This window comes from Oryctolagus cuniculus, chromosome 18, assembly GCF_964237555.1.
Source record: "Oryctolagus cuniculus chromosome 18, mOryCun1.1, whole genome shotgun sequence".
NCBI classification, from domain to species: domain Eukaryota; kingdom Metazoa; phylum Chordata; class Mammalia; order Lagomorpha; family Leporidae; genus Oryctolagus; species Oryctolagus cuniculus.
This window is the reverse complement of record NC_091449.1, coordinates 38594244-38665560: the sequence shown is the minus strand read 5'-3', so window position 1 is coordinate 38665560 and position 71317 is coordinate 38594244. Positions and strand designations below refer to the sequence as shown.

Here is a 71317-nt window from a genome sequence, read left to right as displayed (position 1 = left end):
TTCAGGCTGGCCTCAAAAAATTGTGAAAAAGCAAACAAACCCAGAAAGCCTCTCTGTATGGAAGCATATGATAGCCAGCTTGGTGGCATTGATCCTACGAGGCAAGAAGTATTTCAATAGCAACTAGTCCAATGGGACACAAAGACATGGAGTCAATGAGACAATGATAATAATACAACATGTTAAGTGCAATGGAGAATTAGCATGAAGGGCAATGGGAGTGACCAACCCTAACTAATCACACCTTTGAGGCGGGCAAACATTCAAGGCATGATCTGGCTGTGATTGACAGAGCTGAGAGTTTTTAACCAGAAAACAAAGGAGCATTCCAGGTGGAGGAGGAAACAGTATCCACAAAGCCATGTAGTAACATATTCAATGATTCCAACAGGAGGGTAGATGGGAAGGGTTGGGCAGACAGAGCCTGAGAAGGCAGTTGGGGTGGACAGAGAATGATGTTGGGCCCCATTGAGTTACCAAAGAGCAGGAGCTCCGGGCGCTGGTGGAGGGGTTATGCACAATAATGCTAACAGACGCAGCAGCATCTGGAATTCTAACCCTTGCCCAGGCACACATTCTTAGCTTCTTCCCTGTCTCACCAGCCAGCTCTCCCATTCTCGGGGGGCTCTGTAAGAACGTAGATGCAGCTGCTGCTAAGTTTTGAGGAGGAAGAGTGCCGCAAAGCAGGTCTGGGTCATGGGGAGAAGAAACGGGGTGTGTCTTGAGGGTAAGGGAGTTAACGTAGCTGTGAGTTCAGACTCTTTTGGTTGCTGCAGCATAAGGGCCCTGGCTCACTTTAGTGGGTTGAAAAGGCCTTATTAACAGGGCCAGAGAGGAAAGCTTGAGTTAGATGTCCTGCCTTGGGAAGCCAGGTTCCAAATTCTCAGCAAGAGGCTCAGGAACTTTCTCTCTGGGGCCCATGGAGGAAACTTGGCTGCCAACGGTGATGTCTTTTTTTAAACAAGTGCCATATTTCTGAGGGAGAATCTGCTTGGTCCAATCTTTGGTCCAGCATCTTTGTGTCTGATCCAATCAGTTGTAGCCACAGAATGAAGGGGGTGATGGCCCCAACTGGGGTAATCAGTGTTGGGGGACGCTGCTTAGAGCCAAGCCACAACCTTCAATCCAAAATGGCGGATCATGATTTACTGATGTTCAGAAAGGATAAATAAAGGCACTCTTTACGAATGAAGCAAGACCATCCTGAATTCAAAGCGTGGAGTGGGGCAGTTAGAGCTACCCGTGCTGGATCCAGGCCCTAAGAAATTTGGACTTCATAATTTACGAAGGCAACAGGGAGCCAACAAATCCATTCAGCACACATGAAATATTTCAAGTGAGGCACAAGGGAACTGGGGCAGGTCTTAGAGAAGATGGATTTACATCTGGCAATAAAATCCCGACTCCAGTAACCTTTGCACTTAGGTCTGGATTTTGTCTGGATCTTAAAGCTTTTATAAGTGTTTAAGAGCGTGAACTCTGTAAGGGTTGGAATTTCTCTGGTCTCCCCCCAACCCTGATAGGGACTGGGCTGCCAAGAGGAGGTTGGGGGGCACTCACTTTCCCTCTGCTGGAACTGGAGCCCTTTACCTCAAGTGTATTTTGTCTCTGCCCATGGCTGGTCTTGACTCCACAGCCTCTGGGGTGATGCACTTGACCTTGATGTCCTCACCTGTGAAATGGGAGTGCCCCCAAGCCTCATTTGACTGTGACAAATAAAATCCATAACATATTTAAAGTAGTTTGGAAAATGACAAAAGGAGTGAATGCAGTTGCTTTGGGGTCTTGCTGGAGTCTGGGTTTGAAGGCAGAAAATCTTTGCTTTGGGTCTCACTTTTGGCTTGGGGAAATCATCTTATCTTTTCTGTTGGGATCAGTTGCCTCATCTACAAAATGGGGATGAGAGTGCCTGACTTACGGTGTTCTTGTGAGGGTTAAATGGGTCTGAGCACCGGGTCAATGTGCAGCACGTAATAATCACGCCCTCTGCCCCATGGAAGTGTTCTAGAAGCCAAATCTAACATTCATGTTGGGTGAGGCCTCTCCAGGGACCAAGAGGCCTTCAAAGTCTCTATTTGCCACCAGCATTTCTAATGCTCATCCGCATACTCTTCACCTTTCCTTCCTGGGTATACTGGAGAGAATAACTCTCAGGTTCCTGGAAGTTGGACAGGGCCATGTTACGAGTTTGGGCCACAGAAATACAAGCAATGTGGTCACTTCTGGGCCGAGGCACCGAGAAGTCTCCGTGTGAGATGCCCATTACTCTTGCCCTGCGTGTGCAAACACGCAAGCCTTGGCTCATCTTGCTGGTTCCACTGGGTCGCTGAGTCACTGCATGGAGAGAAGTTGGCCTTGCGAGTCTCAGATGTGCAGCAAACGTGGCCTAAGTGAAGCCACCGACATCTCGGAAGTGTTGCCTCATGTGTCCTCCTCTGATTGAGGCGTTCTTCTGTTGCTTACTACCTACGAATGAGATCTTGAGCAAGCCACTCCCGTCCTCTGAGACTCCCTTTGCTCATCTGTAAAATCGGAGAAATAATAGCATTAATTCATATTGTTGTCTATGAGAGGGTGCACGTACAATGCTTAGCATAGAGTTTGGCCCATGGATATGCCAGGTGGATGGTGGCCACAATGACAGCAGTAATGGCAGTGGTGGAATGGGGATGACGGCAGTGTTTTTTTTTTTTTTTTTTTTTTTTTTTTTTTGACAGGCAGAGTGGACAGTGAGAGAGAGACAGAGAGAAAGGTCTTCCTTTGCCGTTGGTTCACCCCTCAATGGCTACGGCTGGAACTATGCCGATCTGAAGCCAGGAGGCAGGTGCTTCTCCTGGTCTCCCATGCAGGTGCAGGGCCCAAGAACTTGGCCATCCTCCACTGCCTTCCCAGGCCACAGCAGAGAGCTGGACTGGAAGAGGAACAACCGGCACAGAATCCGGCACCCCGACCGGGACTAGAACCTGGGATGCCGGCGCTGCAGGCGGAGGATTAGCCTAGTGAGCTGCGGCGCCGGCCAATGGCAGTGTTAATGAGCAGTGATAATGAGAAGCTGGCTGTGGTCACTGCATTCAAACTCCTCCACTGAAGTAGAGGGATGCAGACAGTCTCCAGCCCTGGGCACTGAACGAGAACTCTCCATGACACATGCCGGTACATGGTTTATTATGCCATGTGGTACCAATTAAGTGCCAATCTCTGTGGTTGTATTTTAGGATACACGCACTACACTTGGTCTCATTTAAAAAGCTGTTAACCAGAAAGTCCAGCCAGCACTCTGCACCTCTTTTCTTAGTGCTCTTATTGACTTTACTCATTTAGCAAGGAGGTGAAGTCGTGCACCGTGCTGAGCACTGCCACTGTAGGGAGGAGTGAGAACCAGCCTGTGTCCCCAGGGAACTCATGGGCCATTAAATGCTGATAATAATTACCTTTACGTCTCCACCACTGCCACACCATTGTACATGGTGTGGGTCCATGGAGAGAACGTGGGCTTGGCAGGCAGATTTTAGTCTTAATCGCAGCTTTGCCACTTTCTAGTTGTGTTTGGGAAAAACCTTAACCTCTGTTAGCCTTAGGTTTCCTACCTCCAAAGGGGGATAATAACCGCAAGCATGCTATAAAAGCTAATTACAATAACTATAATTTGGCTTAGCACGGAACAGGTGCTCAAGAAACACTAGCAGTCCTTAAGCTTCTTGAAGGCAGGGGTTCTACATATTCTGCGTTTCCAGTGCTTGGATCCTAGAAAGTGATCTATTTGCATTCACAAAACAGCAGGCAGAGTAAATTATATTCCACTGGAAAGCACTTTTGGTAGCACTTGAATATTTCGAATCCACTTAAGTAACAAAGAAGCTTGTATTTGTATTTGGTTTAATTAATGTATTCTTAACTAAAACCTTCTGAACCTCTGTCAGAATTAATGCTATTCATATTTTTTCAGTTCTTCGCCATGATTAACATTGTTTTGGTGAGGCCCCTTTGTGCTCATTTTATTCTTAAGTTTGTTTTCACAATTCCCATTCCTATTCTCCCCATGATAGGCGTATGAGTGATACATGTGAACTATGTAATATGGTTTTGTGTCTGTGATTTTCATTTAGGTGCAGTGAGTTGTACTGATAATTTTGCTTGGTTTTCTACCTTTCATGAAGCCTTCTATTTTTGTAACCTGTCTAGATTTCTCTATGTTCATCAAGTTCATTGTTCTTCAGTACTGTATACTATTCCATGTAGTCACTTTTTATTAATCAGCAAACTGCATTTACCAGAAAATCGCTATTCCCCAGCCAAAGCTATAACAACAGGAATTTTGTCTTCATTTTGTGCTGGTTAAATCAGTCATTAGATTATGGCCTTATGGTACTACGATAGGCATAATGATGGCACACGCCCATTTGCCTAAAGTGAGCATTATAGCAGGAAAGAACTAAAAGCCACCTCTCTGCTTTAATCTTTCTCTGGTATGTGCATGTGTTTATGCACAGAGATGCTGTCGGCTATACTACACTTTCCCATGTTTTAAATAAATATCCCACTTTACATAATTGAAATGAATCTCCATGGTGCATAAAAAATAAACTCAGCTATGATGTCAATTAGAACAATTCGTATCCTATAGCGAAAGCAGCCTTGAGTTTCAAGGCAAGCAATCTATAGTCAAGTTTGGGTTCTGCCTCTCGCTGGTTGAATGATTTGAGGCAAGCCATTTAACTTCTCCTGTAAAGTGGAAAGGAATCGATTCAGGGGTGGCATGAGGCTAAAATGACATAACAATAGAGGAGAGCAGTACCGTACCACAAATTTTGTTTCGAGTATGGAGCTTTAAAGCTGGGTGTAATTAGCCAATATGGGAGAATCTGCCCTAACACTGCTGCTTCGCATTTGGTGTCCATGCAAGACGCTGCTGATTGAGCTGAACACAGACTCAGACCCTTTTCAGCTTAGCACTCCAGGATGTCACAACCAACTCTGACAGCTGACTTGCACCCACAGTGCCATGTCTGCCGTTCCTGGTTTAGGTTCCATGCTTGGTCCACTGAGGGGATAGAAGGGACGAACTTGTCCCCAGTCTGTCCTCAGAAAAATTAAAATCCAGTAGGGGATGCGGACACAACAAACTCTGAGACAGGAAGTACAATCTTATCAGAAATCACCAAAGAGCTATAAATATACGTCCTAGATAGGTGGCATTGACAGACACAGCTTCATGGAGCTGATGACATTTCTGCTAAGTCTTCCAGGCCACAGGTGACTTGGGAGGTGCACATGTGGGAAAGACTATTCTAGGTGACAGGATGAGAATAGCCAATTTAAGATGTCGGAGAGGGCAGTGTTGGTGACTCAGTAGGCTAAGCCACCGCTTGTGATGTGAGCGTCCCCTTTTGAGTGGTGGTTAGAGTCCTGGCTGCTCTGCTTCTGATCCAGCTCCCTGCTAATGCACCTGGGAAAGCAACAGAAAATGGCTTAAGCCCTTGGGCCCCTGCACCCATTTGAGAGACCAGGATGGCTATACCTGACTCTTGGCTTTGGCCTATTGTGGCCATTTGAGGAGTGAACTGGTAGATAGAAGATTCTCAGTCTCTATCTTTCTCTATCATTGTCTTTCAAAAACAAACAAACAAACAAACATTGTTTTAAAAATGTTAGCAGTACAAAGGCTGAGGATACTTCAAAAAGTCCATGGGAAGATGGAAATAAAAGATAAATTTATTTGGATGCAAAAATTGTTATATATCTGCATAGTTCTTTAATCATATGGGTTTTCCATGAGTTTTTAAAGATCTCTCACATGTTCAGTTTGACCTGAGTTCAGTTGCTGTTCTGGAAAACACAGAGACTGGGTAGACAGAGCCATTTTCTCCTGCCGCTACTATTAGTACTCTCACAGCACTAACTGGCACTTCTTGGGCGTTTACATTGTGTAAGCATGCGGGAGACATCATCTCATTCGATTATCATAAGAACTTTATGAAGCAATGTACTAGTTGCTTATCACTGTCTAACAAACTACTCCAAAATGTAGTGGTTTGTAGATTGTCCTTTTAGAACCATCTCTTATGGTTCTGCAGTCCAGACAGGTTCTGCAGTCTGGACCGATCCTGGCTGCTCTCAGGCTCACTCACGTGTCTGGATTCTGCTGATGGCCCAGCTTGGGCCCGGCTGGTCTTGAGCAGCCTGAGCCGGGCTGTGATTGTCCCTACGTCCTCTCAGCACACCAGGCTGTTTTGTTCACATGCCCATGGCAGCACTCTGAGGCAGGGAGAGGAGACTTGCAGGTTACCGAGAGACAGGCTTGGAGGCAGGCCACCATCATGTCTGATGCACTGTGTTTACTTCACATGACCAGCCCAGACCAGAGGAATGGGGCAATAGGTGCATCTCTTTTTGTTTTAAGATTTATTTATTTCAAAGGCAAAGTTAGAGACACACACACACACACACAGAGAGAGAGAGAGAGAGAGAGAGATCTTCCACCCACTCTCCAAATGGCTGCAAGGGATGGAGCTGAGCCAGGTTGAAGCCAGGAGCCTGAAATTCCATCTGGGCCCCCACATGGATGGCAGGGCCCAAGCACTCGGACCATCTTCTGCTGCTTTCCCAGGCACAGTAACAGGGAGCTGGATGGGAAATGAAGTTGCCAGGACTTGAATCAGCACTCACATGGGATGCTGGCCTCCCAGGCAGCACCTTAACCTGCTGCACCACAACACGGGGCCCCTAGATTTACCTCTGACTAGGAGCTGGTGCAAACTCACCTTATTATTATTATTATTATTTAATTTGACAGAGTTAGACAGTGAGAGAGAGAGAGAGAGACAGAGAGAAAGGTCTTCCTTTTTCTGTTGGTTCACTCCCCAAATGGCCACTACTGCAGGAGCTACGCCAATCTGAAGCCAGGAGCCAGGTGCTTCCTCTTGGTCTCCCACATGGGTGCAGGGCCCAAGCACTTGGGCCATCCTGCACTGCCTTCCCGGGCCACAGCAGAGAGCTGGACTGGAAGAGGAGCAGCTGGGACTAGAACTGGCGCCCATATGGGATGCTGGCACCATGGGCGGAGGATTAACCAAATGAGCCACGGCACCAGTCCCGCAAATTCACCTGCTAATCAATCTGCCATAAGTAATTGCTTCATTAGAGACGTGGGAACCATGTTTCTGGGACGTTGAGTGTCTTACCCAAGTTCGTAGAACTGCTTTAGGTGGAGAGGCAGAACTGCATGCGGCTTAGTAGGCTGTGAGGGTCAATACAGATCTTGAGCAGAAAAAGAAGATTGCTCGCACGGTTGAATAACGGCACCGTGGAGAACGCACATCTCGATGACTTCGGTATCAGGCGACCCCAGTGCTCAGGCAGGAACACTAGGGTCTTGGGACCCTCTGGAAAGCTGTGGCTGTGATGTCGGCCTTCGAAAGCCACCCTTGCTGGGGCTGCCTTTGCTCCATCGTCGGGGCTTGGCATTGAACGTTCTGTCCGTCAGGGGCTCCTCCCCAGCAGGTCTCGTGCTCTGCAGGCATCTGCAAGCTCACAGGGCACAGCAGTCCAAGGACAGGTGCCAGGGGTTGCCGCGGCACCTTGTGTGGCAGCTGCCATTGGCTGAGTGCCCTGGAGACTGCGGATAACTGGTGTGGACCAGACAGCCATCAGCGGAAGCCCGGGCATGAATACATGGGCCACTTGCTGCAGCCAGAAGCAAAACGGGAGCACACGGCCCCTAACTCTAGAGACTGGGAGCAAAAGGACACCCAGTGGCTTGGTTTTCTCCTAGGTCAAGGTCAAGGTCAAGGGACCTTTTGTAAGTCAAGGTACTTCACAGCTCACAAACTCAGAGCTGCGGTTACCATTATTAGTATTTTTTGTTAAGATTTATTTTATTTATTTGAAAGACAGAGTTACAGAAAGAGGTAGAGACAGAGAGAGAGGTCTTCTATCTGCTGGTTCACTCCCCAATTGGCCGCAACACCCAGAGCTGCGCTGATCCAAAGCCAGGAGCCAGGAGCTTCTTCCGGGTCTCACACATCGGTGCAGGGGCCCAAGGACTTGGGGCCATCTTCTACTGCTTTTCCAGGCCATAGCAGAGAGCTGGATTGGTAATGGAGCAGCCGGGACTAGAACCAATGCCCATATGGGATGCCGGCACCTCAGGCCAGGGCTTTAACCCACTGAGCCACAGAGCTGGCCCCCATTATTAGTATTAACCAAAGGTGACCACTGACCCCAGGGAGAGTGTAGTGTAGATCAATGGAAGGGTTGGAATCCATGTTTTTGAAGAAAGATAGACTCAGGTTCATGTCTGCCCCTCTCTGTTGTGGCACATTACACAAGGGACTTGACCGCTCTGGGCCTCGCTGCCCTCTTCACAGAAATGAACATGGTAACATCCACTTTGCAGGTCTGTCGTCAGAATTTAGTGAACAGGGCTGCAGGAGCCCTTCCAGTCACTATTGTGACCTCTGTGATTAGAAGAGGGAAATCGGAAGTCTTGCCCAAGACAGAGCCAAGCGCATACCCAGGGTGTGGCCACCGCTGCTCCACCCCGATATGTGATAATTCATAGCTCTGCCTGCTGCTGTTGTACCTGCTTGGGGAGACCCACTCTATCCATGGTTCTCAAACCAGGTAGGCATTAGAACCCTTTGTAGAGGTTTACACTGGCTGGGAGTCTAGGTCTATCCCTAGACCAGTGAAATCAGACCCTCTGAGAGGCGTGCCTCAGGAATCATTTTTAAAGCTCCCTTACAGAGTTGCAGACCTTGTAAATCTTAAGGAGGCACTCACTCCCAGGTGGCTGGCCTACACTTGCATATTCCTGAGAATGAGTGCCTCCTTAAAAGTAGCCCTCGGGTGCTGTGCTCCAAGGCCACTGCCAGCAGTGCCTGCATCCCATATGGGTGCCAATTTGAGTCCCAGCTGCTCCACTTCTGATCCAGCTCTCTGCTGTGGCCTGGGAAAGCAGTAGAAGATGGTACAAGTCCTTGGGCCCCTGCACCTGCATGAGAGACCCGAAAGAAGCTCCTGGCTCCTGGCTTCGGATCGGCTCAACTCTGGGTATTGCTGCCATCTGGTGAGTGAACCAGCAGATGGAAGACCTCTCTCTCTCTCTCTCTCTCTCTCTCTCTCTCAGCTTCTACTTCTCTGTAACTCCACCTTTCAAATAAATCAATAAATCTTAAAAAAAAGAAAAAAAGTGGCCCTCTAGGCACATTGCTTGGCTCACCACAACCCTGGCTCTACTCCAGTGTAACTCCAGCTCCCAGCCACGATTTTAGTAATCATTACAGTTAGGAAATTATGCAGTGTATCTGTGGGCCACTAGAGTGACCAGAATCCCCCCTGCCTACCTGTCTAACTTCACCTCCTCCACGCTGCCCACCCATCTCCCCTGAATTATGGAGCTGACTTTGTAGCCCCTGACTTCACAATAAAGGACTCACTCTCTTAAGTGTCCAGTTTAATACTTTTCCCCATGACGCTTCTCAGGGGACACTTGTGTACTCCCGTGACTCACCAGACTTCCTTCTGAATAGCACTGGGTTTATCTCCGTCAGAAGGGTCTGCTTAACATAAAAGGAAGAAACAAAAGTTCTCCATTTGGGCGGGCACCGCGGCTCATAGGCTAATCCTATGCCTGCGGCGCTGGTACTCCGGGTTCTAGTCCCGGTTGGGGCACCAAATTCTGTCCCAGTTGCTCCTTTTCCAGTCCAGCTTTCTGGTGTGGCCTGGGAAGGCAGTGGAGGAAGGCCCAGGTCCTTGGGCCCTGCACCCACATGGGAGACCAGGAGAAGCACCTGGCTCCTGGCTTCGGATTGGCACAGTACACTGGCCATAGTGGCCATTTGGGGAGTGAACCAATGGAAAAAGGAAGACCTTTCTCTCTCTCTCTCTCACACACACTGTCTAACTCTGCTTGTCAAAAAAAAAAAAGTTCTCCAGTTGGTAGCCTCTGATCATTCCATTTATTATGTCGTGTTGCAGCGGTCTGTCTTCAGGAAAACAGGGATCATGTTTGTTCATGGTTGTGCCACCCATCACCTAGCAAACAGCCCAGGACCCATCAGGCACTTCCAAAATGAATGAGTGGGGGCCGGCGCTATGGGGCATTGGTGAAGCCACAGCCCGAAACATCAGCATCCCATAAGGGTACCAGTTTGTGTCCTGGCTGCTCCACTTCCAATCCAGCTTCCTGTTAATGTGCTTGGGAAGCCAGTAGAAAATGTCCCCAAGTACTCGGGCCTCTGCCACTCATGCATGAGACCTGGATGGAATTCCTGGCTTTGCCCTGGCCCAGCCCCAGCCATTGCAGACATCTAGGGGAGTGAAAAAGCAGGTGGAAGATCTCTCCCTGTCTCTTCCTTTCTCTATAACTCTGCCTTAAAAAAATAAGTAAAACAATGAGTGAATGAATGGCCCCAGATTTTAACTCCATTGAATCATCTTCCTTTGTATCTACTGTTCCAATTTCATGGTTCTCTCTCAGAGCAGCTCAAGGAGGGGACCAATGGTTAGAACCACGCCTTGCACACAGTTGAAGCACAGGAAATCTTTATTACAGTCAAGGCAAGCACACAGGACTCTGAAACTCGTGCCCTCTCTCTCAGCCTAGGAGAGCTTTGAGATGGTCCCAAGCAAAGTGCTGATTGTAGCCCAGTAGGCCAAGGGGAGAAAAGACCTGTATTTGACACAGTGTGTTGGAATAAGAAGGCCATGCCAAGATGGCCGCTGGCAACAGAAACTGCCTGGCAACAGGCTGTGATTGGATGGTTTTGGAAACCACATGACAACGGAGCTAGACTGGCAACAGGCTGTGATTTGATGGCTTCAGAAACTGCCTGGCAACAGGGTGTGATTGGTTAGGGCATAGACCGCCCCTTGACTGGATTGGCTGCCTTGGCTATATAAGCTGCTGCAGCAACTGAAATAAATGAGTCAGCAGGCTGCTCCTCTCAGGCCTGCTTTCACCCGACTCCTGGGGTCTGTGTGGTGACTCTGCGCCTCTTGCCCTCACCACGCTCCTCCTCTGAGAACGAATCCACAGCAACAACACAGGAGCTCTCCACCTGCCAGACATGCTGTGACCAGGCCGAATTGCAGCTTAGAGAGTGGGGTTACCAAGGGATGGAAGGTTGGGGGCTCTCCTGTAGTGGGAAGGAAGAGAGAGGCCTCTTCCTGCCTTCCTGGTGGCAGTTCAGGGTCTGGGGTGAGGATGGGAGGGCTGGGGGAGAGACCCTGGAGCTAACTTTGACATCAGACTGGCACCTGCTTCCTCTCTTTGAGGACACCTATCTAGGAAGGAGACCTGCCTTTCAGACCCGTGCAGGAGCCAAAATCTTTTTTTTATTAAAATGCTTTGTGCTCCAGGATAGCAGGGAGTTAAGCTGATCTGCCTCTGAGAGTATGTTTGCCTAGAGCACACTATTAGATACTTTGTCTCCTTTAAAATAATACTAAGAGATGAGCTTTATGTCTCCCGGTTCCTGGGCTGGATTGCCGTTTGTGGAAACAGGCCCGGGCGGAGCGAGCTTCTTGCCCTTGCGGGCAGGGCCTGGATGCACTGGGACTGAGAGCTGTCAGGCTACCTGGAGCAGTTTGCAAGCTGGAGAAAACAAAGGGCCTAGATCTTTACCTTGTCGAAACACGATGTTATCCGCCAGGATGAAGAGACCATCTCCATCCCCTGCTACAGATGCTGTCACATCACTCATAGCAGCATTCCTCACAGATACAAGATTTTATTGAGATCATTTATTTATAAAGAAAATAGAGCCTATGGTGGCATCATTGCGTTCTCTGCTAATCGGTTCTCTTTCACGCTGTGCCCAAGCCCATCAGTATTTAGAAGGTAAAATATATACATTTGATGATCCCTTGGCATCTCATGATTCTAAAAGGAAGAAGGGAAAAAAACATGACAGCGAATCCTTGAAAGTCTTTGCTTTTTTACTAACAAATATTTATTTGTAGCAGAGAGCCACAAAGAGAGATACGGAGCTCCCATTTGCTGGGTCACTCTTTGCACACTGTCAAGGGCCAGGGCTGAGTTAGGCCAAAGCCAAGGGGCAGAATCCAGGTCTCCCCTATGGGCGTCAGGAAAGCAGTCATTCAGGGGTGGGGCCCCTGGCCCTACCAAGGCAACCGCAGGTGGGACTGGAAATCCAATACACCTGTAGCAGGCTGGTGTTTTAAGTTGATCAATTTGTATGGCTCGCAAGCACAGGAAGTCATACATATCCGAATAGCCTTTGGAAGGAAAAGGTTTCCCACCCCTTAAGCCACCACCTGCTGCCTCTTGGCCTTTGTGTTAGCAGGAAGCTGGAGTCCGGAGCCGAAGTCAGGATGTGGGTGCCCTGTGGGTGCTGTGCCTGCATCTTGATCTCTGAGCCAGAGGCCTACCCAGAAAGGGGGGGCTTCCCCTGGGGCCCTGTGCACGGGGTTGTGTGCTTCTCTGCTTGTGCAAGGTGTCTCCTAGCACACAGTACGGGGTAGCCTCTGCAGGTGACAGGCATACCTAACCCCCTTCTTAGCTGTGAGAGGTATCCCTTCTCTCCTGTGTCCGCCCCCCACCCCCCGGGGCCTCGAGCAGGATTCTCCAATTGCAAATACCAAACTGTGGACAAGATCAGTTCTGCTAGCTCAAAAATCAGCCAGAAAAACGGTCGCGTTCAAAACCGCGGGAACGCAGGGACTCACAGGGACGCGCTAGTGAACAGCAAGCAACTTTGCTTTTTGCCCAAATTTGAAGAACTGCCGATGAAGGCCGGCGCTCCTCCATTTAAATATCTCTTGCCTGGGTTGCTACAAAGAGCCTTGTCCATTCCTCTGAGAAGCTGGGCCCTGGGGCCAGCAGGTTCCTGCAAGTCTGGCTTTAGGCTTCGGTGGCAAAGGATACCAAACGCAAATTTCTGTTTAGGGCGATCAATAAAACATAACTGAGTCTGCTAAATTAGTAATCAGGAGAAACCTACGTGGTTCTTTCTCCCTCCCCTCTTCTCTCCCTCTCTCCCGTCCTCTCGCCTTTAATATTACAAAGCAACTTTGAAAGAATTTGCCTTTGGTACGAGGTGGTCTCGTAAGACAACATCTACTTAGCCGTCTCCGAGGCACCCCAAGGCCTTCTTTTTAGAAGGAAACTATCAAGGGAGACCTAAACTAAAATCTAATAATGGTTTTACGTTAAATGCCTTCAAGTGCTGCCGAGGGCCCTACCATGAGGTGTCCATCACGGAAGGCAGGGTTTCTCAGCAGGATGGAAAGGTAGGGTTTGTCAGCCGGTGCTATTGCCTCAAATGAGAAGAGAGTTCTGCCCGGGCTTCTAAAGGCTCCGTTTGCACCTCACAAACACCAGGAAACTACACATGAAACCGTTTAGCCAAGAGGGAAAACAACGCCCCATCCACCGCCAACCGTGGGAGCCTAGCAGTGAGCGGGGAGGAAGGCACCCGCCACAGGCAGGGTCGAAGCTTGCTCCTCTGTGTTGGATGTCTCTCTGGGAGGGAGCGCTTTGCTCAGCTCTGCGGGCGGCGGCGGCGGCGGCGGCGGCAGCGGCGGCAGAGCCCGGCACCCCCAGAAGGCAGCGTGCAGGCAGCCAGCTGGGCGGGGTTTCGTTTTGGTGCCCACATCATTTGCAAACAGACAATTATCTCTGCTGCCTGCTGGACCCTGGGAGCTGCAAGGGCGCCCTGATCCTCCCGCAGAGTGGTTTTCATTTTCTTTCTAGCCTCAGAACTCTTTCCTCCCACAAACTATTATGCAAAACTCTGATTGGAAAGAGATAAAAAGCAGAGTGCTCTGGTTAAGGTGGGGCTGGGGGGTTCAGAATCCCACCCACTGAGCCACCGCCCCTCCTCCTAAGAGGAGCCTGTGGGAGCCACAGTGCGGGATTTTAAACCCATTGCACATGAGCCTCACTTGCTCCCCATTCACGGATGAAGAAACTGAGGCCTAGAGAGGGCAAGGAACTTGTCCAAAGACACACAGCTTGCTATGGGCGCAGAGGAGCCAACGACAGACAAGGCCTTGCACACTACACTTAGTACAATTCAAAAGCTGATAACCTGTCTCCTTGGCCTTGGCCTTTCCCTGCCCACAACACAGTTTGCTGGTCTCAGAATCCCCAGCTACCCTGTTGGTCTGCCTCTCTCACCACTTGTTTTATTCCTCCTGACGAGGAACAAAAGTACTTATCACCCAGTACTTTAAAGATGACAAACAATATTGGTGACTCTTTCCACACCTTATTTTAAATTTTTATATTTTAAAATTATTATTTTTCTTTAAGACAGAGTGACAGACAGAGAGGGACAGAGAAAGAGGTCTTCTATCTACTGGTTCACTCCCAAATGGCTGCAACAGCCAGGGCTGGGCCAGGCTGAGGCCAGGAGTTCAGAGCTCCCTCCATGTGGGTACAGGGACACAAGCACTTGGGTCATCTTCAGCTGCTTCCCCAGGAGCATTAGCAGGGAGCTGGATGAGAAGTGGAGCAGCCGTGACTTGAACTGGCGCTCTGACACAGGATGCCGGCATGACACGCCATGGCCCAGCCTGCTGTGCCACAACAGGGACCCCTATTATGTTTTTAAACATGGGGTGCTTATCATGTATATTCAGCCTTTTCAGGTTCCTGTGACTACAAGGAGGCTGGGGCTTTAGCTGCTATTTAGGCATCTATGATAATACAGGCGTAGCTCCTCCCAACAGTTTTTCTACCCCACTCCAGTCACACGGCTCCAGCAAGGGTGGCCCTGTTAGGACGGAACTGCACGCCCGGCCTCAGTTTCACAGCACTGGACATTGAGTGGAAACACAAGATACGAAATGTGGAAGCTGAAACTCATCCACGCTCTCTACCAGGAGGGATCCTCATCTGGAGTGAGAGAGAGAGTGAAACCCACCTGCCAGTGAGAAGTGTCGGGGAGAGACTGGACTCCTGGCCCTGCAGTCCGGTCCGTCATGTGCCCTGCTCTCCCCGCCCCCTTGCTTCAATTGTGTGCAATAAACCCGGCACAGGGCAAAGTGAAGGCTGAGCACCTGGGGTACGGTCACTAACCCTGACCTGGAACAAGTCGCTCAATCGCTCCTTGGATCTCGGCTGCTTCCGGTGCAGCATGGGGAGGGTAGTTGTGCCGGCCTCAGACCCGCAGAGTTCTCTCAGCTGGACACTTGGCGAGAGCTCAGTTGCCGGAGGAACTTAGACTTGGCTGAAGCCTGAGTCTTCCAGAACCCGGTCCTAGAAAATCAATCTTTAATTCATGCCATCTCTCGATGCAAGGGTGGGTTGGGGTGAATGAGTAGAGAGGTGGTCAGAGGCTTAAGAAGAGTCGGGGAGGGTGGGGTTGGGAGGGGATGAACCATTGATCTCCCCGCCCATGCAAATGGCAAACGCAGCTTCCTCAACCTGGGGAGCCCTCCCTCCTTGTAGCTGGGGCTCACTGGGGCTCCCAGGGGTGCACCCTGCATCATCTGCTGGACGTAGCATCTCTGTCCATTTCTACATTCTTCTGTATTACAAATATGACACAAACTTAATTCCTGGAGCCCGGGTGTGTCTTACCATCAAGAACATCATCAACAGCCGGCGCCGCGGCTCACTAGGCTAATCCTCCACCTAGCGGCGCCGGCACACCGGGTTCTAGTCCCGGTCGGGGCGCCAGATTCTGCCCTGGTTGCCCCTCTTCCAGGCCAGCTCTCTGCTGTGGCCAGGGAGTGCAGTGGAGGATGGCCCAAGTGCTTGGGCCCTGCACCCCATGGGAGACCAGGATAAGCACCTGGCTCCTGCCTTTGGATCAGCGCGGTGCGCTGGCTGCAGCACGCTGGCCATGGTGGCCATTGGAGGGTGAACCAACGACAAAAGGAAGACCTTTCTCTCTGTCTCTCTCTCTCACTGTCCACTCTGCCTGTCAAAAAAAAAAAAAAATCAAGAACAACATCATCCCATAGGACAGCCGTACAGTTATTATTTTCTTTCCATCCATTCTGCTGATGAGTTTGAATCAGAGATTGAGTCCTTGCAACTGAGGGAGCCCTAAACATGTGCACACACCCGGACACCAATCTCAGTTCCCAAAGACTGAGTTTCCTCCTTGTTGTCCCAAGTCTTTTACTGGAAGACACACTGGGCTGTCTCTCTCAGCAGGATTCAGGCCATTGCCCCAAACATTTTCTGGGCGTCTCTGGGGAAGTGGGAGGGAAATGCCCACATAGGAGGATGGGGCTCTGAGAGACATGGCAGGAAGGATCTGTGTGGTGCAGGCCAAAGGGGATTGCTTCCAGCTCTGGGGATGCAGGAGGGGTTCGCAGACAAGGTAGCTTTTGCTCTGAGTCACCAGGAGAATGCCAGGGATGGAGGGACTGGGCCAAGACAGCACAGGGGGAGGTGCGGTCAGCGCCTTGTGCTGTGTGAGCCTGAGCGACCTGAAATGTCGCGGAAGGCTTGGCTGAGGTCAGGCAGAGAATGCACAGCCTCCTTGGAATGATTCCTCTGCTGCATGTCCTCAGGGGCTTTGGAGATGTCCCTTCACTGGGTGCAAGGACCCCGCTGGCCAGACTTTGAATTATTCCTGCACAGAGCGTACCAGTACAGGAGTGGGCATTGTGGCATGGTGGGTTAGGCCATCACTTGGGAAGCCTGCATCCCACATTGCAGCCCCGACTGCTCTACTTTCTACCTAGCTCCTTGCTCATGTGCCTGGTAAGCAAGTCCTTGAGTCTCTGTCACCCGCGTAGGAGACCTGGGTAGAATTCTTGCCTTCAGCAGCTGTTGTGGGGATTTGGAGGATGGACCAGTGGGTGAAAGATCTCTTTCTCTCTGTCAATCTGTCAAAAATAAACAAATACCGGCCGGCTCTGTGGCATAGTAGGTTAAGCCTCTGCCTGCAGTGCCAGCATCCCGTATTGGTGCCAGTTTGAGTCCCGGCTGTTCCATTTCCAATCCAGCTCCGAGCTGATGGCTTGGGAAAGCAGTGGAAGATGGTCCAAGTGCTTGGGCTCTTGTACCAACATGGGAGACTCAGAAGAAGCTCCTGGCTCCTGGCTTTGGATTGGCGGAGCTCTGGCCATTGTGGCCATTTGGGGAGCGAACCAGTGGATGGAAAATCTCTTTCTCTCTCTGTAATGCTGCCTCTCAAATAAATAAATCAATAAATATTTAAAAAGATTCTTTAAAAAAGGAATTCACACGTATAGGGCTGGGGGGTTGGACTCCCCCCAAGGTGGTGGGCCTGGCACTCAGCATCACTACCTCACAGTCCCAGTGTGTGATGGTGAACCCTGGGAGAGGCTGGTGGATAGGATAAGTGGCTTTTGCTCTCTTGGAGCTCACAGAGGCGTGTGTGTGGGGGCAAGAGTCAGACTTAGCTTTTCCTCGGGTCACTTTTTTTTTTTTTTTTTTTTGACAGGCAGAGTGGACAGTGAGAGAGAGAGACAGAGAGAAAGGTCTTCCTTTACCGTTGGTTCACCCTCCAATGGCTGCCGCAGCCGGCGCACCGCGCTGATCCGATGGCAGGAGCCAGGTGCTTTTCCTGGTCTCCCATGGGGTGCAGGGCCCAAGCACCTGGGCCATCCTCCACTGTACTCCCTGGCCACAGCAGAGAGCTGGCCTGGAAGAGGGGCAACCAGGAGAGAATCCGGCGCCCCGACCGGGACTAGAACCTATTGTGCTGGCGCTGCTAGGCGGAGGATTAGCCTAGTGAGCCGCGGCGCCGGCCTCGGGTCACTGTTTTTGTGCGTACTCATGGATGTGGCAGAATCTCCACCCCTCAGCACTTTGAGGCTTGGAAGTTCGTTAGAGCACAGCTGTGGTTACAGCTGAAGCAGGCATTTTCCCACCATGCCCCATGTCCCCAGCAGCCCCTGAGTTCTGAGATTTTGGCCAAGCTGAGAGCACTCGTGGTTCAGGGTGGAATGTGAGTGACACCATGCTAAGCCAATCAGCACACTCCACCTACTGGCTCCAGGTGTTGGTTCAGGAGCGGGTAGGGTGTGTGCCTTCAGCTGCCCTTGCCATATGGGTTTGCAGGTCTTTGTCTGGGGCGGTGGAGACAAAGGTTGTCTTTCTTTCTCTCTAGGATATGAGCAAAGAATCAGAAAGCTGTCTAGCTGCTGCAAGTCATCTTGGGAATGGGAGAGGAGAAGCTTGCTGAGGTTGGAGTCGTTATCAAAGAATAAGAGCAACGAAATCGACAGAGAGGAGTTGCATCCCGAGACCGGGCTCCTGGATCATACCGCACCTGAAGCCTCAGCAGGGCCACCCATGGATTTTACAGTTACAGAAGCCAGCCTGAGGCAGGAACCCACCGAGACACAGAGCTTGTGGCTTGGGAGGCTGCGGTGGCCACTGCTGGCATGGGAAAATGTCCTCCGGGCCCCAGGCGTTGAGTGACCTCCATTCTCCACATCTCAGTGCCTGTATTTGTAAATGAGAAACTCACACTGCAATAACAGTGATGACACTGACGACAAGGACGATGACAGCGATGGCCACTTCTGGGCACTTACTACTGCCATCTGCTCAGCTGAAGGCTTTTGATCGCAGCATCTCATTTAGTCCGTCCAATAACCTCGTGCAAGAATACCCGGAGGAAGCGGCCACCCAGAGACAGGGGAGCGCCTGCTCGACGGCACCCAATTAGTGAATGGGAGCGTTGATAACACACTGAGTCGGATTCCTTTTTATTTTGTTTTTGGGGACAAGACCAGCTTCTTTGCTGTGACCTCCGTGAGCACTGGAGCAATAGGTATTATCAGCGACATTGAATTCCCTGGCATCACCCGCTGAAGTTGGCAAGGAGTCGACATTCTCTGCGTATCAGCTGAATGAATGAGTGGATGAATAAATGAATGAAGGGCGGGGTGACTTCCCAGAGCCCATCCAGCTCCGGAGCCCTGTACCTCCGCCTTACGCTCTTTGCCTAATGAGGGTTCCCAGAAGTATTTCCTGGGTGAAGGGCATATGCCTTTCTCCTTCTCTGAACTGGTACTTGCTCCACTGGCTGTCCCCTATAATGAGGGGACACAGCCCAAGGGGATGGCGTCTCCAGGCTAATTATTTTGTGGCTGCTCTGACCACACAATTCAAAATATTCAGGCTATTGTTGGTGTTTTACATCTTGCCACTGTTGCCCTTGTCAACTACCAAGGGCGTGAAGCCACGGCCCAACGGGCTAGCCTTTTCAAGGTCAGCTCGACGGCAAACACAAACTTAATTGAGCTGGAATAATAATTTTTCCCCTTCCCTTGATGTGCAGGTGACAATACTTAAAATATCGACATGCCTTAATACTTTTAAATTCAGTTGTTTGCTGATCAGCAGCCGCTACTTAAATTGACCAATCTATCTTGCCCAGCTGGAGATCAAGGGATCAGCACTTAATTTCATTCCCTGAATAAAGAATTTTTTTTATATCCACATGGAAATATCAGAACATGAAAGGTTAAATCAATATGGAGTTTTACATTGCTTAAAGGGCATTTGCATCAAAGCAGGCCTGAATGCAATTCACTTGTTTAATGAATTTTTTATGCTTATTTAATGAATTTCACAAAGGTTTGGTGTTTTTCATAAAATGGATAAGGACTTCCAGTTTTATGAAATAATAAAAATGGAACTGAAGTTATGAAATGAGCAATCTCATTAGTTAGGCATGATATATTCATATGAAAATGTACATGTCTCTGTATTATTGCCTGGGCACCATTATGCGAACAGTGACTTGTTATAATAGCATAGCAAATATTCCTCTAGTTAAGATATCAAGAAGTGACAGAAGGAAATTGCATTTTCTCCCCATTTCTAATAATGACATAATTAATGCTCATTTAAAATAATTACCTGGGCATTGTTTCCCAAGAGTGCTGAGACCTCCCTCGGTGGTAAATGCATCCTGAGATACTACTGAACTTCAACCACTCAAATGATGGCCTTGCTTTTTAATTAGCTATTTGTGGAGGTGATGGTGATCTCCTGCCTTGCCATTTTAATGTTCTGGTGCCCAAACAGAATGCACAAGACTAATGCTATCAAATTCAGGAGAAAGAGCTTGTGGCCTGATTGGGCTTGGGGTGGGGGAAGGGAAGAGGAAAGAGGAGAGACAGACAGAGCTTGTGCTATGGCTTCTTCCTGCCTGAGCTTTGGGTGGGGTTGTATGTTTGGACCTTGAATTCTTGCTGGGTATCCACAGCTGGATGAACCGGTCAGGTCCTGAGCTATTGACTCATCTTGGATGTCCAGAGACTACCAAGTGTACAAGTTAGCAAGTCAGGCTTTAACACAGAATAGCCCCGCCACTGTCTGACCACGGCCAAGCTACCTGACCTCTCCGAACTTACCTGTGCAACCAGGAGCTTTCCTGGTCATTCCTGTCCCACTGGGTTGTGAGCAAGACTAAATACGCCCATGCATGGAGAGCACTTAGCCCAGGGTCTGGCATCAGGGCCTTATACCCCACTGGGTCGGGCAAGATGGTGGTGGTGAGAAGTTGACCTGGAGTTTGCCAGAGGCTGTGGTGGGGGCATTGCCTTTTCTTTAAAATATATAGTCCTTGTGCATGAAATATTCTTTCTAAAATTTATTTTCATTTTATTTGAAAGAGAGAGAGAGAGATTCCACATGCCCACAACAGGCAGGGCTGGGCCAGGCCAAGCCAGAGCCAGGATCCTAGAGCTCAGTCTAGGTGTCCCACTTGAGTGGCAGGGACCCAACTACTTGAGCCCTCACCTGCTGCCTCCAGGGGTGCATATTAGCAGGAAACTGGATTGTAAGTGGAGGAGCCGGGGCTTGAGCCAGGCACTCTGGTGTAGGATGCAGTGCCAGACGCCTACTCTTCTTGGAGTCTAAACAGAAGTGACTCGGTACGAGGCAGGACCTCCCTGGGGAAGCTCTAAAGTGTTTCCTCTCAAGGACAGGCAGCTGGGATGCTCCTCCGGCATTCAACACGGAACTCAATCTCAGCCACATGAATAATATAATGCGATCAAGTTAATTCTGACTGCTCTGATTTCACCGAGAGAACACATTCAGACGATGCTTCAGTGAGCGTGTTTGGGGTACCCAAGGATGCTGAGGGAAAGGCATGGCTCCCTGGGCTCAAGGACTTCGCAATGTGGATAGGGTGCAAGGAGCCAGGCAGGTGCAATTCCATTCCTAATAAAGCGCCTCATCACTGCAGAGCACTTTGCAATCTGCAATAGCCTTCGGGGACTCCAGAAATAGTTGGATCCCTGATCCCTGAGGATTCTTTCGATTGGAGGTTGAGGTAGTTTCATGGGATGCAGAGGGCTGCTTACCAGCTGGGCTTCCCTGCCCTCAGCACTGGGTCTGGGCATTCATTCTGCATCTTTCCAGCTGTGTGGCCCCCTGCAAGTCCCTTTTCCTCTGGGAGCACCAACTTCCTTGTCTGTCAAACACGGATGACGTCACGGATGACTTCACACCGGATTTGCTGGTATGTGAGACACAACCCTGCTCTTTCCTCCAATACCCAAAACCACTCTGAGTTCCATGTGCCCATATTCCAGGTGCACACATGAGCTGCAGGAATGATGGAAGATGCTACCCCCCAGTGGAGGAGTTAGGTAATTCAATTCTTCCTAGCCAAGGTCAGAGTGCCCTTGTCTCTCTTTCGTGGTGGTGGGTGCTGAATGTTTACTTTGGAAGTTATTTTTAATGGAAAAAAAAATCGCGGAGAGATCGAATTACTCCCGCGATATCCATAGTCACATATGTGTGTATATGTATGCATGTGTACACACCTAACATGCAGTTGAATCTCTGTTATCAGTATGTTCTGCCTCCGGGGTTTCAATCCACAGCAGATAGAATATATCTGAGAAAAAATGACTGAACGTGTACAAGCTTCTTTTGGGTCTCTCGACTCTGCAGTGTAGCAACTCTATACACAGCGTTAACCTTAGACGAGGTCTTAGAAGTCACGGAGGACGTGCGTGCATTGCGTACCAGGGACTCGCACGTTCTCGGGAACTGGGTACCCACGAGGATCCTGGAACCAAGCCCTCACAGATACCGAGGGACAACTGTACACACACACACACACACATGCCTTTTCTAAAGCTGTGTCATTCATTCTTTCTGCAGGGTTGCCAAACACCCAGAAATGAACACTTTCTATGTGACTCTGATAGCTAGCCTATTGTAGTCTCTGTCATCAAGTAACGATCTTTCCCATATCAAAGCACTTTCAATGGCAGTAAAAAATACTCAATTTCTTCCTCTTCCTTCAAGTTTTCTTTCAATTTTAGGGTTCTCTGCTACCATTTATTTTTAATTAACTAATTAATTTGAAAGGCAGGAAGAGAGAAGAGAGAGCGAATCTTCCATCTGCTGATTCACTCCCCAAGAGTCTGCAACAGCCGGGGCTGGGCCAGGCTGAAATGAGGAGCCAGGAACTGCATCCTTGGGTCAAGAACCCAACCATTTGAGCTGCTGTCTCCCAGGGTGTGCAGTAGCAGGGGCTGGAATCAGAAGCAGAGGCAGGACTTGAACACAGGCTCTCCCATGTGAGATGCTGGCATCCCCAGGCACGTCTTAACCCTACAGCGAGCGACAGCCCCATCTCTGTAGATACTCACGGTCTCTGCCCCAAACCCGTTCAGGGCTGTGCTGCATTCAGAGCACGGTCCTAAGTCCTCAGGGCAGGCGGCCAGCCGCTCGCTGGCAGTTCCTTCCACTGTCCTGGGCCTCTCTTGGCTCAGGTTCCAGATGACCTTGCCCCAGATTCCCAGCCCTGTCCCACCTGGGTGCTTGCCCTCCCTCTGCAGGGACCACCTTGGCCCCCGGCCCCTCCCTCCCTTGAACTACTCCTTTAGCCCCTTTGAGGTTTCTTTGCAGCACTTCGGGTCACTGGACACAGCACATGTTTGGGGTTTCCATGTTTGTTGTCTGTCTTGGATCCCCACTGGAGCTGGGGTTGGGTTATAGTCCCACTGCCTGGAAAAGTCGCCTTGCTGAATGAATGAATGAATGATGAGTGTGTAGGCCCCCAGATAACCTTTAGACCACGTCTGAAATGAGACAGGGTGCGATTTCTGAAGCCATCACAGTGCAGGAACAAAGGGGACTCGTTTCAATTAGGACTGGGGAGGGAACATAGGAGTTGCTAACTAAGGACAAACATTGAGGCCTGGGCAGATCTGGGGCCCACCTGATTCCCATAACAGCTTCATGGACGTCAGCACACACTTCAAAAAGTTCATGGAAAATACAATTAAATGGTACCTTTATCTCAATGCCAAAACTGAAATCCATGCGTACAAGGAATCTTCGAGAAGTTCATGAAAAACGCATATTATGAAAACAGTTCTGCATGGATTTGAAAATTTTTGCACCAAAATAAGCTTAACTTCTAATTTCTTTTTCCACAAACTTTTGAAGTCCCTATATATATATATATATATATATATATATATATATATACACACACACAGGAAACTTCGTCCCACTTTATTGAATGTGCACACTTTTCTATGTGCGGATTATTGCATGCCAATTATGCATCCATCAGATTGTTTTTAAAAAATAAACAAGAAGGGTGCTGGCCTTGTGGCACAGTGGGTTAAGCTCCCACCTGCACCACTGGCATCCATATGAGCACGTTGAGTCCTGGCTGCTCTGCTTCTGCTCCAGCTCCCTGCTAACGCACCTGGGGAAGCAGCAGATGGTGGCCCACCTGCTTGGATCCCTGCATCCACGTGGGAGACCCTGGTGGAATTCCAGGATCCTGGCTTTGGCTTGGCCCAACCCTGGCCATTTGGTGAGTGAACCAGTGAATGGAAGGTCTCTCTCTGTCTTTCTGTCTCTCTCAGCCTTTCCAATAAAGAAATAAATCTCAAAAAAGAAAGAAAGAATACAAATGATTTGAAGAGAAAGCAAAAACTCAACAGAAACCATCTCATCCTTGAATTTGCACCTTCTGTTCACCTTATCTTCCCCCCAGCAGAGTTGTTTATAAAATTCTGTTCAGCGAGGTTTCCAGCTACTTTAGGTGTTTCTAAAAGCATTTATGTATTTGTATTTATTTATTTTCATTTGAGAGTCAAGGAGACAGAGAGCCAGAGACAGGCACGGAGAGATATCTTCTAAACTGCTGGTCCACTCTCGACAACCAGGACTGCACAAGGCTGAGGTCGGAAGCCAGGAACTTAGTTCAGGTGTCCTGTGTGGGTGGCAGGGACCCCACCACTTGAGCTGTCACCCACTGCCTCCTGGGGTGTGTAACAGAAGGAAGCTGGAATCAGGAATGGAGCCGGAACTCAAACCCAGGCGCTCTGGTTTGGGATGTGGGCCCCCAAACGGCGTCTGAACCTCTAAGCCAATCTCTGGCCCCTATGTAATCGAGGTTCCACGGAGCATCCTGTGTGGTGTGTTGATCAAGCACCTCTCTGCTTTGTGCCATGCAGGGCTGGGAGGGAGAAGGCGGATCAAGACGAGGCTTGTGCCTTCCAGGGGCTGACAAGTCCAGCGGGGACCGAGACAGACGCACAGGCACTTAGATAAACCCAGGCCAGAAGGGAGGGCCAGTGAAGTGGAGCTGCCAGCTTTGTGTTTGGGGCCAGAGCGTCCACCACATTCACTCTTACTTGATCCAGTCTACCGCCGCCACGAACACTAATCTAGTCATTTCTAGGCGCTTGCCCTCACTGATATCAAAGGGCCATTTCTCCACTGCCAAAAATTAGTGATAAAAGACAACAAGTCTTTGGGTTTAGAAGCAGTTGTTGTTGCTGATGTGTGAGAAGGGCGTGGGCTCTTCCCGGGTGGGTGGGGGACCCAGCCCCTCCCTCAGCCTCCACCCCCGGCCCCCTCCTCCAGCACAGCATCGTGGCATATGCAAATTGCAATGTCACGTGGGGTCTGTCTCTATTGGCTTTGCCGTTTAATGTGTGACATCTGGGAGGGAGTATGTGCTGAAGCTTTTTAAACAAGACGAACACACGCGTTCCAGGTTTGTGAGGATAATCACGAGAAACGGCTGGCACTTCCCATGCTACAGAGCCAAGGTGCCCGAGGCCACCCACAGAAGGCTCTCAGCAGGGGTCTTGTGCGGGCTGTTTTGCCTCTGCACAGCCCCTAGATTGCAAAGCCTGCTGGACATGGTGGCAGGCCAGTGTTTTCCAACCCTATTTGCTGTTGTACAGCCCTGATGCTTAGCATCCCATTGGTCACACTAGTCCCAGGTCATTGCATATAATCACCCCCTGTGAGATTTTAGGGTGAATATTGACAGTAACTGTGGACAGAGTGGAAAAGAGGGATTTTGTCCTTTATTGCAGCTCATTCACAATGCTGGCATGTTGAAGTTCAGGTGTCACAAATGGAGATGCCCACGCGGCTGTCAAGTCATGGGAGTAGGCACTGTGGGTCCCTGTGTTTGTAGATAGTAGTACCCCCCTCCTTTGATTTTGCTTTCTGCAGTTTCAGTTATTTGCAATCAACTGCAGATTGAAAATATCAGATGGGGCTGGTGTTGTGGCATAGCGGGTAAGGCTACTGCGTGAGACCCCCACATCCCGTGTGGACATCGGTTTGAGTCCTGGCTGCTCCACTTCCAATCCAGCTCCCTGCTGGTGTGCTGGGAAGGCAACAGAGGATGGCGCAAGTGCTTGGGCCCCTGCACCCATGTGGGAGACCTGAAGGAAGCAATTAGCTCCTGGCCTCGCCCTGACTCAGTCCTGGCTGTTGCAGCCATTTGGGGAGTGAACCAGTGGATGGAAGATCTGCCCCATCCCTGCCTCCTCTCTGTCTCTCCTTCTCTCTATGTAACTCTGCCTTTCAAATCCCCCCCCTTTTTCTTTCTCCCTCTCTCTCCCTCTCTGTAAAAAGAAAATCCAATGTGAAATTCCAGAAAGAAACAATTTGCAAGTTAAATTGTGTACTATTCCAAGTAGCTTGATGAAACCTCTGCTCTGTCCCACGTGGGATGTGATTCATCCCTTTGTCCAGCGTATCCGTGCTGTATACACTACCCACCCACTGATCACTTAGTTGCTGTTGGTTACCAGATTGACTGTTGTGGCACTGCAGGGCTTGTGTTCAAGTAGTCTTTATTTGACCTAATGGGGGCCCCAAAGCAGAATAGTAGTGAGGCTGGCAATTCGGCTATGGTAGAGCCGTAACTTGCTTCCTTTCAGGGGTAGGAAACACCCAGCCAACGGGTCATATAAGGCCTGCAAAATCAGTTAGTCTGGTCCTGCCAAGACAGAAGCAGGTGGCATTCGAAATTCAATAAGGCTATAGCAGGCTAATTTCTAAGTTGAGAATTTTGTGTGGACTGTGAATGATGGCAAAAATATCCCCATGGCCCTTGGCAGAAAAAAGTTTCCCCACCTGCACAAATGAAAAAGTGAAAGTACAATGAGAGAGACATCACATTCATGCAGCTTTTATTACAGTATATGGTTATAAATGTTCTATTATTAGTTTTCTTAGGATTTATATTTTATTTATTTGAAAGACAGAGTTACAGGGAGGGAGACAGAGAGAAGGATCTGCCATCCACTGGTTCATTCCCCAGATAGATGTAATGGCCAGGACTGGGCCAGCTTGAAGGCAGGAACCAGGAGCCAGCAGCTTCTTCCAGGTCTCCCGCATGAGTTCAGGGGCCCAAGGACGTGGGCCATCTTCCTTTGCTTTCCCAGTTGCATTAGCAGTGAGCTGGATCAGAAGTGGGGCAGCTGGGTCTTGAGCTGGTATCCATGTGGGATGCCAGCATTGCAGGCAGCAGCTTTACCCGCTACGCCACAATGGCAGTCCCTAGGTATTATTTTTAATCTTTTATTTTGTTTCATTCAAAAATCAGGGGCAGGTGTTGTGGCCCAGTGGGTGAATCTGCTGCTTGGGACGAGTGCATCCTGTATCAGAGTGTCTGGCCCCACTCGTGGCTACCCTGCATCTCAGGCTCGCCGGCTCATCCAGTTGCAGTAGAACCTCTTCCAGGGACCTCGGTCCACAGTACATGGAAGCAGAGGGAGCTCCTCCCTGAGCTCTCCCGGAATTCTGACACATAAAACCACGGCGTTCACTAACAACGCGGTTAAGTCACCGAACGCCAGGGAAGGATGTCGTGCGGATGACTGGAATTCTTTCCCCACATGGCACAGCTTGGAGGAAAGCACCATCTTTTTTAGTTTATGACTTACATAAGTACATCAATATGGTAAGATTCGCGGAAGGCAGAAAAACCACAAAAATAAATTGCCTTCTATCTAAAGATTGTCACCAGTAATATTTATTTATTTTTCTTCCTCTCTCTCTCTCTCTTTTTTTTTAATTGGGATCAGACTGCTTACTGCTATGTCACTTGCTTTTCCCCTGGTACATGGTGAATGCTCTCCCGTGTGATGAACCAAGCGTCCTTCAGTGTGGCTTCTAATGACTACAGGGAGAATTTGTGTTAGAGATATGCTATGTTTTATGTTGTCTGAATAGTTTGTTTCCAAATTTGCCACATTGTAAATATTGTTGTCATCAATATCCTTGTCTATAACCACCAGTTCATATCTCTGATTACTTCTTAGATACACATTTACAAATGAAATGGTTAGATATTAAGTTTATGCACATTTCCCTGGCTTTTGAACGTTGGGAAAATGACTGTGGACTAGCAATGTTTGCAATTGACAATTCCAATTAGATACTGACTGCTGTTATTTCTTGAATTCCTCCTTTTTCAGCTGTCATTTTGATGGGATTGCCATGTGCAAACTGCTGACAACTCTACGAAGTAGGCAGAATTGCTTTATTAGGCCTAATTTACATAGCAGGAAACCAGGGCCTAGAGAGGTTAACTTATCTGTCTAGAGTCAACCAGGGCAGATTTGAAGCCAGTCCTGTCTGGCTGTATTCATTTTATTCTTTTTGTTTTTAAGATTTATTTATTTAAATCTTAAAGACAGAGTTGCAGAGACAGAGACAAAGACGGGGGTGGGGATCTTTTATATACTGGTTCTCTCCCCAAATGGCCACAATGACCTGGGCTGGGCCAGGCCAAAGCCAGGAGCCTTGAACTCCATCTGGGTCTCCCACACAGTGGGCAGGGGCCCAGGCGCTTGGGCCACTTCTGCTGCTTTCCCAGGTGCGTTAGCAGGGGCCTGGCCTGGAAGCGGAGCCCCTGACTGGAACTGGTATTTCAGTTTGGGATGCTGGTGTCAGAGGCTGCTGTCTAACCTACTGTACCACAACACCAGCCCCACTCCTAACTCTTGTAGTGTGTTGCTTTTTCATATTAAAAAGTATTATTTTAAAAGTTGTATTTTTCTGATGTCCAGTGAAGCCAAACATCTTCCCATGTATGGACACCACTTGCAAGGCTCTGTGGGTGAGTTAACTTTTCACGCCTTTGACAATGCTTCTGTAGTATGCTTATATTTTTATCGTGTATCTGTAGATGGTCTTTATATACCAATGGCGTCGATCTTTCATCCCTGTTACTTGGTTTGGAGTTTCCTTTTTTTCTCTCGTACGTGCTACTTGTGTGCGTACAAATTTAAAGATTTAAAGAAACGTTCTAGTAAGAGAGAAAGCAGCACTGTTCTCAGAGTTCGTGAAACACCAGACCTGGGGAGACCTTTGAGGTGAGTTAATGTTTACTTAACGTCCAGGTGAGAAAGAAGAGGCTTGAAGATGAGCTGCCTGTCCCGAGGGGAAGCCGTGGTGGGGCAATCCCCTGGGAGAACACTCCCCTGGGCAGCTTCCACACCTTTGCACGCGGGTGCAGAGAAGGAACCTGAGCAAGCCAGCGCATCAGCAGGTCAGAAGCAGACTTTCTGCCCTTGTGGCTTCGCTTCCTTTGTCAAGGGATCAGTTCATTTCATGATTCAGTTAGAACAACTCATAGGTTATCAGGGTCGGACATTCTGCATCACTGGTAGACCGGAGCCTCTTGAAAAGTTAAATACTGGGCCAAGCTTTTAGCCTGATGATGAAAAGGCCTACAGTCCACACTGGAATGCGTGGGTTCAGGTCCTGGTCCCACTTGGACTGCAGCTTCCTGCTAGTGTACACCGTGGAAGGCAGCACGGTGGGGCTCAAGTATCTGGCTCTCTGCCACCCTCGTGGGAGAGGCCTGGATGGTCCCAGCTCCTGGCTTCAGCCTGGCCCAGAAGAACATGTGTGGTTTCCGCTGGGTCAGGTGAGGGCCACTCTGGTCCTGCATGAGGCCCCCCTTCCCTGTCCCAGCTCATCGAGCGTTGATTGTGAATGGGTGATGAATCATCTCCAGTGTTTTCTCTGAATCCATTGAAACAAGCATATGATTTTCCTCTTTTTTTCTGTCAGTGTGATGAATTATACTGCTTTTCAACTTTGTCTTCCAGAGACAAACCCAGCTCTACCATACTGTACCATCCCTTTTAAATACTGCTGGATTAAACGCAGACATTTTCGTAAGAATCTCTGTGCTCAAAGGTATTTGGCCTAGCAGTTAGGACACTGCTTCAAGGGGCCAGTGCAGTGGCATAGTAATATAGTGGCGTAGTAGGTTATGGGCCCTGGTTCGTGTCCTGGCCTCTCCACTTCTGATCCAGCTCTCTGCTATGGCCTGGGAAAGCAGTGGAAGATGGCCCAAGTGCTTGGGCTCCTGCACGTGTGTGGGAGACCTGGAAGAAGCTCCTGGCTCCTGGCTTTGGATTGGCTGAGCTCCTGCCATTACAGCCATTTGGGGAGTGAACCAGCGGATGGAAGACCTCTCTCTCTGTCCTCACCCCCCACCCCGAGTCGTAGCTCTGCTTCTCACATAAGTAAGTCTTTAAAAAAAAAAAAAAAGACACCACTTCAAAAGCTTGCATCACATCCTGGAGCGCTTGGGTTCAAGTCCCGGCTCCACTCCCGAGTCCAGCTTCCTGCCACTGTGCACCTGACAGGCAGCAGATGACGGCTCAAGAAGCTGGGTCCCTGCCACCCGTGCAGGACACCTGGATTGCGTTCCCGGCTTCCAGCTTTGGCCTGGCCTGTGTCTGGCTTTCACAAAGATTTGAGAACGAGAGATCGCTGTCTGTGTGTCCATCTCTGCCTTCCAAGTAGATTTGATAATAATAATGATAGCAAAAATGTTTATTTTATTTTATTTTATTTTTTTGACAGGCAGAGCAGACAGTGAGAGAGAGAGACAGAGAGAAAGGTCTTCCTTTTGCTGTTGGTTCACCTCCAATGGCCGCCACGGCTGGTGCGCTATGGCTGGCGCACCGCGCTGATCTGATGGCAGGAGCCAGGTGCTCATCTTGGTCTCCCATGGGGTGCAGGGCCCAAGCACTTGGGCCATCCTCCACTGCCTTCCCTGGCCACAGCAGAGAGCTGGCTTGGAAGAGGGGCAACCGGGACAGAATCCGGCGCCCCGACTGGGACTAGAACCCGGTGTGCCGGCGCCGCAAGGCGGAGGATTAGCCTACTGAGCTGTGGCACTGGCACAAAAATGTTTAAAAGCAATTTCTGTGTTCATGTTCATCAGGACTATTTTTGCATAATTTTCTGTCTTTGTTTTTAATCTTTGAATGTTTCTGAAAGTCCCTAAGACTAGGGCAATGTTGACCTCATAAAAAGAAATGGGGAATATTCCCTTCTCTTCTACTTTTGGGTAGAGTTTGTGTCACATGGGTGTTATTTCTTCCATAAAAGCTTGGAAGAATTCATCAGTGAAGCCACTTGGGCTTGGACTTTTGGTTTGAGAAGGTTTTAAATTACAAAACTTGATTTCTTTAATAGATACAGTAGCATTTATATATTCTATTTCCTGTTATACAAATTTATTAAGTGGTGTTTCTCAAGGACTTTGCTTATTTCTTGTAAATGGCCAGGTGTTACCACGAAGTAGTAAAGTACCCATTGTTAGCCTCTCACTGTCTGTAAGAACCGTGTTTTTGCTTGCTCTTATTCTCCACGTCAACAGTTTCCATTCTGTTCTTTCCATCTCCCTTCTCTCCTATCCCCAACTTCTCCTCTTCAAAAAGGCTAGCTTGAAATTTATCATTTTTATTGTTCTTTCAAAAAACCAACTTTTGGTTCCATTCACTTTCCTTTTTTGCTTCCATATTTTCTATATCGCTCTTCATTCTGGATTTCCTTTCTTCCTTCTATTTTCTCTGGGACTGTGTTATTTAGGACCCTGGTTTCTTAAGGCATGAGTGTTAGAAGATCTCCTGTCCTAATATGAGCATATAAAGCTGGACTTTTAAAAAAATATTTATTTAGCCGGCACCGCGGCTCACTAGGCTAATCCTCCGCCTTGCGGCGCCGGCACACCGGGTTCTAGTCCCGGTTGGGGCGCCGGATTCTGTCCTGGTTACCCCTCTTCCAGGCCAGCCCTCTGCTGTGGCCAGGGAGTGCGGTGGAGGATGGCCCAGGTGCTTGGGCCCTGCACCCCATGGGAGACCAGGAAAAGCACCTGGCTCCTGGCTCCTGCCATCGGATCAGCGTGGTGCGCCGGCCGCAGCGCGCAGGCCGCGGCGGCCATTGGAGGGTGAACCAACGGCAAAAAGGAAGACCTTTCTCTCTGTCTCTCTCTCTCACTGTCCACTCTGCCTGTCAAAAAGAAAAAAAAATATTTATTTATTTATTTGAAAGTCATAGTTAGAGAGAGGAGACTCAGAGAAAGAGAGAGAGAGAGAGAGAGAGAGAGGGGCAGAGAGAGAGGTCTTCCATCCACTGGTTCATTCCTCAATTGGCCCCAATGGTCAGAGCTGCACCGATCCGAAGCCAGGAGCCAGGAGCTTCTTCCGGGTCTCCCACATGGGTGCAGGGGCCCAGTGACTTGGGCCATCCTCCACTGCTTTCCTAGGCTATAGCAGAGAGCTGGATCAGAAGTGGAGCAGCCGGGTCTCGAACCAGCGCCCATATGGGATGCTGGCACCTCAGGCTAGGGCGTTAACCCACTGCATCATGGCGCCAGCCCCAAAGCTGAGTATTTTCCTGTTAACTCTGCTTTATCTTCAGGCCACTGATTTTCCTAGTTTGTGTGCTTGTTATCATCGGATACAAACTGCTTTCTAATCTTTCTCCTAATGTCTTCCTTGACCCATTGCTTGGTTAGCATGTGCTCTGTATTTCCATGTATTTGGGATTTTCCAGATCTATTTTGTCATTGACTTGTGCCCCACTTCCTGCTTTGTGTCCAGAAAGTTGCTGAAAATAGAAAACTGGGGTAGGTCTCACCTCTGGCAGGTCTGCAATCAGGGATGCAAGGGTTGTCAGAGAAAATACCGCACACACACTTACATGTGAAATAGGCAATTTCAGATACACAATGAAAACTTTTCAGCGTAAATAAATCTCAAAGATCGCGTGAGGTATGCTCATTCTAAAAATGGATTCACTGTTCATCTTAAATTCATAGTGAACTGGGCATCTCGCTCGGATGCCTGAAAACAGTGGATTTAGGTTTTTCTTTTTTTCCGGTCTTCTCGTTGACAGCAGTGGGAGGGAAGGAAGCAGCATGTTCTGTTGCAGGTACGCTGTCCTGACTGCCGCACAGGTGTCAGACCTTCCTCTAAAGGCAGGTGGCGAGTTTTGCTTAATGGAAGCTTGTCGGACTGAGTTTCGTAGCTTCAAGTTACATTTGGTCACCTGGAACCTTCTGTCTTTCTGTACCATAGCACAGGAAAAGATACAAATTTCACTGGCCGGGAACTCAGGTAGTGCAACAATATAACTTCTTAGAATGCTTCCTGTAACTAATCTAATTTATAACTCACCTCCCATCCATTTAGTGATATACAGTTTTACTATTTGCTGAAAAGATTTTTCTCTGACTTTCTAGTGGACCGAGCACCCATGCAGTCGTACAGCGACACAGGCACGGAGTACACTTCTGTTTTGAAAGGACAGTTACAGCTTGTCTGGCACCCTTTGCCAGGCCTGCCCGGGGCCCCAGCGTCCCTTTAGATCTCCACTTTTATTTCTTTCTTTTGTGTCCTCCCAAATGTGTTTTGCATACTAAACATGGGTGGAGCTGTTTTTACTCCCCTCCCCGCCCCCCCCCCCCAATAAAACACAACACATCAATTTCTCTTTTCACTTAAACTCTTTGGACAGATCTTTCTATTTCAGTACCTGGAACAATTTCTCATGTGGGTGGTTCCGCTCTTGTGTTGTTTTGAATTACGCTGCAAGGAACAGCCTTGTGTTTATATCATCTCTTCCCATGAATCTATATCTGGAGAAGTTCTCAGAATTAGAAATACTAGGTCAAAGGGTAAAGGGTATCTGCATTTGTAATTCTGATAAATATTGCCAATTTACCCTCTCTAAGCATTGCACAATTTCTTTCTTTCTTTCTTTCTTTCTTTCTTTCTTTCTTTCTTTCTTTCTTTCTTTCTTTCTTTCTTTCTTTCTTTCTTTCTTTCTTTCTTTCTTTTTTGACAGGCAGAGTTAGACAGTGAGAAAGAGAGACAGAGAGAAAGGTCTTCCTTCCGTTGGTTCACCCCCCAAATGGCCACTACAGCCGGCACGCTGCACCGATCTGAAGCCAGGAGCCAGGTGCTTCCCCTGGTCTCCCATGTGGGTGCAGGGGCCCAGGCACCTGGGCCATCTTCCACTGCCCTCCTGGGCTACAGCAGAGAACTGGACTGGAAGAAGAGCAACTGGGACAGAATCCTGTGCCCTAACCAGGACTAGAACCCTGAGTGCTGGCACTGCAGGTGGAGGATTAGCCTAGTGAGCTGCGGCACTGGCCACAATTTATTTTCACACTAATAAAGTAAGAGGATGTCTATTACCCCCTGCCCTTGACAGCAGAATAAATTTATTCAACTTTTGAATCTCTGCCAGTCTGATAGGTGAAAAACAATAGCTCAATGCATTTTTAAGATTTTTTACTTTTAAAAAAAAAATTGGGGGGGCCAGTGTTGTGGCATATTGGGGGGGCCAGTGTTGTGGCATAGCAGGGCCAATGCGCACGATGCCGGCTTCCCATTTCAGAGCCCTGGTTCGAGTCCCTGCTGCTCCACTTCTGATTCAGCGCCTTGCTAAGGCATTTGAGAAAGCTGAGGAGGTAGCCCATGTGCTTTGGGCCCTGCCACCCAGGTGGGAGACCCAGATGAAGTTCCAGGTGCGTGGCTTGAGGCTGGCCTGGCCCAGCTGTTGTGGCTGAGTCAGCCAGCAGATGGAAAATCTCATTCTGTCTCTCCGTTTCTCTCTCCCTCTCTGTCACTCTGTCTTTCAAATAAATCTTAGAGAAATCTTAGCAGACATATAAAATTGTGCATGTTTATGGGGTGCTACATGAGGTTCCATTATTTATCCTTCTGAGCATTTATTATTTCTTTTTAAAAGATTTATTTATTTGAAAGGTGGAGTTACAGAGAGGGAGAGGCAGAGGCAGAGAGAGAGACAGAGAATTCTTCCATGCACTGGTTCATTCCCAAATGGCTGCAATAGCCAAAGCTGGGCCAGACCAAAGCTGGATCACAGCCGGAACTCAAACTGGCGCCCATGTGGGATGCTGGCACCGCAGGTAGAGGCTTGGCCCACTACGCCACAGTGCCGGCCCCAAATGTGCCACATTTTTTTTATCCATTCATCAGTGGATGAACGGAGGTGAGCTTAGGTTGTTTGCATTTCTTGGCTGCTGTGAATAGTGCTGCAGTGACCATGGAGTGCAGGTGTCTCTTTGACAGATGGGTTTCTGTTCTCTTGGATATATACCCAGGAGTGGGGTTGCTGGGTCCCGTGGTAGATCTGGTGTTAGTTTTTTCTGAGGAACATTTGTCCGCTTCCCACAATGACTGTACACATTTACATTCCCACCAGCAGTGTGCAAGCACTCCCTCTTCTCCACATCTTGCCGGCACCTGCTTTTGTGTCTTTTTGATAGTAGCCAGTCTAACTGAAGTGAGGTGATATTTCGCTGTGGTTTTCATTTGCATTTCCCTGACAATAAGTGATGCTGATTAGTTTTTCATGTACCTGCTGACCATGTGTATGTCTTCCCTTGAGAAATGTCTACTTAGACTACTGTCCATTTAAAAATTGGGTTATTTGTTTTTCTATCATTGAGTTGTTTTGAGTTCCTTATATATTCTGGATACTAACCCCTTATCAGATATGCATCCTGCAAATATCTTTCTCCCTTTCTTTAGGTTGTTTCTTCACTCTTGATTGTTTCTCTTATTGTGTAAAGGCTCTTTTTTTTTTTTTTTTAAGATTTACTTATTTATTTGAAAGTCAGAGTTACACAGAGAGAAGGAGAGGCAGAGAGAGAGAGAGAGAGAGAGAGAGAGAGATCTTCCATCCACTGGTTCACTCCCCAATTGGCAGCAACGGCCAACAGCTGTGCCAATCCGAAGCCAGGAGCCTGGAGCCTCCCATGTGAGTACAGAGGCTCAAGGACTTGGGCCATCTTCTACTGCTTTCTAAGGCCACAGCAGAGAGCTGGATCAGAAGTGGAGCATCCAGGACTCGAACCCGTGCCCATATGGGATGCCGGCACTGCAGATGGTGGCTTTACTCACAATGCAACAGTGCTGGCCCCGCAAAGGCTCTTTATTCTGATGAAATCCCATTTGTTTATTTTTGCTTTTATTCTCCATCTTTTTGGGATCTGATCCTTGTCCATTCAAGCATCCTGAAGTGTTTTTCATATATTTTTTTTTCTAATAGCCTCAAAGTTTCAGGTCTCATGTTTAGGTGTTTAATCTATTTTGAGTTGATTCTTGTACATGGTAAGAGAGAGGGTTCTAATTTCATTCTTCTGCTTGTGGCTATCCAATTTCCCTAGCACCATTTATTAAAAAGGCTATTCTTTTCCCAATATACATTCTTAGCATCTTCGTCCAAGAACATTTATCTATACGTAGGTTCATCTCCAGGGTCTCTATTCTGTTCCATTGGTTTATGAATACCATGCTGTTTTAATTGCTGTATCCTTATAATATATTTTAAGGTTAAGTAGTGTAATGCCTCCAGCTTTGTTCTTCATGCTCAATATTGAATTGACTATTCAGGCTCTAGTGTGGTTTCACACATATTTTAGTAGTGTTCTTTCTAGTTCTGTGAAAAATGTCATTGGGATTTTGATAAGATTGCATTGGATTTGCAAATCACTTTGGGTGGGAGGCACTTTTAATGACATTGATTCTTCCAATCCATGAACATAGGATGTCTTTCTATTTATTTGATCAGTGAATTACAGTTTTCATTGTAGAGCTCTTTTACCTCTTTGGTTAAGTGTAGTCCCAGTATTCTTTGGTAGCTATTGGGAATAGCATTGCTTTCTTGATTTCTTCTTCAGGTGATTCAATATTAGTGCATAACAACACCTGTAGCTTTCTTTTCCTGCTGCTGTTTTGGTTTCCTTGTCTGGTTTTGTTATCCAGGAAATGTGGCCTCGTAGAATGAACTTGGAGGAATTCCTTCCTCTCTATTTTAAAAAATAATTCAAGAAGGATTGATGTTTGTTTTTGTTTTTAAGTTTGATAAAATTTGGCAGTGAAGACATCTGGTCCTGGGCTTTTCTTTGACAGGAATTTTTTATTATTAATTAGTCTCTCTGCTAATCATTGATCTGTTTAGATATTTTGTTTCTCTGTGAGTCAATTTTGATAAGGATGTGTGTCCAGGGATTTGTCCATTTCTTTTAGGTTATTGAATTTGTTGCCATTTGTTGCTCACAGTAATCCCTAACAGTCCTCTGCATTTTTGTTGTGTTGGTTGTAATGTCTCCATCCTCACCTCCAGGGCTGGTATTTGAACCCTCTTTCTTGGTCATCTACCTAAGGGTTTATCAATGTTGTTTATCTTTTAAAACAACCAGCTCTTTGTTTCATCTTTTTTTCCTGTATTTTTTGGTATGTATGTCTTTTATTTGTACTCTGAGTTTCTTTCCTTCTACAAATTTTGGATTTTATTGGCTCTTCTAATTCCTTGAAGTACAGTGATACATGTTTATAAGAGATATTTCTGTTTTTTTTTTTTTTTTTTTTTTTTTTTTTTTTTTTTATGCAAGCATTGATTGCTATAAACTCCCCTGTTGGTACTGCTATATCCTGTAGTCATTGTTATATTGTACTTCCATTTTCATCTACTTCAAGAAATTTTTAATTTCCTTCTAGATCTCTTTCTTGATGCATTTATTGTTCAGCAGTACATTGTTCAATTTCACTTATTTGTGTAGTTTCTGAAGCTCTTTTTGTCATCTATTTCTTGCTTTCTTGATCTTGATCAGAAAAGTTATTCAATGTGATTTCTATTCTTTTAAATTTGCTGAGACTTGATTTGTGGTCATATGATCTATCCTGGAGAATGTTCCATGTGCTGTTGAGAAGAATGTGTATTCTGTAGGTGTTGGGTGAAAAGTTCTATAGACCTCTGGTAGGTGTAATTCATTGAGGGCACAATGTGACTTAATTCTGCTGTTGGTTGATTTTCATCTCATGTCCATTTTTGAAACTGGAGTGTGAAAATCTCCTACTATTGTTGTACTGGAGTCTCTCCCTTAGGCCTACTAAGATTCACTGTGCATATTTGGGTTCTTCAATACTGGTGAATATACACTTCCAAGTGTCATTTCCTCTTGTTGAATTGAGCCACTTATCATTACATAATGACCTTCCTGGTTGCTTTTTGTTGCTTTTGACTTAGAAATCTATTTTATCTGTTAGAGATATGGCTACTCCTGTTCTCTTCTGGGTACAGTTTGTGTACAATGTCTCATTCTACCCTTTAACTTTCAGTCCACGTGTGTCATTAGAATTTCTTGGAAGCAGCATGCTGTTGAGTTTCGTTTCCTAATCCATTTGGTCACTCTGTGTCTTTTAACTGGAGAATTTAGTTCATTTACACGTAGGGCGACTATTGCTAGGCAAGGGCTTCCTACTGCCATTTTGCTATTTGTTTTCTATTTTTATTTTCCTTCCTTCTTTCTTTACCTCCTTCCTTCCTTCTTTGTGTCCTTTTTTTCTCTTTCTTTTCTTTCTCCCTCTTGTTTACTGTTCATTTGTGGGTCTGTGGCTTTCTCTAGTGATGTACTTTGATTCCTTGGTTATTATTTTTGGTAAGTCTGTTACAAATTCCTTGTGGTTAGCATGAGGCTTACAAAAAACATCTTCTGGCTATAAGAAGGGATCCTGAAATGGTAAGAGCTTCATGTGGATTATAAAGATAGGGAGAGAGATAAAGACGAAGAGTTAAAAAATCCGGATGAAGAACGGCTCTCCCCTCATTTTGAGTTTTTAATGCCTTATCTGACCTTGTCCAACATTGCCTGTCTCCTAACACTTTAATGTAGTGATTATATTTCTAGTCCTCATAGGAAAAATATAAGTGGTTTACATAGCCTGTTTGCAATGTTAGAGCATCCTGAATGTTTGCGTTTTCACTCTGAGCACTGGTTTTCTACCTTCCGTCTGACATTTTCTTCTTACTTGTTAGTGTTTCTTTCAGTCTGCAGGATTTTCTTTAGCATTTCTTGTAATACAACTCTGGTGGTGATGAATCCTCTCACTTTCTGTCTGTCTGGGAACGTCTCCACCCTCCCCTCATATCTGAAGGGTATCTTTGCTGGATATAGTATTCTTGGCTGACAATTTATTCTTCCCTTCACTACTGTAAAACCTCATCCAACTTCCCTCTGGCCTGTAAGGGGTCTTCTGAGAAGTCTGCAGTCAGGAGTATGGGGACCCCTGCGTGTGTTATTTGCTTCTTTTCTCTGGCAGCTTGGAGAATCCTTTCTTTATCTTTAACCTTGGAAAGTGCGTTTATAATATGTCTTGGGGTAGACTGGGCTGGGCTGGATTTGGCTGGTGGTGTTTGGCCTTCTTGTACCCGGACAGCAGAAGCTTTCTCTAGGGCTGGGATGGTTCTGTCATTACCCCCTTTGAAATGCTCTCCACCTCTTTGGCATTCCCCTGAGTCCCAGCAACTCAGATGCTTGCTCTTCTCACGCTAGTCCATATTTTCCATACCTTTCCTTCATATCCCTTGAATTTTTTCTTTTGTCAATTTCTGTGAATTTTCAAACAGTGTATTTCCAACTGTGTATTTTCAAATAGTCTGTCTTCAAGCTATTTTTCTTCTGTTTGATCTTTTCTGCTATTCCTTTTTATTTTTAAATATTTATTTTATTTATTTGAAAGACAGAGTTACAGAGAGAGGTAGAGACAGAGAGGTCTTCCATCTGATGGTTCACTTCCCAGATTGCTGCAACAGCTGGAGCTGAGGCCGATCTGAAGACAGGAGCCAAGAGCTTCTTCCAGGTCTCCCATGTTGGTGCAGGGGCCCAAGGACTTGGGCCATCTTCTACTGCTTTCCCAGGCCAAGCAGAGAGCTGGATCAGAAGTGACACAGCTGGGACCTGAACTGACGCCCACATGGGATGCTGGCACTGCAGGTTGCGGCTTTAACCCGTGCAGGCACCTGTTGATGCCTTCTAACACATTTTTCATTTCACTTACTGCACTATTCAGTTGAAGGACTTCTGCTCAATTTTGTCTAATTACTCCTATTTCTCTATCAAATCTGTTGAATATTGAATTATTTCTCTGTGTTCTGTTGAATGTATTGACTTTCCTTAAAAAGCTATTTTGAAGTCTTTATCCAAGCATTTAAAATCTCAGTTCCTGGGTGGTCGGTGTCTGGCACCTCCTCTTGCTCTTTAGGTAAGGTCACAGTTCCCTGGAAGTTCTTGATGTGTTTGGCTGCACTGTCACCTGGCTTCTATAACTCCTGTGCAGGTGACAGTGTGTGTAGCTGTTGGCAATCGTGTCTGTGAGGGGAGGTGGCACCAGGGTCTCTTACTCAGCTGCCATCTTGGTTCTGACCCCAACACACTTTTGATAAAAGTCACTTATATGAGTTTCCTGTATGTGGAAACTTTTGTTTCCTTTTTTGGAGGGGACATGCAGAAATTAAAAAAAAAATTTATTTATTTGGCAAAGAGAGAGAGCAAGCTCCCATCCAAGGGTTTACTCTCCTGGCCCACAATGGCCACAAACTGGGGAATTCAATCCAGGTCCTCATACATGAGTGGCAGAGACCCAACCACTTGGTCTGTCACCTGTTGCCTCTCAGGGTGTGTGTTAGCAGGAAGCTAGAGTGGAGAATGGAGCTGGGACTTGAACTGAGGCGCTCTGACATGGGATGTGGGTATCCTACGCTGTATCTTAACCACTCTGCCAAACGTCTTTTAAAGATATTTTATTTCATTGAATACCTCAATCTTTCCATTTATAACATTTTAATTTTGAGCCAGACTTAGAAGTTTGTTTGTTTGTTTTTGTTGTTGTTTGTTTGTTTGTTTGCCAGGCAGAGTTAGACAGTGAGAGAGAGACAGAGAGAAAGGTCTTCCTTCCGTTGGTTCATTCTCCTAATGGCCACTACGGCCGGCACTGCGCCAATCCAAAGCCAGGAGCCGGGTACTTCCTCCTGGTCTCCCATGTGGGTGCAGGGCCCAAGCACTTGGGCCATCCTCCACTGCCCTCCCAGGCCACAGCAGAGAGCTGGACTGGAAGAGGAGCAACTGGGACTAGTACCCGGCAAGCCAACAGGGACTAGAACCCAGGGTGCTGGCACCGCATGCGGAGGATTAGCCAAGTGAGCCACTGTGCCAGCCAAAAGATCTTTGTCCTTCCAAGGTGATAAAGACATTTTACAGTGTTTTCTTCTAGATTTTTTGACTTCTGAAATTTTAATATTTGAGCATGTTTTAATTTTCCAGGTGTGTGAAATGGACTGACGTCATTATTTTTTTTCTTCCAATTGGCTGTGTTATTTCCTAACTTCATATATTGGATAATCCATTGCTTCTTGGCTGATTTGAGATGTGGTGGCACCAATTAGCCGACTTTGGGTAAACTCAGTCAATTTCCCCGGGAAAGCAATGAATGACTTACTGCCCCTGATCTCAGCTCTGGGACAGGACCTCAGGGATTCTCCCCTTGGGTCTCTACTTCTCTATGGGCTCTTGCTTTGTACAGCCTGGGGAACAGCCTTGGTTGATATTGTTAGCTCTTAAACTTCTTGTTCGTGACATTCAAGGCTGTACCCTTTAATATTCCAACCTCAAAACATCAAGTTTTGCAGGCTCAACACCCTTCTCTCAAATGATTGCTCTTGACCTGAGTTTCTAAGGTGTAACTCCAGTATCTATTTTGAAATTCCAAAGTTGAGATGTTCTCTTTCTTCTCCGAACTCGGAGGGCAGTTATGTAGAATGCTGATATCTGCTGTCAGATGCGGGAGAGGGCAAGGTTGGCAGGAAGTACTGACCCAGGAGGCTCCATCAGTATCGCAACACGGGGCTTCGTCACGCACAGTGTCAGCCAGCGAGGTCCTGGGGAAATGCTACTTGGAACCTAAGCTATGTCCTTCCGTTGATGGGTAACAGTCCCCGCGCCAGCCAGCCTCGGTCTTCCCAGATCACTTTACGGGAGACTGTGTGACTTCCCTTCTTCCAGCCTCAGTGGCTACCTCTGCACAGTCTTTCTCCAGGGCTTCCCGCGAGAGCACAAATACGTCACCAAGGCCCACGCATGTTGTCAGCCTCAAAAGCAGCGTACACACGTCAGCCATTCCTGCTATCTCCATCCCCGTCAAGAGCATTTACGGAGGCCCCTGTGTTCCAGGCACCACGGCAAGGCATCTGTTCTAACACCTAACAAATACCTCTTTGAGATGTTTTTAATTGCCCGTTAGCTTCCTTTCAGACCTGATTCATTTCTGATCTGAGCAGCAACAAAGGGAGCCTTTATGGCAGAGGTTCATTTCTGGAAATTAAATTTCCATTTTCAACACTAATGCTACTGTAATTCGCAGTGGTTTCTGTCTCTTTTTATTGTGTCTGACAGCGACTGGCCTATCAGCCTAAGTGGCTGGATACAAGTATGTAAATGTACAACATAAAAAGACATTTCTGAAAAGCGGGGGAAAGAAAAACATTTAAAGTAGGAAATTAGAGCAGATATTGGATCCCACACCGTGGTTAATGAGTGTGCGGAAAGCAAACAGTCCCTGGCTCTGGGAGCCCGGGCGTTTCAGCCCGGGCAACACTTCTCCTGTTTTTGGAAGGAAATCGGTAATGGCCCCCACACATGGGAAACCTTCAGTTTGCATTTTTGAATGCCTCCAGGGAGGGCAGGGTTTCTGCCTTCAAATCTGTTAAATTTTTCTTGAAAAGACGGGTTTTGTTCAGAAACCAAAACAAAAATTAGCATAGGATGAATATATATGCAGGTCACGCGCTTGCCCCATGCTCAAAGATTTCATCAAGCGTGGCTCGCCAAACATCCGCGCGTACCCGAGGAGCAGAGCAGGACTGGGTCACTGTGGCTTAATTAGGTAAAAATCTCAGAGCAGCCGCACACTGTTCTGATGAAGCGTGATGTGCGTAAGAGCGGGCAGGACGTCCACCCGCGCACGCAAGGTGCCCATTCCTGGGTGGTGAGTGACACAGAAGCTTAACTTCCCACTTCTGTCTATCTGTTTCTCCCAAGTTTTTTGACAACAGAAGACTACGGCTTTAGAAATAAGAGACATACGAGGTACTTAGGACAAAGGCAAAGTTTGCTTCTTTGTTTGCTCCTAGTGCTCAGATCTTAGATGCAACTTTTCTCTCCATTCAAATGAATAAATGCACCGTAAGAAGCCAACGTGAAGGTGACATAGGAAATTGGGAAAAATTTAAAAGCCTCTTGTCCCTCGTGTACATACAGTCGGTCATTGTAGCTTTATTGATCATATCCTAAGTGCTGGAGATATGACGCCTAAAAATGTGTTTCTTCAGTTTAGCTCGGGAGCCTGAGGGTCCTGGGGTCGTGGCTTTGGCCTGTCTTGATGCATGCACTTGCGTAGATTGTTCTCCGAGGTGTGCGTGGACACTGGCTTGGCAGTCGGGATTAGGTTCTGGTAACTAGAACCGGGAATGTGGCGTCCAGCGAGGACCAAAGATGGAGGACTGGCTGAGCTGACTCAGCAGGGATTAGAAAGGGTCATGGTGGAGACTGCTCGAGGTTCACCGAAAATCTGTGTTTCTCCTTCTCCTTCATCTCTGTGCCTCCTCCTCCTCCGCCTCTTCTTCCTCTTCCTCCACCTCCTTCACTCCCTCTCCCCACTCCTCCTTCCTCGTCACAGAGCTGGACCTCTTTCTTCCATGTCCCTTGCACTTGGGTCTGGCCATGTGTCTGAGCCTTGGCGAGTAGGATGACGAGCACCTTTCCAGCCAACAATGCAAGGTGCAAGGACATAGTCTGTCTGTCCACGTGTCCAGCTGAGGGTGACCTCAGAGACAGACAGGTAGAGGCCAGTCTGCCCCTAGTAAGACCCCAACGTGAGTAGCTTTAACGGCAAAGATACCAAACAGAGTGTTTTTTGTATGCATGGAGATTCTACCCAGGTTTTCTTTTTCTGTTCTTTCTAGGTTGTTCTAGAGGAACAGGACTGGTGAATGCTAACCTTAGGAAGAGTTCCAACTGGGTTCTAACCAGGTTGGATCTACTTAGCCAGAGACCTTTTAAATAAACTTAGATATTGTAGTCAGACGCCCTGGAGTAAGCCAGTAATTCCTTCCCAAGGCGGCAAGGAGAGCCATCCCTCCACGGCGGCCAGAGGAAGAAAGCAAGCTCATCGTGTCCAGACTTGGGTCAGCTGCATCATGCAGTGAGGCTTGGGCACGGGCCAGCCAGGTGGCAGCGTTCCATGCCGACCTTGCTGCCAGTTTGCTACGTGTCAGACAAATGGCATCCCGTCTCTGAGACCCAGTTTATTCATCATAACACACGAGTTTTGTACAAGATGAGAGGCTTTTGAGCTCTTTTCCTCGATGACGTGTGTTGGGAAGGGGAGGTGCGGTTCAGATTTTGTGGTCCTGGGTTCCCCTTCTTCATTTCCATGGGAACGAGCTCCTTTACAGCTACTCCACGCATGGGCGAAAACCGACTCCCCCGGGGGCGGGGGAGGGCTGCCTGGCCGCAGTGCACCCTGGAGCCGGGCAGGGGAGGGAGTGCAGGGGCTGCCATCTGATTGCCCTGCAGCTGCCTAAATATTTTGCCTCCAGGTTCCTCCCCACACTGCCTGCGCTCCGGTTCCTCTTAATTAAAGGGGCGCTCTCTGCCTCTGGATTTTTGTGGATTCACCCACCCACCCCCCGCCCCCCACTCCTTAACTTGATATTAAATACCCAAGAATGGCTGTGGCTCGTTTCTGGTTTTCCTTGGCCTTGATTTTATTAGTGTAATAATGGTGCTGGCATTCACCTATTAATCGTAACAATGGCTGCAGTGCCATGTTTATAAACTACTTCACGATGTCACCTCACCTACATCTGTAGTAACCCATTGGCAGACAGACAAAAAACCATCCCTAACCTGCCTTGTCTTTCTTTGTGAATGATACATAGTTACGTTGCCTTTAAAGCACCAACTTTGGACCCAGGCTACCATGGTTTGAATCTCGGCTCTATCACTTAGCGGCTGTGTGAGCACCATCTCTGAACCTGTTTGGTCTTCTATAAAATGGGTGAAACGCAGCAGCCACTCCTGGGCTACTGTGAAGACGGCATGGTCTGAAATATGTGAAGGGCTTCCAAGAGGGCCTGTCCCGTACGCAGTGCTATGTAAGCACGCACTACGATTTTTCTGAAAACGACAGGTTAAATGATCAAGAAGCGCGTGACGGCCCTCGGGGTCGCCTGCCCCTCTCTAACACATCACCAACAGGGCTGAGATGGCCTTCAAAGGGGGAGGTGAACACTGGTTTTGGAGAAGGAGTTAAAAAAAAATCTCTTTTTAATGGATGCAGCCCAGATACACTTCCAGTGTGTTAACAGATACACTTGAGAACTGCCGGTGAGAAACTTTCCCGAGATGCAATAAAATAAAGTGGAAACGCTGCTCTAGTCCTTCTCCCAGGGCAACACCTGCCTGTCTTTCTAGACCCATTTCTGGTGCTCTCCTGATGATCATGGCTGTGTGGATGCAGGGCCGCTGTCGGGGGACGCGCTTCCTCCCACCCCGTGCGCTCAGGCAGACTCCAGGGAGGGCTGTTCTTTTTTTTTTTTTTTGACAGGCAGAGTGGACAGTGAGAGAGACAGACAGAGAGAAAGGTCTTCCTTTGCCGTTGGTTCACCCTCCAATGGCCGCTGCGGCTGACGCACTGCGGCCAGCGCACCACACTGATCCGATGGCAGGAGTCAGGTGCTTCTCCTGGTCTCCCATGGGGTGCAGGGCCCAAGCACCTGGGCCATCCTCCACTGCACTCCCTGGCCACAGCAGAGAGCTGGCCTGGAAGAGGGGCAACCGGGACAGAATCTGGCGCCCCGACCAGGACTAGAACTTGGTGTGCCAGTGCCGCAAGGCGGAGGATTAGCCTAGTGAGCCATGGCGCCGGCCAAGGGCTGTTCTTAAGGACAAGGTCAGACTCCTGGAAGCCCAGCTGTGAGAGGGAGGGGCCGGGCTTTTCAAGTTTTCATAGCTCATGTCCGATTGCTCAGCTGATATTCCCGAGAATTCTGAGCGGGCCCTGTGGCTGGGGAAGCCGGCTCAGGGAGGCTGCAGCACACAGGCAGCCGAGCACGTTTCAACATCACACGACCTCTGGTGTAGACACAGGTAAGTTTCTGCTGGAACTTCCTCCTCCCTTGGACTTAAAAATATGTTTATTTTTGTTCATCTGAAGGGCAGAGAGAGAGGGAAAGGGAGACAGAGAGACAGACACAGAGCTCTTCCATCCATGAGCTCACTCCCCAAATGCCCACAGTAGTCAGGACAGGGTCAAGCTGAAGCCTGGAGCTGGGACCTCAATCCAGCTCTCTCACATGGGCGGCAGGGCTCATCACCTGCCGCCTCCCAGGCTGTGTGTGAGTAGGAAGCCGGAATTGGAAGCAGAGCCAGGACTAACTCCCAAGCCCTCTGATATAGGATATAGTGTCCTGTGTTTTCTTAGCCATTGTGCAAAATACCCACCTCCCTCCCTTAGCCTTTACCTGTGGGCTGAGAGCGCTCTTAGCTGCTCTGGATTAACTCGCTGGGGATCTCTCGCTGCAATCAGGTTCCAATGTCACTGCTCTGGGGCGGGAGGGATTCTGCCTTCCTATCAAGCCCCAACTGGCTGAGGATGCTGGGACGAGTTCACTCCATCTCGGACGCAGAAAACACGTCTGCTCTTGGCGGAAACACACAGCAGGGACCGCCCCACCTCTCCCTTCCCTGGCAGCAGGGATCCCTGAAGGGTGCAGCTTCTACCTCTAGGTCTCCCTGGCATGAGGCTCTTGGGTGTGCGGATGCTGTGTGCTGCAGGGTCATACTCCCTCCCTGCCACTGCTCCAGAAAGCCGGATTTGCTCTCTGTCTAACCTCAGGGGTTGTGTACTCACGTATTGTAGTTTGGCAAGTTCAAGGAAATGGACCCTGGAAGAGCTGCTCAACATTTTGGCTTTTTTAAAAAAAATTTTTTTTGCCAGGCTGAGTTAGGCAGTGAGAGAGAGAGAGACAGAGAGAAAGGTCTTCCTTCCGTTGGTTCACCCCCCCAAATGGCCGCTACGGCTGGAGCTGCGCCGATCTGAAGCCAGGAGCCAGGTGCTTCTCCTGGTCTCCCATGGGGTGCAGGGCCCAAGCACTTGGGTCATCCTCCACTGCACTCCCAGGCCAGAGCAGAGAGCTGGAGTGGAAGAGGAGCAACCGGGACTAGAACCTGGCGCCCATATAGGATGCCAACACTGCAGGTGGAGGATTAACCAAGTGAGCCACAGCACCGGCCCCAGCATTTTGGCTTTTAACACCATGGACATGTTATTCCTTGGGGGTTCACTGTTATCATTTTCCCTGGAAATGCTTCCCTGTGGGAATGACCTTTGAGGAAGGACCACTCGCAGCCCATAAACATCTTCCTGCTTCACTTTCTCTTGGCTGGGATGAGGGAAGATCAGTGGGAGTGATGGGAAAGCTGGATCCCCAGGGGATGCTAACATTGACCTGCCCTCAGTGAGCACCTACTGCATACCAGGAAGCCTTGAGAGCCTTTGGCATGCATTCCCCTGTTTAATCCCCAAAATGACCCAGGGAAGTAGGAAAACTCATTTTACACAACGAGCTGAGGTCAGGAACAGGAGAGTGACGTGCTCAGGTCCACAGAGCTAGAAACTGGGAGAGTTCTGTTGTGGACTGCCAAGGTCCCTAACCCAGGGCCCTGGCCACCTTGCTCCTCGGATGCTCCCGATGCGAGAGGAGGCTGTCAGAGGAGGCAGTGACTAACAGGGAGGCAGGGCAGGGCGGAGACAGGAGCTCTCTGTTTCCAAGCACGTTTAGACCTGGGGGAGCTGCAGCTTCTTCACGCTTTCCGTCATGGAGCCAGAAGGCAGCTGCGGACAGAACTTGCCCTCTCCTCTGGCTGCCGCCTTGCTCCTGTGTCTGCAGGGGATGAAGGTGCAGCACCGGGAAACCCATCCAGGGGAAGAGTGATCCTGACTTGCTCCCAGACACGGGCCCTGGCTCTCCCTCAAGTTGCTTCACTTTCCATGCGCTCCGTGCATTCGCTCCCCGCTCCTCCTCTACCGCTGCTGTTCCCTGGACCTGCTACCAGCTCCTGCTCACCTGCCAGCTTCGAGCCCAGCTCCCCTCTGCAGGAGGCCTTCCGAGCCTACACTCCCCAGGTGGGCCCGCGTCCTTTGGGACACTGGCATTCTCCCAGGAGAGGGATGGGCACAGTCGCTCAGAGACAGCCTCTGAAACCAAAGTGCCTGTGTCCAAATTCCACTGCGGTCACCTGCTAGCTGGGTGGCCTGGGGGAAGCCACTTTAGGAGCTGGTACTTGGCTTCCCCACCTGCACAGGGTAGCACACATGTGCACCACAGAGTCACCATGAGGATTCCTGGTACTTGTGTGCTCCCAAGGGGGCTGACAACCGCTGGGCCACGTGGGACTTCCCATCCCTGAGTATGGCCCTGACTGAAACCCCAGAGACTGTTTTTTCTTTTTTTAATTTTAAGATTTATTTATTTATTTGAAATGGAGAGTTTTACACACACACACACACACACACACAGAGAGACAGAGAGAGAGAGAGAGAGAGAGAAAGAGAGAGAGAGAAAGCTTCCATCTGTTGGTTTGCACCCCAGATGGCCTCAATGACTGGAGCTGGGCTGGCTGAAACCAGGAGCCAGAAGCTTCATCCATGTCTCCCACATGTTGGAAGACAAAGGCCTGTTCAGGGGTTGGCAGTGTGGCATAACAGGTAAAGCTGGCTGGCACCGTGGCTCAATAGGCTAATCTTCTGCCTGCGGTGCCGGCACACCAGGTTCTAGTCCCGGTCGGGGCACCAGATTCTGTCCCCGTTGCCCCTCTTCCAGGCCAGCTCTCTGCTGTGGCCCGGGAGTGCAGTGGAGGATGGCCCAAGTGCTTGGGCCCTGCATCCCATGGGAGACCAGGAGAAGCACCTGGCTCCTGGCTTTAGATCAGCGTGGTGCACCAGCCATGACGGCCATTGGAGGGTGAACCAATGGCAAAGGAAGACCTTTCTCTCTGTCTCTCTCTCTCACTGTCCACTCTGCCTGTCAAAAAACAAACAAACAAAACAAAACAGGTAAGGCTGCTGCCTGCGGCACCAGCATCAGATATGAGTGCTGGTTGGAGTCCTGGCTGCTCCACATCCTATCTGGTTCCCTGCTAAATGTACCTGAGAAAGCTGTAGAAGAAGATGGCCTAAGTGCTTGGGCCCCTGCACCCATGTAGGAGACCCAGATGAAGCTCCAGGTTCCTGGCTTTGGTCTGGCCCGGTCCTGGTCTTTGCGACCATTTTGGGAGTGAACCAGTGGATGGAAGATTCTTTATCTCTGTCTGTAACTCCGTCTTTCAAATAAATAAATCTTTTAAAAAAATTTAAAAAGCCCTGTGCGGTCACACCCAGTTATGATTCTGCCTGCACCATATGGACCTCTGGCCCTGTGTTCATTGCCCAACAGGCTAGACAAGGGCTCCTTCCTAGAGCCTTCTTCTCAAACCCTTGAAACCTGTAACTCCTTGGCTGCTACTTATGTTTTTAGTAGTCTCAAGAAGAAAATCAAAACCCAGTGGGAAGGAAACTGCTTGGGTCACTAAAGCAATGTCCTTGCTGAAATAGAACCCAGATCTCCTGGTTTTTTAACTAAAGCGCTCTCTCTCTCTCTCTCTCCTGTCTGTCTGTGTTTCTCAGCTTTCACATAGATTCTGGAGTTGAAGTGGTGCATAGAGTAGATGGCTTGGTATTTTGGAAATTTCACCCCATCCCATACCTGTCTTCCTGACTCTTGGGACCTGGGCCCATCCGAGCACCTGACATTCCAGGGTTGGGGCTCGTTCCTGGGAGGACATGGCTCCTATTCAGAAGATTCGCCTAAGGGAGAGAAAAGCAGTCAGTAGTGGGTCACACCTTAGTAGGAGTCTATGGTGATTTCTAGTGGCACTAAGACAGAATGGTACAACCGGGTTTGGGGGGGAGGTTGGGGATGCAAAGTGCCAGGGCCTCCAAAGGGGACCCAGCGCATGGCCTTGGCCTTGGGGATGCAAACGCCTTTTGTTCGTGTGCTCCGTTCCTTGCTCCATGCAGGTAGCGGCCATTTGAATGCCTTATCTCTGGGCCCTCGTGTCTGGTTTGTGTCCCACGGAGGCCGAGGGAGCCTTCCCCACTCGGCAGCTTGCTCAGAGCATGCAGCTGATAAATGACAGGGCTACGGTCTCAACCCGCTCTTGTCTAACCTCAGAATTCACGCCCTTGATTTCCCACGATCTGTCTGCTCAGGTCTGTTGTGATTGCTCCAAGTACTGGCCCCACATCTTCACCCCTCTGTACTCCCACTCTTTGCCACACGAGTTTTGTAGCTTCTCCCATGGTAGGCATAACGCGCTGGCCCTTGGTTTTGGCCTCGGGCTCGTGGCTTGCTCTCACCTGTGGTGGGGGCTGGGAGAGCTGGGAAACCAGTTCACACAGTTCCCCCGCATCTCTCATTCGTGGCCAGTATCAGGCTTCCCAGGGAAGCTGCTGTCCCTGTGCTGGGGGCCCCAGAAGGAGCAGCTGAGGGGTGGCTCTCAGCCTGCCGGGCACTAGGAGCAGGGCTGTGCAGTGGAACCCCGCAGGATCGGCGAAGCCCTGACTGAGCCCACCTTCCTGGGAAATGGGTTCTGACCATAAGCTGTGGCAGACATGTGGCAATGGCTGCTCACTCAGCATAACAGACTGGCTGTCTCTCTCTGTCGTGTGTGGTGGCCCCAGGCCCTGTGGGGACCCTGTGGATGAAATTAGGTGGCAAATGTGGTTCGACGTCTCCTTGGACTGAGACTGTCATCCTGGACGCTAGCCCCAGCCCTGGACTCATGCAGGTCCCTTGTCTTCTGCGGGTCTCGGGGTCCTTGCGTGGGCAGTGAGAACAGAATCTCTGCCAGCCTAATGTGTGCAGTTCCAGGAGAACGAAGACTTGGCAAGACAAGACGTATAACTTTATAATGAAAAAGGACACGTAGAAATATGGGGCTTAAATCCGGCACAGAGCACACACACACACACACACACAAACACCCAGAAGAGAGACATTTGAAAATTCAGGGGTGCATGCTCAGGAGGAGATTCGGTTCCAGCAACAGGCACGTAGACAAGACTAACACTGTGGTTTTGGGGCGCTGCTGCTCCCTCCAGATCAGGCTGACCTTGCATTAGGCGAGACTCCCACTGTGGTTTTCAAACCATGCAGCAGCAGCCACGCACTTGGCTTTCCTGGTCAGACTGACTGGGCTTGGATCTGAATTCTCTCACTCTCTCTCATCCTGACTCTGGGGAACCTGCCCACCTTTCCCAAGCCGCCTCCATTTAAGAGCATTGAGTTCTTCTTAAGAGCCAGGCTCTGTTAGCATCACTTTGGTTGCACGAAGTGGCTGAATCCTCACCACAGCCCCGTGAAACAGGTCACCGAGGGAGACACACAGGCTTGGAGACCTGCGGGAGCTTCCTGAGGATCGCACGAGGAGCACATGCCACGACTTGAGCCAGGATGGCCTGGCAGGAGGGGTCTGCCCCAAGGAGGAGCTCAGGTCACGCGCCTGGTTCCTGCTCAATGCTCAGATCGTCCTGGGAAAGCGCAGAGCGACAAGAGTCAAAAGTCACCGGGAGAAGCCCTCGTCCAGTCCGCCACCTGTGGACACTGCACCCCGGCATGACTGGGGCAGAGTTGAGGACAGTCTCCCTTGTTCATGCAAAAGGCAGGCATTGGGGTTACTTTTTGTCCTCTTGCCGCATATATTCTTTTTAACAGCCAAGAATTGCTGCGTGACCTAGGAGTTTCAGTCTTGTGCGATTATGAACACCCCAAAGAGCAAACCTCAATACCAGAGTCCACATAAGCCCTGCTTCCTTAGCGGACAGTCGACGCACCGCGGGCTGATGTCAAGTGGGCTGGTCCACCACGCAGGCGTTTGCCTGGAGTGCAGGTGCAAAAATCTCCGTTCCCGCCCTGGCTGCCCGATGGGTACCTGAGATCCTTTCCGAGATGGTGGTCGTTTTGTGGCTGTCCTGGAGGGACAAAGGCTGGGCTGGACTGAGGAGGTGGCAAGGCCCGAAGGCTGACTCTGAGCAGATGGGAGGGAGTGCTCTGGAGTTTGCAGGTGTCTTGGGAAGGCACGTGGGTATCGCCAGGCACCGTTCTCCCCGGGAGGGCAGCTGCCGCGTGGCGACAACGTCTGTACTGAACCCTGCAGACGGATTCAGCCGTGAGCTCAGGTTTCAGGGTCAGATGGTGAGCAGAGCAGGAATCGTATCCAGAAGCTAATTAGTTTCAACTACTGTGTTGCAGGAATGAAAGGGCAAGTTTCAAGTCATCATCATCAGAAGAAGAAAAGCCCCCACTGGAAATGGGCCGATGCCCAACTTAAGAGAGGTGAAAGAATAATGAAGTGTGACTCACAGGTCAATTTCTCCTTATTGCCTGCAACATTTGTGTGCTCATGCATTCATTCTGACGTTCGTCCATTGGCCAAGTTGGGATCACACAGTTGGACACCGCACACGTGCCTAGGGCACGAGCAGACTAGGGAACGCCCCCCGCCTCACCGTGCAGCGTCAATAGAAGTTTATCCAAGTTTGAATCCAAAGATCCAGAAGCAGCTTGAAACATTTTATCATACTTACACTTTAGTGTTCTGCTCTTGCTTTTATTTTGAATTGCGTATAGAAAGTTGAGGACTCTGGAACATTTTCAAAACTCTGAATCTGTTCCCACATTCAGAAGCATTAATGAAGTGCTACATGTCAAGTGGGTACTGGGGTACAGTGTCATGTTAGATGAGTCAGGGTTCTCTAGAGAAGCAAAAGTGATGAGGCATTGGCGCTCTCTCTTCCTCTCTCTCTCTCTCTCTCTTTCTGACATGGTAGTTTCGGGTTTACAAAGGTGTGAAAGCAGTGTGCACTCAAGAGAAGCAATACTTTGGAGTTTGACTTTGGATCTTTCCCTGGGCTGGTGACATGCACAGGATACTCTCACGCAGTGTTGAGCAGTGGCCCTAAGCATAGCCGCCATCAGCCCTGTGGTGACAAACGTCACAGCTGACACCCTACAATATGTTGAGTTGCTAAGCTAGGATGCTCAGTAGGTTCTGTACATAAATGCCTTTGAAAAATATTTAACTTAATTTATTTTGGAGGTGGAGAGCTCTCGCAACAACTGGCAAACTCCCCAAATGCCCACAGTGTCTGGGCTGGGCCAGATTCAAGCCAAAAGTGGGGAACTCAATCCAGGTGTCTTACCTGGGAGGCGGAGACTCAACCACTTTAGCCATCATCTGCTGCCTCTGAGGGTGGGTGTTAGCAGGGAGCTGGAATGAGGAGCTTAGCTGGGCTGTAAACCCAAGCACTCTGCTCTGGCGTGTGGACATCCCATGGGACACCTCAACCATTATGCCAAATACTCGCCACTAAATGCATTTTTAATTTAGGTAACATTTATGATGAGTTTATCAGGACATAACCCCATCACAGACTGAGGAGGATATATCTAACTGTATCATCTGTGTCTAAATCTATATTATCTATCTATCTATCTATCTATCTATCAATCAAACAGAGTTGGATCAGGCAATCTTGAGGCTGACAAGTCCCTAGATCTGCAATGGGCAAGCTGGAGACCCACGAGAATCCATGGTTGTAATCCCAATCTGAAGCAGGAAAAAAAATAATTGGTGTCTCAGCTGGAAGGTGCTCAGGCAAGAGTTCTTTACTTGCAAGGGGGTCCCCTTGCATTCCATCCATGCTTTCAGTTGATCAGATGCATCCCGCCCACATAGGGAGAACAATGTGTCTCAGACACACCCAGAATAATGCTTCACATTAAAGGGACCCAAATATCTGGGTGCCCTAGGGCCCAGTCAAGTTGACACAAAATGAACTCACAATCATGAACACAGTATCTGTGCTGTGGTTGACTAGGGGAGAGGGGTGGAGGCCCTGATGAAGGTGTCCTTGAATGAGAAGGAGGAGAAGTGGGTGGGTAGAGGGGGCAGCCCGGCAAGGGGACAGAGCCTGCCGAGTGATTGATGGAGGCAGTCAGAGAAGGGGCCGTGTTTCGAGCCCGAGTTGTGGAGTTAAAGGGTTGGCAGGGAAATTCGGTGGTGACATTAACAAAATTATTGCAAGGCCAAAAACTAGTTAGTGAGTGGGAGATAACGGGCAAGCCTTCAGCAGGACGACTGTCATCCTGTTCTGCCCAGGACCATTCGGGTCTGCTCCTGCTGTCCTGGCTTCTCACTTGGTTTAGCCTTTGTCACCCTACATGTAGACAATCCTCCAACGTGTCACCCCTAATCTTTGCGTAGACTGATTCTGAGCTGTCAACATGTTCCTCAGTGTTGGGAAATCCTGCTTGTAATCTACCTTGTATCCTTCCCGCTGCAATCAAAGCCTGCTCTCGGGGTCCTAACGGCAGCCACACCACCCACCAAGAACCGCCGCTGCTCGTGAAGTCGTGCCAGACACTGATCTAGTTCGGGGGTGAGGGCCAGGGAGCTGAGCTGCGGGGATGAGGGAGATCCAGACATGGCATCCAAGGAACTCTGCTCGAGGGGACACAGACAAGAAGCAGATAATTACTGCACGGTGTGATTAGAGCTCCGAGAAAAGGAAGCCCAGGGCTCGGGGAGCCCCACCAAGAAGTGTCTTTTTATCATTGCCCATTGCTGCAGGCAACTCTTTCCAAAGTGTTCAATATTAATTAATGAGCAGTCACTGAGCACCTGGTCCCCCTGCTGTCACCTTCACTCCGCTGCAGTCTATTCTCTACAAAGCCATCAAAAGAGATCGACTTTTTAAAAAGACTTCATTAATTTATTTTTTTAAGAGCTGATTTAGGTTCACACCGCAAGTGAGAGGAAGGTACAGAGACTCCCCCCACGCTCGGTGTCCTCACGGAGGCACAGCCTCTCCCTCTTAGCAACACGGATCCCCAGAGGGTGCTTCGTTACCCTTGATAAACCTACACTCACACCTCATGATTGCTCCAAGGGAGGGCTCCCGCACAGCGGCACGTGTTACGTGGCCTTGGACAGGCGTCCACCGTCATGCCATCCTACAGAGCAGTTTCTCTGCCCTCACTGAAAATCTTCTGTGATGTGCTGACTCATCCCTCCAAACTCCCAGCCCCTGGCAAATGCCCATCCTTTTCTGTCTTTCTAGTTTGCCTTTTCCCGAATGTCACACCATTGGCGTTGCGCAGCAGGTAATGTTTTAGCATGGCGTTTTCCTCTTAGTAAGACACACGTCAGCTCCTTCTCCGTCTTCACGGTGCGAGAGCTCATTCCTTTCTAGTGCTGAATAGTGCTCCGGTGTCTTGCTGTGTCACAGTTTACTGGAGGGATTTGGGTTTCTTCCAGAGAGAGCTTCATGCCAGGGAAAGCTGACGGGTCCCACGTGTTTTCAACATCCCCATGCTTCCTGTGCTGGAAGCCCAGCCCCGCAGCCGTCACCACAGCCTTCTGCCTGCTTTTTCTCCCGACCTGCGGAGTGCACACAGGACACCTTGTAGGAGGAGGACCTTAGGGGAGAGTTCAACCCCGAAGCAGACAAACTACTGGGCAACAGTTTTGCTTGAGTGAAGACAAGGCTGGCTCCCAAGTCAGGGAGTTCTCTGACACTGGGTGTAGGTAAGCAAAGGAAGAAACATTGTTTCTACTAGGCATCAGGAAGAATTAAAATGTTAAAAGGGGAGGCTACACAAGCTGAAATGTAGAGTACCTTTAAACCTGTTGCTCTATGATAAAGCTATTTTGCTTATGGGGACAGGATTTTCTTTTCCCCTCTTGTCTCCTTTATCTTTCCCAAGAGAAAAGAATACTCATCTAAATCCAGACGGATTCTAGAATCTCACCAAGCTGTGGAGCAGTGGGCAGAGGTGCCCAGGTTGGCCTGGTTCACTCTGGCCTATGAGTCTCCCCAGACTGGCGAATGGGCCACTGGAACCTGGGAGGGCTTGACCGTCTGTTCTCTCTCTTCTATTTCATTTACCTATCCAATTTTTACATAGCACTTAACTTTGTGCAAAGGCAACATTAACCTTTCCAAACATTAACTCAAGGCCCCCAGACAAACCCTAAAGGGTAGGAACTTTGCTTATACCTATCTTACAGATGAGAGAATTATGGACAGAGATGTTAAGGAGCTTGCCCAAGGTCACACAGCTAATTAGTGATGGCTCAGGATCTGAAGCCAGGCAGTGGGATCCTTAGAACCTGTGCTCTGACCCACCATAGCTGCTTTGCCTGCTTTTTAAACTGAAAGCCTCAGGTTTTGGTGTCTTTCTGGTGGTCAGATTGGATCTTACTGAGGAACAGGTGCCTCCCTTGTCCAACCCCCTGCAGGCACGAGGTCATTTTGTCAGCCTTTGGGGCCAAGACTGCAGGGCTCACCTCTGTTGGCCATGCTCTCCAGCCGGGCACCAGCCAGCACAGAGGCTGCCCTGGGTCACCGGAGGCTGAGCAAGAGGCTGTGGAAGACTCTGGGCAGTAGCCCTTCCTCTCTCCCAAAGTCCGCGACATCAGTCTTCATTCCCTGCCCAGCTCAGTGGAGGGTGTGAGTCGGCCTGGGCTAGGCTTGTGCAGTAACAACAACCAACCTCAAAACCTCAATGGTTCGTCACAGCTTTATTCTTAAATGATGCCAAGTCCCTCGGGCAACTCTCTGAGGTTCTGCTCCTCAAATCCAAGTTACATCCATTGTGTGCCTCTACCTCCCCGACATATTTGCCCCAAAGGAGAACAAGAGGCTGGAGACTCAAGAGATGGTGTTCCAAGGGGTCACGTGTGCACACATTGCATTGGGCAGACCCACGACGTCAGCCCTAGGGCTGGGAGATTGGTCTCCTGCAGGCTCAGGTAGGAGAGGAGAGCTGGCTGCGGCTGCACCAGGCCACATCTCGTTTTGGTTCTCATTTCAAGAAAGCACCTTATGTATGTATCAGCTTGCTTGTGTCAGTGTACAATGGATGTCCATTGTCCAATCTCCATCAGAATGTAGCTTCCACTAGGCAGGAACCTTGTTTATATTTGTTTATTGAATGAATGGATGAATGAGTGGATGAATGGATGGACAGGTGGCTGGATGGAAGGATGGATGGATGGATGGGTGGGTCAAAGGTGGTGAGCCCTTTGTCTGAAAGATGACACGTTCACAATTCCGCCTTACTCAGATGTGTCTGTTGCTTCCTCCAGAGTTTTGGCATGGTATAAATCCCAACAAGGGTTACTTACTGTGTCCTAGGGGATTAATATCTGCGACCTCTCAGAGAATTAATTGCCGTTAGGTGTTAAGGATGTAACTGAAATCCCCAGGAGAAGACGTGATGGGGAAAGGCGGCCCTGCTTCTTCGCCCTGGTCCTGGAAGAGCGAGGGGAGTGTGTGGAGCCACTGCTGGGGAAACGCTCGCTGCCCCAGCCACGTGACAGTACCCGCCTCCCCGGCTCACGGAGGGTGGTGCTCCTCCTGTGCGATCCCTTTTCCTCACAGGAACTCAGATTTCCCCCAGCCTCACCTTGACCTTCACTGAACTAATCCACTTGGGGCTGGTGCTGTGGCATAGCAAGTGAAGCCGGTTCAAGTCCCGGCTGCTCCACTTCTAATCCAGCTCCCTGCTAATGCGTCTGGGTAAGCAGCAGAAGATGGCCCAAATTGTTTGGCCCCTGCATCCATGTGGGCAACCCGGATGAAGCTCCTGGCTTCAGTCTTGTGCAGCCCTGGCCGTTGTGGCCATTTGGGGAGTGGACCAGCGGATGGACGACCTCTCTGTAACTCTGCCTTTCAAATAAATAAAATAAATCTTTTTAAGTAAAAAAGGAAGTAATCTATTTGTCCCTCTAAGTCTGACCATTTTTTCAACTAGTCACAACAGCTGGTAGCCTTGCTGCTGGGTGGCTCTGCTGGGTGGCTGAGTTTCATTAGAGGCCCTTCAAGCTCCCGCCTTCTCCATGGAGTTGTCACATGCGCTGGCCATCAGTGACAACTTCTCCATGGAGTTGTCACATGTGCTGGACATCAGTGACGTCACATTCAAGTTCTCTTCCACCTGGGCACGGGGCACAGCTACATTTCCTTGCCCCAGCAGCATAGCCAATGACTTGCCGTGGCCAACGGGCTGTGAGCAAAAATGACACTGACCACTTCGGGGCAGAAACTTTGAGAGGCAGCGTGCAAACCACCTTTGCCTCCTTCCCCTGTGACCCAGCTGGTTGCTGTCCAGACAGGGGGGCCTCAGCAGCCAGGGACCCAATGGACATAGCCCTCAGCTAACCTTTGATGGGTACATGGCATGAGCAACCGTGATACCTTTGTCGTGGAAAGGCACCGAGCTGATCAGCCACTGGCTGTGCTCCTGCACAGTTCATGTGGCAGTGTCAGCACACAAGTCATAGTTAGGCACTTGAGGTGGACAACAGGTGCTCTGAGCCCAGAGGAGGCCTTGTAGAGTACGTGCTGAGAGCAGGACTCCTGGCGTCAGGAAGTCCTGGGTTTGAATCCCTGCTATGCCTCAGTGTCCTTTTCTGAAAAGTGGGGCTGGGAGCCATTTATACCCATTTAGCACATGACGGATGCTGCTGCGGCCGGAGCAAAACACGTGCCGTGGAGCGCAGCCAGGGTAACCACTTCCCTCGCTTTGCAAGACACCTCCATCTCCATTTCAGGCCAAGGCTTTGGAATCAACCAATTCAGTGTCGCCCACCTTGGTGTCAGCCGGGTGCTGGAGGGCTGGGGTGGCCATCTTAGTCTTGCCTGGTGTCTGCTGATTTATCCTGCTCCCATCTGGCCTCTGGGCACTGTCCCCACCGGACACTGCTATGGCCTCCCTCCTTTCTGAGTGTTGCCTCCTCTGTTGCTCAGCTCCCTGGGCTGCAGCCCGGTGCTACGACTGCCTCCTGTCTCAGGGATGGAAGCAGAAGGCCACAGGAGACCCCGGGAGGCTGTGTGTCCCCATGGCTGGGCACACCTCTTTTCTCCCACCACACCGAGCGTCTTGCTCCTTCTCTGGGAACAGGGCCACTGGCATCTTTCGCTTGGAATCCCTTCAGTGTGCAGCTCGGGGAGGGAGGGGTGAGTTGGGTTCGAAGGCCCCTCCCTCTGACCCAAGGCTGTCCGGGTGCTCCTCTGGGGCTGGCGCTGTGACGCAGCAATGGGTTAAGCCGCCTGTCACGTGGACACCTCATAGGAGTGCTGGAGTCCTGGCTGCTCCTCTTCTAATCCAACTCCCTGCTGATGCACCTGAGAAAGCAGTGGAAGATGGCCCAAGTGCTTGGACTCTTGCATCCCCATGGGAGACCTGGATGGAGTTGCTGGCTCCTGGCTCCAGCCTGACCCAGTCCCCGGCCATTTGGGGAGTGAAGCAGCAGATGGAAGATCTCTGTCTGTCCTTCTCTCTTTCATTAGGCCTTTCAAATAAATCTTTTTAAAGAATAAAAATAAATGTTCCCCTGAGTTCTCTAGATTGCCCTCCACCCCAGGAGCTGTGGGTCTAGTCTCTGGGGCCAGCAGATGGCTCCTGGGTGCTTTCTAGGGAGACTTGGGCCGGGGCTGTCAGCTCACAAATCCTTTGTTTTCACATCCATGCCCCTTCCTCAAGGCAATGGCTGCCTTATGGCAGGGCTGCCTACAAGCAGCGAGGGGTAGGGGGGAGGGGTAGCCGGGAATACCAGGGAAAAACAGTCACGGCGTGCACTGAAAATGGCCACTCCCCGGCATTAGCTCTTCCCATAATTGTTACTACTGCATTCTTTGCAGACACAGCGACTTATGGGTTCTTTTATTAATAAGTGAACGTTCCTCACCTCGCGCCCCCTCCCCAAATGACCCCCGGCCAATTACAGCTTCACTTCCGCCTTCCTGCCTCCTGGCCCGCAGAGCAGGCACGCGCGCCTCCCCCGACTCGGATTCTGAGTGCCTTCTCCGGGGCACAACAGCCCACACCGCAAGTGAACTTGGCGGGTGTCTGTGTCTCACTTTGCTTTCTTGTTCCAGTTATCTGCGGCTGCACACAAAGTACCCCCCCACAACACACCCAGCCACCCAAATGAGCACCCGAAGCAATGATTTGATTGTGTTTGTAGAGACTGTGGGTCAGGACTGGTGAAAGGCAGAGCTGGGATGGCTGTTGTCCCTGCCTCACTGTCTGGGGTCTCCTCCGGGAAGACCACAAGAGAGGGGGTGACCTGATGGCTGGAGCAGGGAGCACGTGCAGGTGTGTATTTTTTTTTAAAGATTTATTTACTTATTTGGAAGGCAGAGTTACAGAGAGAGAGAGGTCTTCCATCTGCTGGTTCACTCCCCAATTGGCTGCCACAGCTGGAGCTGAGCCGATCTGAAGCCAGGAGCCAGGAGCCAGGAGCTTCTTCCAGGTCTCCCACTCAGGTGCAGGGCCCCAAGGACTTGAACTATCTTCTGCTTTCCCAGGCCAGGGAGGAGAGCTGGATTGGAAGAGGGACTTAAACCGGCGCCCATATGGGATGCCGGCACTGCAGGCGGCAGCATTGCCCGCTACGCTGTACTCTGGCCCCAGGTGTGTATTTTTTATATTAATTTATTTGACAAAGAAAGAGAGACAGAAAGGACAAAAAGAAACCTCCCTATCCAAATATGCACAGGATCTCAGTTTAGGTCTCCCACATGGGTGGCAGGAATCCGATTTCTTGAACCATCATCGCTATCTCCTGGAGTACATCTTATGGGGAAGCTGGAAATAGGTGCAGAGTTGGAACATGAACCCCAAAAGTGATGCAGGGCATTTGTATCCTAACTGGTGTCTTTGCTCTAGGCCAGACCCCCGGCCCTGCAAATGTCTTTCCTCTCCTGTCTGCCGCTCGATGTGGACTGTTGGCCAGAACACCGACGAATGGCTTCTCCATGGGGACAGGGCTCCTGCCCATCATGGCAGCCTCAGACTTCTCACCAGGCAGCCCAGGCCTCCCAAGAGAAGTGTGCCAAGACAAGCGGGAGGGAGCTCGGGTGTGTATCATGAGCCAGCCTTGGATGTCATGTAGTTTCCACTGGAAGTCATAAGCCTGCCCAAATTCAAGGGTGAGAAACACAGACCCTGGTGCTGGCACTTATGGGCACTAGTTCGAGTCCAGCCTACTCCTCTTCTGATTCAGCTCTCATCTGTGACCTGGGAAAGCAGTAGAAGATGGCCCAAGTCCTTGGAGCCCTATACCTGCATTGGGGACTGGCAAGAAGCTCCTGGCTCCCAGCTTGGGATTCTCTCAGCTCTGGCCATTGTGGCCATTTGGGGAGTGAACCAGCAGATGGAAGACCTTTCTCTTTCTCTCCCTCTCTCTAACTCTGCATCTCAAATAAATAGATAACTCCTTTAAAAAAAGGAAAGGAAAGGAAAAGAAAGGAAAGGAAAACAGACCCCACGGCTCAGCGTGGGAGTATCAAAGCCACACCATGCCTCAGTACATTTTCTGTTATTGGAACCGAATGCTCCAGAATGGCTAATTTAGGAAGAAGAGACGTGGCTCATGGTTCCTCGGGATGGTTCCCATCTTCATGCCCTCATGTAATCTCCATTCCCTCCGGAAGACCCCAGCTCCAAATACCATCAAGATATGAATCGGGGGATTCAGTTTCCAGCACACAATTTTTTTGGTGGGAGGCATTCAAACCACAGTGCACTATAAGGGGATTTGGGATGGGGGCCGGCACGGTGGCGCAGTGGGCTGAGCCTCTGCCTGTGGTGCCAGCATTCCATATGGGCACAGGTTTGAGTCCTGGCTGCTCCACTTCCAATCCAGCTCTCTGCTATGGCCTGGGAAAGCAGTGGAAGATGGCCCAAGTCCTTGGGCCCCTGCACCCACGTGGGAGATCCAGAAGCTCCTGGCTCCTGGCTTTAGATTGGCCCAGCTCCGGCCATTGCGGCCATTTGGGGAGTGAACCAGCAGATGGAAGACCTCTCTCTCTGTAACTCTACCTCTCAAATAAATAAATAAAACCTTAAAACAAACCATTTGGGATGGGATGGGATGGGAGCTGTTGTTGCAGCAACGTCTGGAAAATACGGCAGTCCTACAGCCTTTCCCTCTCGGATGGAGACTCCTACACCTGGATTTTCCCCAGGCTCATCACGTAGGCTCTGGAAAGTCACATGTATGTGCTCAGCATTACTGATCGATTGGTGAACTAGCCTGAGAAGGAGAGAGCCAGAGGGGTGCTATGGGTTAACACGGTTAGAACTCAAAGGCATTTGGCAAGGGGCAGGAGGCATGGACAGAGGCTCCCTCCCCATAGCATTTGCTCATCACAATCACCGCAGGGCGGCAAGGGGTCCTCACCCCGCCAGGAGCTCACTGAGGCCTCAGAGCGGTTCCACAACTTTTCCAAAGTCAACACAGCTGGTACAGGAGCAACTCCAGGATTTGCCTTCTGGTCCAAGACCCGTCCCCCATAGCGAGTGGCAAATGCCCAGTGGAAACAAAGATGGGGAAAAAAAAAAGGCAGGTAAATAGGGCCCTCCCAGTGTTTGTCTTCAAGTTTTCGCCAACCCCTAATCCCACATCTGCAGGCTGTTTCTACTTCCTGCTTCGCCCCTGTGCAGGCGGCTGGGGCAGGAAAGAAGTCCAAGTTCAGTGCTGAAAGCCAGGCTCCCGGTAACCAATGATGGTTGGCAACCGGTCTTTGAACAAACTTGTCTAGTGAAATGCGGGGTCAGTTTCACAAGTACATAAAATAACAATGGAACCAAAGACGTAAACAAGAGCAAGCCTGCCCTGGGCTCCAAGTCAGGCAGGCATGGGGGAGGGCGGGCGGCTGCTCCTGCCTGGGCCCCTCCTCTTTTCTTTGCAGGCGATTCCAGGGTTCTGGCCATCTGTTCCTTGTTGTGGGTGGTTAAGTGCACTGGGCTGCCAATACAAATAGCCTCACTTGAGGTTTGTTTGCATAAATTGTTTTGAAAGCTTCATGACGAATTTTCAGGATTACTTGCAGTGGTAGGGACCTTGGTGGAGGCGGAAATATAAATTTAGCGATGCCAGTTGGAATCTATTAATTTCCTTGCAGCCCATCAGCCTAGCTCTACAGCTTAGCTGGCTGTGTGACCTTGGGCAGGCGAGTTAACCTCTCTGAGCTTTACTTTCTCCAACTGCTCGAAGGCAGGTGGCAGGCATGGTAGCTGCTTTATGGGATTAGGACTTGGAACTAAGAAGATGAAGCGCTGAGCACAGGGACTGGCACGTGGTATGAGCTCGATGAGAGGAAGAGACTAGAGGGTTTTTCTGAAATGAGAGGAAGAAGAGCCCCCTTTGGTGATGTTAGGAAAGTTGTTTCTTGGAGGCTGGAATTGTGGTATAGCAAGGTGACCAGCTGCTTGGGATGGCGACATCCCATACGTGCGTTGCTCAGACATCTGGCTGCTCCACTTCCCATCCAGTGCCCTACTCATGTGCTTGGAAAAGCAGCAGAAGGGGGCTGGCACTGTGGCCTGAAGCGTCGGCATCCCATATGGGCGCCGGTTCTAATCCTGGCTGCTCCTCTTCCGATCCAGCTCTCTGCTAAGGCCTGGGAAAGCAGTAGAAGATGGCCCAAGTCCTTGGGCCCCTGCACCTGCGTGGGAGACCAGGAAGAAGCTCCTGGCTCCTGGCTTCGGATTGGAACAGCTCCAGCCGTTGCGGCCAATTGGAGAGTGAACCGTCAGATGGAAGACCTCTTTCTCTCTCTGCCTCTCTCTCTGTAACTCTAACTTTCAAATAAATACATCTTAAAAAAAAGAAAGAAAGCAGCAGAAGATGGGCCCAAGCACTTGGTGCTTGGTGGGGGAGACCAGGAAGAAGCTCCTGGCTTAGGCCTGGAACAACCCCTGGCCATTGTGACCATTTGGGGACTGAACCAGTGAATGGAAGACCTCTCTCTCTCTCTCTCTCTCTCTCTCTCTCTAAATTCTGCCTTTCAAATAAGTAAATAAATAAATCTTTAATAAAAGAGAAAGTGGTATTTTTTCCTCTCTGGGCCTCAGTTTTGCAGTTTGGAGAACGGGGTCAACAATAGTCCAGGAAGGCTACACGAGGCCCTGCACATAACGCACACCGCCCGCGTCAAGTGCTCACGGTGATGGCCGCCGCACTTACCCTGAGATGGCTGTGCCTGCGCCCCTTCTGGTTGGAACCCGGGATTCCAGCTCCATTGTCTCTGGGGTTTGTCCTGCAGGCTTGGTGGGGCTGTCCCCGCCCCGGGGGAGGGGTGTTGTTAGAAGAAGCTCCCTGGGGCTCACCAGCGGAGTGGCCGGAGTGGCCGGTGCTTTGGAGTCAGGAGCATGGGGTCCCCCATGAGAACATGTTTGACTCCGGCATTCCCTGGCGAAGACGTTCAAACTGCTGCCCACACAGATTCAGCTGGCGAAGAGAGAGGAGCTTCGGAGAGGGCAGGGGAGAGGGGGAGCGAGGCCACAGAAACCGGCCCTGGAGCTGTGAGACAGCAGTGCCGATGGCGTCGTGGGGGACAGGCTGGGGGATATCCAGAGAAACAGCACGTTGAGCAAAGGAGAGAGAGAGAGAGAGAGACAGAGAGAGAGAGAGAGAGAGGGGACAGTTCAGTGGCCGCCCACGTTTCTCAGAGCCCCATTCAGCAGGGAGCAGAGTGGCACTTACCCTGCATGGAGCAGGGACCACAGGGAGCAGTGGCGGTCCCCAGCTCATCCCTCGGATGCCAGCTGCCCGGTGCCCAGAGCCTGGCACGCTGGCCGGAGCTTCCGGGCCCCTGGGGACCTGACCCAGTCCCGTGGTGTCAGGGAAGTCGGGAACCGCCTCCTGCAGGCGTCTGAAGCTCGCAGCCATGCGGGGAGGCACTTCTCCCGATGACAGTTAAATCGTCGGGGGGGGGGGGGGTGGGCCTGGCTGCATTTACATCACAGACGCAGCAGTGCCGAGACCTCCCCCAAAATGAGAGCCAGCTGCCCCCAGCCCAGCCAGCCAGCGCTTAGCTCCGCCTCAGACGGGGCTTCGGACTTCCAACTCCAACCTGCCGTCTGCCCTGCCAGCCCATGGCGCTTAATGATATTTTATTGCATGATTTGGCCAAACCCTCGAGTTTTTCACTTATCCCCAGCTAATGGACTAAATCTGGAGCCATTTGCTAAAACAAGCTCTGTTTTAGTAAGGAGCAGAGTGGTTCCACATAAATCAGGGTTGCAGGTAAAATATTGGGTTTCGGCCGCATCTAACCCGGCAGAAGGCTGGGCTTTTACAGCCTGGGATTGCAGCGCAGAGCAGTCACAGGACACGTCTGAGGCTGGCTCTCCCGCCGCGAGCGACGCCTAGCCAGCTCTCTTGTTTATTGCTCTCAGCCATTTGATGAACGTTTGCTGAGCTGCTAGTACATGGAACTCCTTCAGGGAGAGGCAGTTGAAAAGCAGGTCCCGAAGGAGATTACCCTCTGGCCAGGAACATACACACACATACGTTCATGCAGGCACACTCACACATGCATGCACGCGTGCACACACAGGCATCTCAAAAGTTACTGGGGGCTGGCGCCCCGGCTCACTAGGCTAATCCTCCACCTGTGGCGCCAGCCCCCCCCCCCGGGGTTCTAGTCCTGGTCGGGGTGCCGGATTCTGTCCCGGTTGCCCCTCTTCCAGGCCAGCTCTCTGCTGTGGCCTGGGAGTGCCGTGGAGGATGTCCCAAGTGCTTGGGCCCTGCACCCGCATGGGAGACCAGGAGAAGCACCTGGCTCCTGGCTTTGGATCAGTGCGGTGCCCTGGCCACAGCGCGCTGGCTGCGGCGGCCGTTGAGGGGTGAACCAATGGCAAAAAAAAAAAAAAAAAAAAGGAAGACTTTTCTCTCTTTCTCTCTCTCTCGCTATCCACTCTGCCTGTCAAAAAAAAAAAGTTACTGGGAGATGCACCTAAAAAGAATTTTATTTTGGTGCAAAAAATTTGAAGAGCATGTGTCTATGCGTCTACATAATGGGGGCTGCAAAAATTCGTGGAACATGAATATTATGCAAAAATTTTGCAAGGATTTCTTTTTCTAAGGTTTATTTATTTATTTTGGCAGAGTTGCAGAAAGAGAGAGGGAGAGATCTTCCATCTGCTGATTCACTGCCCAGCCTGGACTAGGCCAAGCCAAAGCCAGGAGCCAGGAGCCTCCTCCATGTCTCCCACGTGGGTGCAGAAGTCCAAGCACTTGGGCCATCCTCTGCTGCTTTCCCAGGTGCATTAGCAGGGAGCTGCATTGGAAGTGGATCAGCTGGGACTAGAACTGGCACCCATATGGGATGCTGGTGTCCAGGAAGTAGTTTAACCCGCGGTGTCATGACAGTGGCACAGATTTCAAAGTTCTGCATCCAAATACACTTGTCTTTCATTTTCATTTGTCATGAACTTTCTGAAGAACTTGTGTGTGTGTGTGTGTGTGTGTGTATAGTAGTGTTGATGGAGGAAGGACTCCGTATCTCAGTGGAACATCAGCAGGTGCAGTTCTGGAGTCTCCTGGTGAGCAGGTGCACCCGCAGCTTTGTGGGGTAGGTAGCTGTGGGAGTCACGCTTCAAAGCTAGGTAGGACTTACGGCGGTAGCTCTCAACTGCAGGTGATTCTGCCCCCCCGTGGGACCCTTGACAATGTCTGGAGGATGACAGTGGACAGGGGAGGGTGTCTGGGATGCCGCTGAACACAGGACAATTCCCCACAGCAAAGAATGGTCTGAACTAAATGTCACTCGTGCTGCTGTTGAGAAAAGCCTCTGTGGACGGAGGGGAGTGGCTGTGTGGGGTGCCTGACCCCACAGGCCATGTATAGTTGGGTAGGTTGTACACGGAGGAGCTCCAGCGGGTGCTGGCCACACTGCCTTTGCTGATAAGAAGTCTCCTGGGGTTGTGCAAGGCAGCTGTGGGCAGGGGGACGGCAAAGAGCGAGCAAGGTTTGCAGGTAGGACAGCTGTGTTAGCTTTGGCTGGACCCTCAGGCAGCTGGAGGGGCCTGGCGAGGAGCAGACAGTCAGGGAACTGTCTGGGAGCCGGGACTTCATCCTGCGAGCAGGGAGGCACCTTGACAGCTTTGCAGCAGGGCCTGGAAGGTCTGACCCCTGCTTTGGAGCAGCTCAGTACACCGCATAGACCACTGTTGTCCTAGGTGGCAGAATTGGAGGAGGGACGCCTCCAGGACAGCTACCAGGCAGCCTGTGGGACTGGAGGAGACACATCTGGAGCGAGAAGGGCCCCTAGGATGTCCCTGCAATCAGGGCCACATCTCCCAGCCCCTCTTGAATTGACCACAAGTGGAACACACGCCCACCCGCTTTCTCACGGAGCTGAGCGCTTGCTCCCTCTCACCACCCCCCAACCCCCGTCTGCCCAAGGCCCTGTTTCTGTATCACGCAACAAAGCGTTGTCCCTTAGCATGACCACTGACCATTTGCTTTCACTGCCGGGGACAATGAGACCCAGAGCAGGAGAAGGAAGGGCAAGCAGGAAACCTTCGTGCAGACCTGATGACGACTCGGCGAGACTGGAGGGCAGGGCTGGGGCATTTGCTGTGAAGGTGAGGGCCCGCCATGCCGACGCCATTCTGGCAGGCACCTGCGAGGCTGGCTTGCAGGGCCAAGTGCACCACCCAAGAATTCTCCTGGCTGGGCCCAGTGCCTTCCCAGCTTCCTTGTGGGATTCTCGGCGCTCAGCTCCGGCTTCGCACTGCGGCTCCCAGCCTTCCTGTCTTCACAGTGATCCTTCTCCATCTTGCCACACTCAAGTCCATCTATGAAGGTACATCAAAAAGTTCATGGGAAATGGAAAAGATAAGTTTATTTTGGTGCCAAAAATGTGAAATATATACCTAGGAGGGATTTTCAAAAAGTTAATGTGTATTATGAAAAAACCATAAAACTCTGCATGGATTTCAAAAGTCTTTTTGCAGGGGTGGGCGTTTTGCCCAGTGGTTACAACACTGCTTGGAACACCTGTGTCCCGTATCAGAGTCCTTGGGTTCCAGTCCCAGCTCCACTTCTGCTCTAGCTTCCTGCTAATGAGCGCCAGGAGAAGCAGCAGGTGATAGCTCAGGTTCTTGGGTCCCTGCCATGTGGGAGACCCAGACTGAGTTCCAGGCTCCTGTCTACAGCCTGCCCTAGAAATGGTAGGTGAACCAGAAGATCTCTCTCTTTCTCTCTGCCTTTCAAATAAATAAAAAATAATTTCAAAATTTTTGCACTAAAATAAGCTTGGTTATTAATTCCACCTTCCTATGAACTTTTGGAACAATCCTCAAATAATGGAGAAAAGCGATGACAACTTAACTAATCATGTGCAGATTTTATTTATATTCAAATACTTATTTCTTCAGTTGGTTATTCAAAAGGCACTGCAGGGGGGCCACAAGGCCAGTGGCCTCTGGAGTCATGCATTCAACTAAGGACCCTACTGTGTCCCTGGTTAGTAGGTGACCTGCACTTCATCCTTACGCCAGTGACAATAGCAGCGCCACCTTGTCCAGCTCTCGTTGGGGTTAAATGAGCTAATGTAAAGTTCTAAGTAGTAGCTGGCAGAAAGCCGATGCGTGATCCCTGTTAGGTATTTTGATCATTAATGTAAGTACTTTCATGGGCCACCTATCTGCTCTGACATTTTAGCGTGTGGGAGGTGGCCCTCATAAACCGGTTGATGTGTTCTGATATGGATCAGGGTAGACACAGGACACCATGCTGGCTGATCGTCCTGGGTGCCGCTGGAGACCTGGCCGGCTGGCTCATCATGGCGGTGCACCTTCCGGAAGCGTCATGTTCCCGCTTTTGGCGTCAGCATTTCACTGATTCACGCCCGTTGGAAAGAAGCCGGCCTCCTCCGGCTTCAGGGCACAGTGTTGGGACTCCACCGGCTCAGTGCCCAAACAGCCATCAGCAGCTGAGGCTCCAGGCCTCGGCATGCCCGAGGGAAATGTCTTTTTGGTTATACCTAATAAGTATAACAAAGTAAAAACAAGCCAATTGGACAAAGTGAATTACATTGATGTTTTGAAGGAACCTGGAATAACTTAGAGAGAAGAGAGATGACAAATATAAGTCTCTGAGAAACCTTATGCAAATATTATGCAAATAGAAGTTTCTGAAAACCATTATGCAAGTATTTGTAGTTCTCCTAGCAGGAGAGCAGGCACCTGCTCACATGCTGTGTCGACGCCCACATCCCACGGGGAGAAGCGATGATGATATGAACAATTACGAGGTGAGGCAGTGCAGATCCCAGCTTCCTGCTAACTGCCACCCTGGGAGGCAGCAGGTGGCAGCTCAAATGCTTTGGTTCCTGCCACCTGTCTGGGAGACCTGGATTGAGTTCCAGGCTCCTTGCTTCAGCCTGACTCAGCCCCAGCTTTTGCAAGCATTTGGAGGAGTGGACAAGACGATGGAAGATCTCTCTGTGTCTTTGTCTCTGTCCCTCTGCCTTTCAAATAAATTAAAAAAAAAAAAACTCTGGTTTTATTCTACTGAAATGTTTATTTTATTACTTGGTCATTTAAACGTGGGTCTGGAGAGCCCCACATCAGTGGACCAAAGCCATCTTTCCCCTCCGAGGTGAAAAAGTTGACTCCACCGCCCCTAAATGGATTTGTCTGTCACCTGTCTCAGTGAGAGGCTGGGAGAAGCATCTGACGAGAGATTCAGAATTGCCTTGGGCTTTGTGGCTCGGCCCTTGGACCTGTTGTATCTCATTTAAGTCTGCATGGGGCTGGCTCCTCTGGCTCAAGACTGGCCCTCTTTGGGCACATCTCCCAGCATTCAAATGGCAAGCGAACGCCCATATTCACCCCCAAATCTCTCTGGAGCAGCCCCTCCTGGAGTCAAGCCCTGTGTGGCCCCGTGATGGGGGTCATGACTAGACATGGCCACAGGGTGTCGCTGTGCTACTGGGCTGGGCCACGTGGAGCATTTATCTGGCTGTTAAAAAACCCTGTCTCTTAAGGAAAACCCTACAATGCAACAGTCGGGTGAATACTCAGACAGGCTTTAATTATAACACAAACCTTGTCAGAAAGATGAAGTTTACGGGGAGGAGGCATTTACATGACTGACTTCCACGTGCTTAGAGACATTTTAGATCCAGTTTCAAACAAATTTTCTAAAAAAAAAAAAAAAAGAAGAAGAAGAAGAAGAAAGGTGAGTGAGAAATCAAATGAACACTCCCCGTCTTAATCCCCAAATTGTGATATTCTGATGCGTTAGGGCTTATATTGATGGATGTCAGAATGGAGTTTTTCTTCTTCTTTTTTTTTTCTCTTCTTCCTTCTTTTTATTTTTTTTCTTCTGACAGCTTTTTTTTTTTTTCTTTTCCAAGAGCCACAAAAAAATGTTTTTCAAATGAACACAGGCAAGGAAGTGTCACCCAGTGATGGATTGCTCGCTCGGGCTCAGCTTTTGATAATTAAGTTCTACTCTTCCCAGAAGAAGGCTATTCTGCCAAGTCCAAAATACCCTGGAAAAATGTAAAATTAGAACCTTATGAGAAAAAAAAAGATTAAAAGAGCTAAATATATATGTGTGCAGTTTGGCTAAGTGGTGGGGCTGTGATTCGATAACTGCCTGCTGGTCCGCCCCGGGGCACGAGGCGAGGAAGAAGGGAGATGTTTGCACACTCAGGGACAAGGTCAGATGAAGAGTAGATGATCTAAATAAAAAGGGAGGTTATTTAGGACAAACACTACACAGTCCCGACTGCTGGGAACTCAAGCTCCAATTACGGGAGCAAGCCTCAAAGGGGGCGTGTCAGATTCTACAGTTTTCTTTTTTTTTTTTTTTTTTTAAGATTTATTTATTTATTTGAAAGGCAGAGTTACAGACAGGCAGAGGGAAAGAGAGAGAGAGAGAGAGAGAGAGAGAGAGAGATCGATCTTCCATCCTCTGGTTCACGTCCCAAATGGCTGCAATGGCCAAGGCTGGGCCTTGGATTGGAAGTGGAGCAGCCGGGCCACGAACCAGCGCCACAGCACTGGCGCCACAGTGCTGGCCCCAGGCCGAGGTTCTTAAAGCTCTGATTTCCACAGATCTTGCACGAAGGGTCTCCCGGTTGCACACTAACTGTGATGCGATGCACAGCTCTGGGAAACTGTTCAGTCATGGCCTGGAGAACCCATGTGGCTGCCCCAGGAAGCCAGCATGAAATCCCGGCCATGGCCGAGGAGCGCCGGGCAGTCCCCAGGGGGCAGTGTCACGCGCTCCTCGGCTTGGAAGCCACCATCTCGCTTTGCTGCTCCTCTGCGGTTCACTCTCTCCAGGCAGCGACAGCGGTGGCAACTCCAGGCCTGAAACCGGCCCTGGGCTTTCATCAGCGGCCACCGCCACGGACCACAACAAGCACCAAGAACTGCTGAGTGATTTATTAGAAGAGACTTTCAAAGCGAATTCCCTTACCCCGGTGTCTTGGAGCGAGGGCCAGGGAAGGCGGCCAGCCTGTGTGGTCATTGCATTCTTGGCAACAAAAAGCACCCTCTTCTTTGGTTCACTCGAGCGGGCCGGCGCCGGGGTGCAGGGACCAGTCCTGGCTTGTGTTCATCTGATCGCCCTGGAAGCTGGATCTTTGTCTGCCCAGGGGGATTTATCTCATTGGGAGGAGAAAGCAGGGGTTGAGACAGATGCAGCCGATAAGCACCCTGGTTTCCAGCGCGCTCAGTTCTCTCAGATGCCCAAATGCTGCGCACGAGGGCTGCCTTCTTGCCGTGAGACTGACCTGTCAGGCTGTCCTGGTGGGGTGAGTTGCCGGCCCCACGGCTGTCTGCCCGGGGGGCCGCTAACGGAGCCCAGTGGGAGAGAGGAGCTGGCCAGGCCAGGCCTGCTGGCTCCTTCCTCTTTGCCAAGAAGCCCCTGGATTTTGCTTCTGTTCTGTTTTTTTTTTTTTCTGCATCCCGTTGCAAGCCTGGCCTTGAGGGCAAGTCTGGGTGACC

General features: G+C 49.7%; 1 long non-coding RNA gene across 1 annotated transcript; it reads right to left on the bottom strand.

Moving 5' to 3' along the window:
- Window positions 1-33014: 33014 nt before the first annotated feature.
- On the bottom strand, window positions 33015-51568 carry LOC127491357 (uncharacterized). Its single transcript, XR_007920015.2, has 3 exons — window positions 51417-51568; window positions 49190-49290; window positions 33015-33152 (listed from the first exon to the last, which is right to left on the bottom strand). It is a non-coding gene; the product is annotated as an uncharacterized lncRNA (long non-coding RNA).
- Window positions 51569-71317: the final 19749 nt, after the last annotated feature.